General features: G+C 33.4%; 3 protein-coding genes and 1 long non-coding RNA gene across 4 annotated transcripts; 1 reads left to right on the forward strand and 3 right to left on the reverse strand.

Annotated features, from left to right (window-relative positions):
- The first annotated feature begins 3,465 nt into the window (after nucleotides 1–3,465).
- LOC107944547 (uncharacterized) lies at nucleotides 3,466–6,397 on the forward strand. Its single transcript, XM_041084224.1, has 4 exons — nucleotides 3,466–4,729; nucleotides 5,504–6,020; nucleotides 6,235–6,243; nucleotides 6,337–6,397. Exons 1-4 carry the CDS (start codon nucleotides 3,466–3,468, stop codon nucleotides 6,395–6,397), a joined length of 1,851 nt encoding a protein of 616 aa, XP_040940158.1.
- Nucleotides 6,398–23,992: 17,595 nt separating this feature from the next.
- On the reverse strand, nucleotides 23,993–25,713 carry LOC107951240 (UDP-glycosyltransferase 83A1). The gene is made up of 2 exons (XM_016886203.2): nucleotides 25,014–25,713; nucleotides 23,993–24,937 (listed from the first exon to the last, which is right to left on the reverse strand). The coding sequence occupies exons 1-2, from the start codon at nucleotides 25,513–25,515 to the stop codon at nucleotides 24,060–24,062; spliced, it is 1,380 nt and encodes a 459-aa protein (XP_016741692.1). The 5' UTR covers nucleotides 25,516–25,713; the 3' UTR covers nucleotides 23,993–24,059.
- Nucleotides 25,714–59,666: 33,953 nt separating this feature from the next.
- LOC107951239 (UDP-glycosyltransferase 83A1) lies at nucleotides 59,667–61,768 on the reverse strand. Its single transcript, XM_016886202.2, has 2 exons — nucleotides 61,182–61,768; nucleotides 59,667–60,713 (listed from the first exon to the last, which is right to left on the reverse strand). Exons 1-2 carry the CDS (start codon nucleotides 61,666–61,668, stop codon nucleotides 59,824–59,826), a joined length of 1,377 nt encoding a protein of 458 aa, XP_016741691.1. The 5' UTR covers nucleotides 61,669–61,768; the 3' UTR covers nucleotides 59,667–59,823.
- Nucleotides 61,769–66,625: 4,857 nt separating this feature from the next.
- Nucleotides 66,626–67,591, reverse strand: LOC107952543 (uncharacterized). The gene is made up of 2 exons (XR_001698833.2): nucleotides 67,234–67,591; nucleotides 66,626–66,980 (listed from the first exon to the last, which is right to left on the reverse strand). It is a non-coding gene; the product is annotated as an uncharacterized lncRNA (long non-coding RNA).
- Between the last annotated feature and the right edge of the window lie 4,498 nt (nucleotides 67,592–72,089).

Below are 72,089 nucleotides of genomic sequence, written 5' to 3' on the forward strand. Positions count from 1 at the left end.
TTCCATTTCACTAGAAATTTTACCCGTTGGACACATCGGAATATAACTAGGATACATGAGTAATTTGCACATAAGTGCCACATTTGTAGCCAAGCTACCATGTAACCAGCCCATAAGTGAACTCAGACTCAACTCAACGAGCTCGGGCGTTCGCATCCATAAGTGAACTCGGACTCAACTCAACGAGTTCGGATGCCTAGTTACATCTCACGAACTGGGACTCAACTCAACGAGTTCGGACATTTCACATCCATAAGGGAACTCGGACTCAACTCAACGAGTTCGGATGTTCAACCATCCTAGTGACTCACTTGTATCCTAATCTATTCCTAAGGTTCAAATGGGATTTTCCTCAAACACATCTCCTTGCCATCTTCCGTAAAATACCGAAACCAATACTCGGTAGCACTTTATATTTAACAAATAATACACTTAATTTGCATTTTATTCGAAAATAACCACAAATCATATATTTCATGATAAAAATCAGCATATCATATATTTAACATCAATAACTTAAAAATAACAATTATGCTACCTTATTTACACATGAACTTACCTCGGTACAAAAATTTTAACAATCGAGCCTATTCCTCGTAAACTTTGTTTTTCCCTCGATCACGACTTGAATCTCGTTTCTCTTGATCTATAATACCAAATTAATCTTATTTAATACATACATTCATTAAAATAGTACTTAATACGAACTTTGGAAAAATTACCATTTTACCCCTAAACTTTTGCATAATTACACTTTTGCCCCTAGGCTCGAGAATTAAACTTCATCCCTTATTATTTTGTTTTATGACATTCTGATCATTTTCCCTTCTATGACAACATCAAATTTTCACTCTAACATGTATTTATGACTACTAAATATTTTTACCGATTAAGCCTTTTTACTCGTTTTTACTCAAAACCGAGTAGCACAAGTTGTCTAACAAAATTTAAAACCTCATATTCTGTCATAAAACACCAAAATACACAAATTTCACCTATGGGTATTTTTCCAAATATGAACCATAGGTTGAATTATTGTTAACATAAGCTAAATCGAGCTACCGAGATTTCAAAAACATAAAAATCATTAAAAACAGGGCTTGAAATCACTTACTATGAAGTTTGAAAGTTGAAGAAACCCCAGCTATGGAGGAAAGCAAAAATCGGCAGAACAATATGGAGAAGATGATCATTTTGGGTTATTTTTCCTATTTTTATTTCATTTAATATCCAAATGACCAAAATGCCCTTACTATTAAACTTTCCAAAAATTCATTCCATGTCCTAATTTTGTCCATGAACTTAAAATTGGTCAAATTACCATTTAAGACCTCTTAATTAATATTTCAAAGCAATTTCATACTAAAAACTTCTAGAATGCAAGTTTTGCAACTTATTCGATTTAGTCCCTAACTTTAAATTAAACTCGTTAAGCCAAAAATTTCTTCACGAAATTTTCACACAATTATGCAATCATATTATAAACCTCAAAATAATTATAAAATAATTATTTCTATCTCGGATTTGTGGTCACGAAACCACTATTCCGATTAGGCCTTAATTCGGGATATTACACTAGGCTATAAGTTTTATGTTGAAGGGACTAAATTGAAGAAATTTCAAAATTAGGGAAATATTCTGGAAATTTTATAGTTAAATATAAGTTTAGACAAAATTTGAATAGAAAAAGAGAGTGAATTGGATTAAGAAAATAATTAAGTTTAGTTAGGATTAAATTGGGAATAAGGTAGGAATTGTTTAGAAATTTAATTATTTATTATAATTAATGCTGTAAATAATAATATAAATTACTATTATTTTCGTAGCCAACAAAGAACCTGAAACGTCAGCGTCGAAAGGAAATGAGAAAGTCATCGAGGACTAAAACGGGAGAATTACGGTGTGTATTACTATAACTCAAATTTTAATTATTATTGATTGCTGAAATTTTAATTGTTATGCATGGTAAGTAAGACTTGAGGTAAGTATGTGATTATTTGAAAAGTGTATTGATTGAAAAATAAATAAATGGTGACAATTGTATGGTGTTGATGGTATACACTTGTGTGAAAATTAATTTGTATATGAATTAAGATAATAGATATTTGAATTGAATGAGTATTGAAAATTTTTGTGTAAATTAAATTGAAATTAGAAAAAGTAAAATAATACCCTATTAACTTGTCGGACTAGATTTGATACAAATGGCATGCCATTGGATTTGTGATATGATGAGGAGATTGTAGTTCGGCCGAGAAGATGTTTCTGTTATTATATACTTCGATTTATCCGAAGAGGCACTTAATGCCTTATTGGTGTGTTATGGAGGATTTAAAATATTCTGGGTGTGTTTGGGTTGGACATTCTGGTGTGTTTGGGTGGAAATCCGCGTATCTGTCATAGTCCGAGCTTTGTTAATAGGGTAAATAATTGAAATGAAATTTTGAAAATGAGATTATTTGTTTTAGCACTATTGAAAAGTACGAGAAAGAATGTATGAGTTAAATTATGAATTGAGTTAGTATGAGAAAAATGAATTATGAATTTAAGATTTATGAAGTATAATAATTATATATAAAAGTAGTTTAAATAATTATAAAATTTATGGTTGGTGTTTGTAATTTATTAATGTTAAATAGTCTTGTTTTATAGTAATACCACTGAGTATATCCATACTCAGCGTACGGTTGTTTCCGTGCGCAGGTTAGTAGAAGTCAAGTGTCCCGGCTCAGCATCCAGAACAATCCCGATTCCAACACAAACTTGGTGATGGATATTTTTCTTTTGGGTAAAGGTGGCATGTACATAGGTGTTGTTTAGTCACTTGAATATGTATATTACTTTGAGTAGTGAAGGATGAATTATAAGATTTAGATGGTTAAATGAAATGGTAAGGAAAGTACATGATATTTTGATACATGAACATTAAGTTGTTAAATGAATGAAGTTTATAATCAATTTTGAATGATGCTATGATAGTTATTAAGTTAAAATTATGTTAATGATATAAATATTAGTTATATGAATGTGAAACATTGGTGTTGGTGATTTTGGTTTGAATTTGCAGGAGGTTTCGGTAAAAATAAGCAGAAATGCTGTCGAAATTTTTTTACAAAAAAAAATTTGGAATACTCGAACAAGTCCCGTTCTACTTTTAATACGTGTTTGAACTTTGAGAGTCCAAGATAGGGACTTAATTATTATATTATACTATGAAAGTTATATTAATTGTAAATTATTCGTAAGTTGTCTGATATGTCCGGTAATGCCTCATAACCTCATTTCGGCGACGGTTTGGGGTTAGGGGGTGTTACAGTTGTTGGTATTAGAGCTATCAAGTTTAGCCGATTCTCGAGCTAAATTGGGCTCGAAAGTGAGTTTAGATGTACATGCCACTGTCGAGTCGAAATTGAGTCAGGATTTTTGGATGCTAATGTATTTATTTGATTTTGTTTTATAGATAAAATGTCAGATGAAAGAATGGATAATGTTGAACAGGAAATGTATACTGGAAGTCGAGAATTAGAAGAAACTGAATCTGTTACACCTGGTGTGAATTTGTTAAATAATCAATCTTCTAACATAGGGAGAGAAAGAAATACCTCACAAGTGTTAAGAGATATAGCTGATGCATTACAGCATATAGTGAGAGCTATACCTGCTACTACATCTGTACCTACTGTCAGACAGGCCTCGATTAAAGAGCTACGAAAATATGGTGCCACGGAATTTCAGGGATTAAAAGGAGCTGATCCATCCATTGCTGAAAATTGGATAGAAACAACAAAAAGAGTTTTGCAACAATTAGACTGCACTCCCCGAGAGAGTCTGATAGGTGCTGTATCACTGTTACAAGGAGAAGCGTATCTCTGGTGGGAATCTGTGGTTAGACATTTGCCGGATGATCAGGTAACTTGGGACTTGTTTCAAAAAGAATTTCAGAAGAAGTATATTGGGGAATTGTACATCGAAGAGAAAAAGCAAGAGTTTTTAGTGTTGAAACAAGGGAATATGTCAGTACTGGATAATGAGCGAGAGTTCTCTAGATTGAGCAGGTATGCTTTAGAATATGTTTTAACCGAGGCTGATAGTTGTAAACGATTTCTACGGGGACTGCGAGACGAAATCAAGATTCAATTGGTAAGTCTCAGAATTACTGAATTTGTTGATCTGGTTGAGCGAGCAAAAATGATAGAACAAGTACTGGGTCTGGATAAAAAATCAGAAATTGGTAAATCAGCTGGGAAACGTATAGGAACTACTAGTTCTAATCCATTACCGAAGAGATTCAGAGAATCAAAAAGTGACCGGAGATCCAATTTTAGTTCAGATAGAGGTGGTAGAAGCAGAGGTAAACAGATGACAGTATCTACTAGTAGTGTAAGAGGTCCATCCCAAAGTATAGAAATTCCAGACTGTGAGCATTGCGAAAAGAAACATTTAGGTGAATGTTGGAGGATAACTCGACGATGTTTTCGATGTGGGGCCATAGATCATTTCATTCGAGATTGTCCGAAAGGTGAAAGTGCCACACCTGCAACATCTCAAAGATCAGTACCTACTGTTCGTGGCAGAGGATCTAGTAGGGGTGGTTCGGGTTCTGTGTCTAGAGGTGGAGGTGTCAGAAGAAACAGCGATATAGTTACACAACAGTCAGAGGCCAGAGCGCCGGCTAGAGCGTACGTAGTCCGGACCCGTGAAGAAGGCGATGCACATGATGTTGTTACAGGTATATTTCTATTGTATTCTGAGCCTATTTATGCTTTAATTGATCCGGGTTCGTCACACTCATATATAAATTCAAAACTAGTCGAATCGGGGAAATTAGAATCTGAAATGTCTAAAGTTTCTATAGAAGTGTCTAGCCCTTTGGGACAAACAGTGTTAGTAGATAGAGTATGTCGGAGGTGCCCGTTAATAATACATGATAAAATGTTTCTTATGGACTTGTTGATCATGCCTTTTGGTGATTTTGATATCATTTTGGGTATGGACTGGCTATATGAACATGGGGTCATTTTGGATTGCTATAAAAGGAGGTTTAGTATTCAGACAGAAAATGGGAATAGAATTGAAGTGAATGGCATCCGTACCAGTGGTTCGACACGTATTATTTCAGTGATGATGGCTAATAAATTACTGCAGCAGGATTGTCCAGCATACTTGGCATATGTTATTAATTCTGATTTAGTTGGGAGTCAATGCAGTCAGATTAGGACTATATGTGAGTTTCGAGATGTATTCCCAGAAGAATTACCGGGCTTACCACCTAACAGAGAGGTTGAATTTGCTATTGAGGTGTATCCAGGTACAACACCAATTTCTATACCTCCGTATCGAATGTCGCCCACTGAATTGAAAGAGTTGAAGGTGCAGTTACAAGATTTACTAGATTGTGGATTTATTAGACCAAGCATTTCACCCTGGGGAGCTCCAGTGTTGTTTGTTAAAAAGAAAGATGGTTCTATGCGGTTATGCATTGATTATCGACAGTTGAATAAAGTGACGATCAAGAACCGGTATCCGTTGTCTCGTATAGATGATTTGTTTGATCAGCTTAAGGGTGCTTCAGTATTTTCAAAAATTGATTTGAGATCCAGGTATTATCAGGTGAAGGTGAAGGAAAGTGATGTGTCTAAAACTGCCTTCCGTACTCGTTATGGCCATTATGAATTTTTGGTAATGCCATTTGGATTGACCAATGCCCCAACTGCTTTCATGGATCTAATGAACCGCATTTTTCAGTCGTACTTAGATCAATTTGTGGTGGTTTTCATTGATGATATATTGGTATATTCGAAGACAGAGGCAGAACGTGATCAGCATCTTCGAATAGTTCTACAAATTTTACGAGAGAAACAGCTATATGGAAAGCTCAGTAAATGCGAGTTCTGGTTATCAGTATCTGCAGATGGAATTCGAGTTGATCCGAAAAAGATCGAAGCAATTGTTCAGTGGAAGGCGCCAAAGAATGTATCGGAGGTACGCAGTTTTCTCGGTTTAGCTGGGCATTACAGGAGGTTTGTAAATGGATTCTCGAAGATAGCACTACCAATGACTAAACTACTGTAGAAGAATGTTCCTTTTATTTGGGATGATCAGTGTCAGAAAAGTTTTGAAACATTGAAGTGAATGTTAACCGAGGCACCAGTTTTGACATTGCCAGAATCGGGTAAAGATTTTGTAGTGTATAGTGATGCTTCTTTGAGTGGTTTGAGTTGTGTATTGATGCAGGATGGGAAGGTAATAGCCTATGCATCTCGTCAATTGAAACCACGTGAAAGGAATCATCCTACTCATGATCTTGAGTTAGCAGCCGTGATTTTTGCATTGAAGATTTGGAGACATTATCTTTATGGTGAAAGATGCTACATCTATACTGATCATAAGAGTTTGAAGTATCTTGTTTCTCAGAAGGAATTGAATTTGAGACGTTGGATCGAGCTTCTGAAAGACTATGATTGTGTTATAGACTATCATCCGGGAAGAGCTAATGTTGTAGCTGATGCATTAAGCAGGAAAGCTGTAATTGAATTAAGAGCAATGTTTGCACGGCTTAGTATCACTGATGATGGGAGTCTTTTGGCCGAATTGAGAGTAAAATCGGTAATGTTTGATCAGATTAGATTAGCTCAGTTGGAAGATCATAAATTATTGAAGAAAAGAGAGATGGTACAGCAGAAAATTTTAGTATTGATGATTGTGGATGCTTGAGGTTTTGAAATTGGATTTGTATTCCAAATGCTTCTGAGCTTAAAGAGTTGATTCTACGGGAAGCTCATGATAGTTCATTTGCTATGCACCCCGGAGGCATGAAAATGTATCGAGATTTAAGAGAATTATACTGGTGGCCAGGGATGAAAAGAGACATAGTAGAATTTGTAAGTAAATGTTTGACTCGCCAACGAGTAAAGGCAGAACATCAGGTCCCTACTGGATTGCTTCAGCCTATTAATATTCCTGAATGGAAATGGGATCGCATCACGATGGATTTTATTACGGGATTACCGTTGTCAGCAAGCAAAAAGAATGCTATTTGGGTGATAGTTGATAGACTTACCAAGTCAGCACATTTTATAGCAGTCGGGACTGATTGGTCATTGCAGAAGCTTGCAGACGTGTATATTCGAGAAATTGTTAGATTACATGGCATTTCGATATCAATAATTTCAGATCGAGATCCTCTGTTCACATCGAGATTTTGGAGACAGTTACATGAATTGTTGGGTACTAGACTTAGTTTCAGTACAGCCTTTCATCCGTAAACCGACGGACAGTCCGAACGAGTAATTCAGATATTAGAAGATATGCTTCGGGCTTGTATTATTGATTTTGAATCAGGTTGGGAACGTTATTTACCATTAGCTGAATTTGTCTACAATAATAGTTTTCAATCTAGTATACAAATGGCCCCGTATGAAGCACTGTATGGTCGAAGGTGTAGATCACCGGTATGTTGGACAGAATTGAATGAAAGAAAAGTAATTGGGCCGGAATTAATTCAAGAAACAGAAGAAACTGTTAAAAAGATCAAAGATAGATTAAAGGTAGCTTTTGACAGACAAAAGTCTTATGCCGACTTGAAACGTCGAGACATTGAGTATTCAGTTGGAGACAAAGTATTTCTAAAGGTTTCTCCTTGGAAAAAAGTTTTGAGATTTGGTCGGAAAGGTAAATTGACCCCACGTTTTATTGGGCCGTATGAAATAGTGGAAAGAATTGGACCAGTTGCATATAGATTGGCTTTACCTTCTGAATTACAAAGGATTCATGATGTTTTTCATATTTCGATGCTACGGAAATATAGATCAGATCCTTCTCATATAATTTCTACAGAATATATTGAAGTTCGACCTGATTTATCAAATGAAGAAGAGCCGGTTCAAATTTTAGCACGGGAAGTGAAAGAATTAAGAAATAAAAAGGTTCCTTTAGTGAAAGTCCTATGGAGAAATCATAATGTTGAAGAAGCGACTTGGGAACCAGAGGAAACTATGAGAGTACAATATCCTCATCTCTTCTCAGGTAAATTTCGAGGACGAAATTTATTAAGGGGGGGAGAAATGTAATAACTCAAAATTCACGGGCACCGAAAAAGTGAGTTATAAGGCCTCCGTCTTAGTGAAATAAGTTCGAAAATAATTATTAAAAATATTTATGAGCCTAGTGGTGTGTCTAATTAGGATCTAATTAGGTGAATTTAGCTTAATTTAGAGTAAGTAATAAAAAGGATTAAATTGAATAAAGGGTAAAAGTTTAATTATAAAGCAATAGAATATAAAAAGGATTAAAATGGAAATTAAGCCATTGACTACAAATGAGGCGGCATATTGGTGAAATAAAATCAAAGATTTTTTTAGGTTTTATATATTATAATGATTATTATTATGGTTTTATATTAAATTATTATAATTATTAATTAACGTTATGGTTTTATATTAGATTATTATTATTAGCATTATTATTAAATAAATTAAATAGAAGACAATTGTATGGTAATAAAATATACATGTGTAAGAATTGTATTGGTACAATTGTAATTTAAATATTTAATTACTTATAATTTAAGTATAAAGATATTTTATAATTATTAATTGTATTAATTAAATCTTGAGATTTTTATTTGATAAGCAAATTAGATAATGACATTTGTAATAATATAAATATGTACACTTATTATATAATTATTAATTTACTTAATATTAAAGTAAAAGATATTTTAATATATGATATTAATATTATATTATGTTAATAAAATAATAAAGCATAAAAAGAATTAAGAAAACAAAGAAACAAAACAAAAGAAACAGAAACGAAGCAGGGAACAAAATGAAAACAGGGAAAGAAAAAGGGAAAGAAAATAAAAAGGGAAATTGGGATTTTAAAGCTTCAATTTAATTGGTAAGCTTAATTAAGTCCTTTTCTCTTAATTTTGATATTTTAGAAGCTTTAAAACAAGTTTTGATGAAATTAAGTTGATAATCCAAGAGTTTATATGTTTCCAAATATGGTTCATGTTGGATAAATTATGGAATTAGGGATTTAATTGAATGAATTCTAAGTTAGAATTGATTAAGGGATTAAATTGTAAACTAGGCTATAAGTTTTATGTTGAAGGGACTAAATTGAAGAAATTTCGAAATTAGGGAAATATGCTGGAAATTTTATAGTTAAATATAAGTTTAGACAAAATTTGAATAGAAAAAGAGAGTGAATTGGATTAAGAAAATAATTAAGTTTAGTTAGGATTAAATTGGGAATAAGGTAGGAATTGTTTAGAAATTTAATTATTTATTATAATTATTGCTGTAAATAATAATATAAATTACTATTATTTTCGTAGCCAACAAAGAACCTGAAACGTCAGCATCGAAAGGAAAGGAGAAAGTCATCGAGGACTAAAACGGGAGAATTACGGTGTATATTACTATAACTCAAATTTTAATTATTATTGATTGCTGAAATTTTAATTGTTATGTATGGTAAGTAAGACTTGAGGTAAGTATGTGATTATTTGAAAAGTGTATTGATTGAAAAATAAATAAATGGTGACAATTGTATGGTGTTGATGGTATACACTTGTGTGAAAATTAATTTGTATATGAATTAAGATAATAGATATTTAAATTGAATGAGTATTGAAAATTTGTGTAAATTAAATTGAAATGAGAAAAAGTAAAATAATACCCTATTAACTTGTCGGACTAGATTTGATACAAATGGCATGCCATTGGATTTGTGATGTGATGAGGAGATTGTAGTTCGGCCGAAAAGATGTTTCTGTTCTTATATACTTCGATTTATTCGAAGAGGCACTTAATGCCTTACTGGTGTGTTATGGAGGATTTAAAATATTCTGGGTGTGTTTGGGTTGGACATTCTGGTGTGTTTGGGTGGAAATCCGCGTATCTGTCATAGTCCGAGCTTTGTTAATAGGGTAAATAATTGAAATGAAATTTTGAAAATGAGATTATTTGTTTTAGCACTATTGAAAAGTACGGGAAAGAATGTATGAATTAAATTATGAATTGAGTTAGTACGAGAAAAATGAATTATGAATTTAAGATTTATGAAGTAAAATAATTATATATAAAAGTAGTTTAAATAATTATAAAATTTATGGTTGATGTTTGTAATTTATTAATGTTAAATAGTCTTGATTTATAGTAATACCACTGAGTATATCCATACTCAGTGTACGGTTGTTTCCGTGCGCAGGTTAGTAGAAGTCAAGTGTCCCGGCTCAGCATCCAGAACAATCCCGACTCCAACACAAACTTGGTGATGTATATTTTTATTTTGGGTAAAGGTGGCATGTACATAGGTGTTGTTTAGTCACCTGAATATGTATATTATTTTGAGTAGTGAAGGATGAATTATAAGATTTAGATGGTTGAATGAAATGGTAAGGAAAGTACATGATATTTTGATACATGAACATTAAGTTGTTAAATGAATGAAGTTTATAATAAATTTTGAATGATGCTATGATAGTTATTAAGTTAAAATTATGTTAATGATATAAATATTAGTTATATGAATGTGAAACATTGGTGTTGGTGATTTTGGTTTGAATTTGCAGGAGGTTTAGGTAAAAATAAGCAGAAATGCTGCCGAAATTTTTTTATAAAAAAAAATTTGGCATACTCGAACAAGTCCCATTCTACTTTTAATACGTGTTTGAACTTCGAGAGTCCAAGATAGGGACTTAATTATTATATTATACTATGAAAGTTATATTAATTGTAAATTACTCGTAAGTTGTCTGATATGTCTGGTAATGCCTCATAACCTCATTCCGGTGACGGTTTGGGGTTAGGGGGTGTTACAAAACTATTCTTAAGGTTAATGAAGTTCCAACTAAAGCTCAATCACACAAAGTGTACCTTCGGGGCCAGGTCAAGAAAGTTGTTGGGATTCGTAGCTAGTGAAAAGGGGATTGAGATTGACCCAGATAAAGTCAAGGCCATACAAGAATTAACCCCACCGCGCACTCAAAAAGAAGTTCAAGGTTTCTTAGGAAGATTAAATTAAATTGCCCATTTCATTTCACAACTGACGGAGAAATGCGACCCCATATTCCGTCTCCTTAAGAAACACAATTCAGGTGTATGGAAAGAGGAGTGCCAGAAAACTTTTGACAAGGTCAAGCATTACTTGTCCAACGCCCCAGTACTAATGCCACCTTGCCCAGATAGGCCACTGATACTATACTTGGTGGTGTTCGAAAACTATATGGGATGCGTACTAGGCCAACATGACGAGTCAGGAAGGAAAGAAAAAGCGATATACTTTCTCAGTAAGAAATTCACCGAATGTGAGACAAGATATTCGTCGATCGAGAAGTTGTGTTGTGCTTTGATTTGGACAACCCGAAGACTAAGACAATACATGTTGTACCACACAACTTAGCTCATATCAAAACTAGACCCATTGAAGTACATGATGGAGTCAAATGTTTTAAACGGAAGAATGGCTCGTTGGCAAATTTTATTTTCTGAGTTTGACATAGTCTACGTGAACCAAAAGGTTGTAAAAGGGATTGCAATAGCAGATTTTCTAGCCAGTAGAGCTCTAGAAGATTATGAGCCGTTGAGCTTTGATTTCCTGAATGAGGATTTAATGTATGTTGCAACCATGGAAGAAATCTCTCAAAAAGGTCATCCTTGGAAACTGAGTTTTAATGGAGCTTCAAATGCTGTGGGTAACAGAATCGGGGCAATTTTTGTATCCTCAAACGGGGATCATTATCCTTTCACCAGTAAATTAGATTTTGACTGCACAAACAACATGGTGGAATACGAGGCATGCATCATGGGCATCTGTGCGACCATAGAATGTAGGATTAAAGTATTAGAGGTATACGGAGATTCTGCATTAGTAATATATCAACTTAAAGGTGAATGGGAGACAAGAGACCCTAAGTTGATTAATTACCGAAGGCTGGTCATTGAATTAATTAAGGAGTTTGATGATATCACTTTCTGCTACCTCCCACGAGATGAAAATCAGATGGCTGATGCCTTGGCAACCTTAGCTTCATTGATCAAAGTGAACAAGCAAGAGGATGTGAAGCTTATCCAAATGAGTATTTATGAGGCTCCGGCTCATTGTTACAACATCGACAAAGAAGAAGAAATAGATGATCATCCTTGGTATCAGGATATATTGCGATATGTGAGGAATCATAAATGCCCAAACCAAGCAACTGAGAATGATAAAAGGACATTGAGAAGGTTGCCTAGTGACTATGTCTTGGATGGAGATATCCTATATAAAAGAAGGAAGGATCAGGTACTTCTAAGATGTGTAGACGCTATCGAAGCTAAGCAAATCTTGGAAGAGGTCCATAAGGGTGTCTGCAGGACGCACGCTAATGGTTTCACAATGGCCAGATAGATCATGAGATTCGAATATTATTGGTCCACTATGGAATGGGATTGCATCAATTATGCAAAAAAGTGTCATAAATGCCAAATATATGGAGATAAAATTCATGTACCTCCTTCACCTCTTCATGTCATGACTTCTCCATGGCCTTTCTCCATGTGGGGCATGGATGTTATAGGGTTGATTTCGCCGAAGGCATCTAATGGACATCAATTCATCTTTGTGGTCATAGATTACTTCACCAAATGGGTAGAGGCCACCTCTTTTGCCAACGTCACAAAGTCAGCAGTCAGCAAGTTCTTAAAGAAAGAAATCATATGTCGATATGGGATGCCTGAGAGGATCACATCAGACAATACACTGAACTTGAACAATAGCATGATAACAGTGGCCTGTAGCCAATTCAAGATCAAACACCATAACTCGTCAGCATATCGCCCAAAGATGAATGGTGCGGTGGAAGCAGCCAATAAAAACATTAAGAAGATAATAGGAAAAATGACTCAGACCTATAAAGATTGGCACGAGAAATTACCATTTTCCCTCTATGCCTACCGAACTTCAGTCAGAACCTCTACTGGGGCAACACATTTCTCTTTGGTTTACGGGATGGAGGCGGTTTTGCCTATTGAGGTTGAGATTCCCTCTCTACGAGTGCTATTGAAACTAAAGTTAGATGAAGCAGAATGAATTCAGTCTCGATACGACCAGTTGAACTTAATTAAAGAAAAGAGACTAAAAGCTATTTGCCATGGTCAAATATACCAAAAGAGAATAATGCGAGCTTATAATAAGAAGGTTCGCCCTAGAGAATTCCATGAAGGAGTCCTTGTTTTGAAAAAGATCTTCCCTATACAAAAGGACTTTAAAGGAAAATGGATGCGAAATTGGGAGGGACCATATGTGGTGAAGAAGGCTTTCTCTAAAGGAGCTTTGATTTTGACCGAGATGGATGGCAAAAGCCTGTCTAATCCCGTGAATTCAGATTCGGTCAAGATGTAATACCTGAAAATTTTTATAGTAAAATATTATCCGTGATATAGTAAAATAAGGAAATAAAGTGACAAAAATTGAAATTTTGAGTTATGTCAATATTGGGAAGTATATTATGACATATTGATTCAAAGAAAGGATTAAATTGTAAAAGTGAGAAAAGTTTTGTGGCCCAATAGTAAATACTCAAAATTTGAAGGATTAAAGTGTAAATATGAAAAGTTGAAGGACTAATAGTGAAAATATTTTAAGGGTGGAATGATCTAGAAACCAAGGAAAATTGATGAATTAGGACCAAATTGAATAGGTGAAGAATTATGAGGGACTAAATTACAATTTTACCAAATTAAGTGATGACTCAAGATTGGAATTTTAAAAGATCACAAAGGGCAAAATGGTCAATTGGAAGAGAGAGAAATCTAGAGACAATGATGATGTTGGAGATATTTTAGATAAATTAAATAAATAAATATTAATTTATTAATACTTTAAATTGATTTTTAAATGATATTTTATTCTTTTATTATTATTTTATTTAATATATATATGTAAGGAAAGAAAGGGGAGGATGATCACAAGGGGAGGATGATCACCATTCTCATGCAACTAACGTGAGAAGAATAAGAAGAAAGAAAGTTTTCCTTTTCTTACAATTTAGTCCTTCCTCCAAAAATTCATTATTTTCACCTAAAAATTGAAAGAATTTCCATAGCCATCAAGAGAGAAAGACAGCAAGGAGATGATGGGGAGCAAGAATATCAAGTTGGATTCAAGAAATAGAAGCTGGAGGAGAGAGAAAATCAAGTTAAAGATTGAAGTCAATAAGGAAAGGTAAGTACATCAAGACTTCAATATGTTTTTAAGTTTGTTATTATTAACAAAGCATGGAAATAATGTTATAGTAGAGTTTTCTTACATAAGGTCCTATGTTCTTGATATGTTAGTGAAGAGAAAATAAGAGAAAGTGATGAGAAATGGTGTAGAAAAAGAAAATAAGGGTGTTATAACATGGTAATTAATATCTTGCATTAAAACAGTTTTGGACAGCAGCAGTAGTCTAACTTTGAAAAATCACCAAAAATTGTAGAAATCAAATTATAGGATGAATAAAATATTAGATTAAATATTATTTAGTCTAGTTTCTTATAGAAGAAACGGTGTAAGTAATGGATTTTTAAATCATGAAATATAATGAATTTTGTGAGACAAGGTCAGAATGAATTCGGGTTCCCCTATTCTGACTTTGGAAAATCATCAAACATTGGATAGAAATAATTATGGGCTTAAATTTATATGTTTATAATATTGAATGAGTCTATTTTCAATATAAATAAACGGGAATACCATTCAAATTATGTACGATGAGATAATTAATTTTTAGTAAAGAATGGTCAGAACTGTCAGACAACAGAACATGGGTAACTTTAAAGAATAAACTGCACTTATTGGATAAACAAAAAATTCTGAAAATTTTATGGCATGAAGATATATGAGTCTAGTTTCAGGTAAAATTTTTTATCTTAATTTGGAGCTCTATAGCTCCAGATATAAATAGTTTAGTGACTATGACACAGATGGACAGCTTGAATATTCATAAAAGTAAATAAAAAAATATATAGATAATGTTACTTACAAGTGTGTTATATACATTAAGGATGTGGAATGGAGATGAGGAGGAGGAAAACATATATGAATATTCATTTAGCATAGCTAATTTGCATATTTTAGGCTCAGGGACTAAATTGAATAAAAGTAAAACTTTATAGGCAATTTTGTAAAATGTCAAAAGTGACCAAATTGCATGAAATGGATTATTTTATTATTTAAATTACAAAATTGAATAAAATTATTAATTTAGTTCAAGATAGGGGGAAAACATGTTTTAGGGATTAAATTGAAAAGTGTTGAAATTATGGAAAATTCTGATATTTTATAGAATTCATGGACTGTTATCAATATGTATGAGAATAATACCTGAAAATAAGGATTAAATTGCAAGAATTTTATTTTCCTGACCCTAAGGATGAAATCGTCATTAATTAAAAGTTTAGGGGCAAAATGGTAATTTTGCCTAGAGCATTAATTAAATGCATTAGAATATGAAATGAATGAAAATGATGATCAAATTTATTTATAAAGATCCAGACGACTCAAATATGAGACTTGATCGTGGAAAAGAAAAGATATCGGATTAATGAAATTATAAACACAAACAAGCAATGAGGTAAGTTGGTGTAACTTGAATTGTATTTTAAATACTTGAAATATATGGTTATGTGATGAAAATATGTTTTGAATGTTCAATTCATGATATTTGATGAAATATTGATAATACTTGATATAAATTGAAAATAAATCCCGGTTGAATGAAAGGAAAATTCGATAGATCTCTGAAAAGGAATTGACGGTAAAAAGGATCTAGCCCGGACGGGTGATCCTATTCTGATATAGCCCTCCCGAAGAATACGTGTAAAATGGATTTAGCCCGGGCGGGTAATCCAAATTAGGGTCTGAATTTAGCATGGACTGGTAATTCAGATCCAAGCTCATTAGAGTAATTGTCGTTGCAGGGGATTTAGCCTGGACTGGTAATCCCAACAATACTCTATGAGTTTATATTACAGGGGATTTAGCCTGGACTGGTAATCCCATTGTAAGGATGAGGTTCGCGGGAGTGTGCTCTCTGATATGAAATGTGTAAGACCATGGTTGAAAGATACCATGGCAACCTGATATGAAATGTGTAAGATCATGGTTGGAAAGATACCATGGCAACCTGATATGAAATGTGTAAGACCATGGTTGAAAGATACCATGGCAACCTGATATGAAATGTGTAAGACCATGGTTGAAAGATACCATGGCAACATGACAGAAAATGAGTAAGACCATAGTTGAAAGACACTATGGCATCATGTCAAAGATAAATAAGACCGTGGATGGGAGACGCTATGACATCTGTTGAACAATTGATATTCAGGTAATATGTATCAAATGACGAATGGTTATATGAAATAATTATGAAGATAGATAAACGAAATAAGTATAAGTACATAGAATATAATTTATGTTAAGTTTGATATAAGCTATTACCGGAATAAATATATATAAAATATATGGAAATGATGGAGCATGAAATATTGATATAATGAAATGAATGATATATGCTTATGAAGAAACGGTAAGAGAATGATATGTTTCATGACATGTACATATATGATTATCTTTGATATGTTGATACAAGGAAATTATGTAAGTAAAGACAATTATTAAACTCAAGTGTGACATGTCGAGAAAATAAGTATATCAATGTTGAATTTATATGAAATATGTGCAAGTATACTAACAATGATGTGGCTTGACGCTTAGACAAAGGTCAAGCTATTGATTAAATGGTAACATGTTTAATTATAAGAAGCATTGAAATGGAAAGTACTTAGATGAAAATAAAATTTAAGATTTTGCGAAATTTTTTTATGATCCTGATTTAATTCCGGTTGGTTTTTAATGTATGTTTGGGGCTTCGAGGGCCCAATAAAGAGACATTATGACTATTTTCAAAATATGAATAATAAATGACTCGAAATTATCTGAAAATGTTCAATAAACTCCGGTAATGCCTCGTACCTATTCCGGCAACGGATACGGGTAGGGGTGTTACACAAGAGGTACTTTACCTAAAAAAAAAGAGAGAGGCCAAGGCGAAAACCCGCAAAAGGGCGCTTTGAGACCAAATGAGTTTTGAGTTGAAAACCCAGGAATGGGCAATTCAAATTTTGATCGAAAATGGGGTATGTGGTGGTCTTGTCTTCTCTGAATTAACAAGAAGGAGGGATGCTACATCTTGGGGCATCAACAAAGTGCTCTTGGTCTTCCAAACACATACCAAGTTCAAAAGGTCCTCAAGAAGTTTTATGAAGAGAAGCTCATACTGCGATATCTGGGGCACCTATTCTCATTTTATTCATTTTGTATCTTTGCAAAATTTGCTATCTTGATTACCTTATTCATTTTGAGCTTTGCTCTCAATAAATTCCATCTTGTCTATTGTGATAATCTTTTTCAAGCATTCTTCATTGAAATGATGATTAATGGACTAATGACATTCAAAAAAGAGTTCTGCATATTACTCTGAAATGCTTCTAAATGATACAAAGACCTGAAACGGGACGTATTAGTTTAAATTACCCAAATTCAAGGGTCAAAAACATTGGGGAAAGAATAGCCCAAATTGTGATTATTTCTTCTGGTTTTCTGCCCAAAGATACCAATTGAAGAAAAAGATAGAGTAATACGTCAATGATAAAACCTCGGTGAACAATGAGTAATATCAAGTTAAGCATTAAAAAATGACATTTTTTTTGCATTCATGCAAACATCATTCATACACATCTAGCTAGGAGCACCTGATTCATTCTAATCATGACATCTTAATCATTTGGCATAAATAGGCCTATGAAATAGATTCAACAGGTCATGTTCTCCAAAGAATGGTGTAAAAGACCAAAGAAATCAAAATCCTACACCCTTGAAGATACAGTGGGACGGATTGAAATCACCATGGCGAATCTTGTCTCCTTGAAGTTGCAGTGGAGCAGATTCAAGTCGCGAATCTTATCTCCTTAAAGTTACAGAAGAGTAGATTGAAGTTACAGATCTTATCTCCTTAAAGTTGCAGTGAAATAGATCAAAGATAGCAAACCTTATCCCCCTGAAGTTGCAGTGGGGCAGGTTAAAGTTACAAGTCTTATTTACCTGAAATTGCAGTGGGGCAGATTGAAGATAGCAAATCTTATTTCCCTGAAGTTGTAGTGGAACAAATTAAAGCTACGAGTTACAAGTTCTATACCTCTGAAGTTGCAGTGGGTCGGATCAAGTCTATCATGGCAAATCTTATCTCCCTGAAGTTACAGTGGAGTAGATTAAAGCCATGAACCTTATCTCCCTGAAGTTGCAATGGAGCAGGTTGAAGTTACAAGTCTTATCTTCCTGAAGTTACAATGGAATAAACTAAAGCTATAGATTACAAATCTTATCTCCCTGAAGTTGCAGTGGAGTAGATCAAAGCAATAGTTCCTATACCCCTGAAGATGCAGAGGGTTGGAATGAAGCTATTCGAAGAACAGAAGAAGTCAAGATTTAGCAAGACTAGGCAAAATTGGCCATTTTGAAGTCTTTGCTCCATTCTCGTTACACGACAATAAGCAAAGAGGGGCAGCTGTAATGGCCAATTTTTGGCCCAGGTCAATAAACCCAAATAATAAAACAATCCAATTAATAGTCCATGACCCAAAACCCAAACCAGCCCAAAATTTAAAACCCAATTAAAGCCCCCATCAGTCCACTACCTAAACTAACCCTAGCCCATTACAAAGAGAACAACAGTAAGCCTAGCTAAAAGCTTCAGCTGTCGCATGCCCACTTCAGCCTTGGCCGCCGCACGCCTCTGACCGCTCGTGTCACCTGCAAAAATGAGACCAACACGCAAGCAAAAGGAAACAACGAACAAAAGGATAAAAAACGATAGCAAACAACAAAGAGAAAAAAAACAATTAAGAAACAGACAAAGAATGGAAATAAAACGAGCATGTATTCGGCTATAAAAGCCATTTTCGATACCTTTGTATTTTTTTATGAATATTAAGCAATCGAAAAAGAAATAAACAAGCAAAAGGTTTATTTTTGTTTCCATATCTCGTTTTCCTTTTGTTCTCTTATTTTTATTTTTATTTTCTATCTTTTTGTCTTCATTTGTAAATCTGTTTTAAACAAAAAATGTAAAAAGAGGAGGAAACTTACCTGAACCCCACGGCCGTGGCATTGGAGAGCCCTTCACCGTCGCCGAAGTGCGGTCTAAAAGGGGCTGAGAGTCTCCTCCCTGCGTTTTCGGGTTTTGGAGGTAGGGCCTTTAGAGGTGCTCCAAAATGGGGCTAAACGAGCCCATCTTCTCGCATCGTCGGCCACCGGGAGCGATGGTGGTACGGCAGTCACGACGGCGGCAATGATGGGTTTTCTAACCCTAGCAGAGAAGAAATAAAAGATGGGGTGTTTAAAAGTTTTTTTTAAAGAGCAGTAAAAATGAATTTTAAAAAAAAATTGACTTAAGAAGCAAACGACGACGTTTTGGTGATTGGGTTCAGAGGCCAAAATGACGTCGTTTTGGGCCTCTGACCTGCCCGACCCGACCCGACCCGCCTTAGGGGGATCCGCGCGTTTTCAGTAAATGGGCTATTTACGCCCGTGGTCCTTCCGCATTTTTTATTCTTTTAATTTAATCCTTTTTATTTTCCTTTTATTTTTAAATTTGACCTTGTAATCTTGCCTCTGTTTCAATTTGGTCCTTAGACCATTTGAAGAGGCGGACGGGTGAAACGCAGCGTACAAGGGCTGGGAATATTTTCCTAATCGATCCCTCAATTTTCAAGCGCGTTTCAAATCCGTCCTCTGCCCTTTTTTATCCGAATTTTCCCTTTTAATTTTATTTAGATTTTGATTTAGTCCTGTCTATATACTTGCATTTATTTTATTTGAATTTGGACCCTAAAGTTTCATTTTATTTACAATCTAACCCTTTTTCATGTAAATTTGGACTCTTTGATTCTTTTTTTTTCATTTATTTTAAACTATTTTATATATTTTAAATTTTATATGATAAACTGTTTTAAATTGTTTTGGATGTATTATTCTAAATTATTTCATATATTATATACTTTGAATCGCTTTATAGATATTCCTAAACTTGTTTTTATGTATAATTGTTTTATTACTTGTTTTAAATTGTTATCTTATGTTAAACTCTTTTTATTTATATAAAATGGTTTTATTATTATTTACTTCAGGTTTTTATATATATTAATTATTTTAAACTTTTGTGTATGTATATATATATTATCTATTTTAAAATTATTCATATGAATCTTTTTTAAATTTGCTTTGTGTAATATAGATTTTAAAATTCTTACATTATTTATTTTAAACTCGCTTTATGCATTATTCATTTTAAATTGTTTTATTATTTACTTTAAAATTTTATATATATTATCAATTTCAAATTGTTATATCTATTTTTTATATATATATACTAGTTATTTCTTAGATGTCTTGTATATTACCTATTTCAAGTTTCTTTTTACATAATATTTATTTTAAACTCATTTATATATTATTTATCTTAAATTTTTTTTTACGTATTGTTCATTTTAAACTCTTTCCCGTATATTATTTATTTCAAACTTTCGCCTATATTACCTATTTTAAAATTTCTTATACATATATTCTATTTTTAAATTGTTTTGTACATTATTGATATTAAATTTCTTTTTTTCACATTATTCATTTTAAATTCATTTCTTATCATTTTAAAATTTGTTTTACATTTTATTCATTTTAACTTGCTTTGTAATTTTTTTAAGTTGTTATATATTATTTAATTCGTTTGTCTTTGATTATTAATGATTAGTATTTAAATAATGTATGTTGTGTGATTATTGCTATTGTGTGTATTTTAATTTGTTTTTTTCATATTTTTGCATTATTGTTATTCATTCGTATAATGTTGTCTTCATATATCCTTGCTCTAGGCTCATTACTATATTTCTATTTCATATCATCGCCTCATGATTCAAGCCTCGTTGCACTTATCCAATAAATCGTTTTATTTTAATCCAAACAAACAATACACGTCGTTTAAATATAGTACTCGCTATGGTTCAAAAACAAAATTTTCTAAATAAGGCAATGTTTTGCGTTTTAGAACATCGAGGAATTGTGCCCTAACTTACGGGGTTTCGGTTTTCTCTTTGATTCTAAATAGCCAAATATCCTTTAGAGTTTTAAAACACACGAAATTCTAATTAAAATTAAAGACAAACTTGCGCTCGGGAGTTCATGAGATCGTGTCCTAACTTACAGGATGTGATACTCCGATATCTCGAGACGAGAAAATCTTTAGCAATCGTTTTGATCTAATTCAAGTGTTTTTTTTAAATCGACGTTAATAAAAAAGGATCATATTTTAAATCCGTACTCGATTTTCAACTTTCGACATTAAGACACTAACTAATCAAATCGGTATCAATTTTGGGCGTGACGAGGGTGCTAATCCTTCCTCGCACGTAACCGACTCCCAAACCCGTTCTCTCGAGTTTCATAAACCAAATACTGTTTTAGTAAGCTAAAATGTTTTATTAAAACAAAGGTGATCCGATCACACCTAATAAAGATCGGTGGCGACTCTCGTTTTAATCTTCGCTTTCAAACAAAGTCGATTCCCGTTTTCAAAAAATGGTTTTGACACAAATAATTTTAAATTTTATAAGTTATAAATCAAATTTGCCTTCTAAAATGATTAAAGTGCTTATTGTATGTAAATTTTATTATTTTATGATATAATATTAATTAACAAAAATATATTTTATTTTTTTATTATTATATTAACAATTGAATTCCTTCCCATTTTTATTATTAAACTTATAAATCAAGTTTGGGGTTTAGAGTTTAGGATTTAGTGAAAATATTTATTTTAAAAGTCAAATATATTATTCTAAGCCCAAATCTTAATAATATACTTATTATTACCTAAACAAAAAATAAACCAATTATAGCACAAATTTCAAGTAAAATAACTAAAAAGTTAAACCCAAAACCCAAATATAATTTATAAAAGTTAAATCCCAATTCAAAATCTAATTTAATAAAAATAATATTTTATTAATATATATAATTTGTAAAAATATTTTATGTATTGCTAGTTATAATTATAAAAATGTACTTTAATATACTAAGTTACACATAACTATTGAAACTATATCTTTTATAATAATCTATAATATAATAATAGTTATATATAGAGATTAATACTTATAAAATATATTATTTTATTATATAATTCTATATCACATACTATCATAGTAGAGCAGTACATAATATATTAATTATTATAAAATATTATTGTTTATTATTATACTGGTTGAAATATATATGTTTTAAGTCCCTATATTTTTCTTACATTTAAACGTTAGCCTTTCTATTGTATTATATAAATAGTATATAATATATTAATAGTTTATATGTATACAACAATGATTTATTCATTATAATATCATGTAATACTATATCTTATATAATCGAGATTGTTTTTTTTTATCCATTTATGTTAATTGCATTAATGAGAGAGTGACATGGTAATTAAAAAATCAGTATAATAACAAATTTATCTCTAAACTTTTACATATTATATCGATTTAGTCTTAATTTTAAAAAAATTATCCTTAAAATTTACAATAGTCTCGTTGTTATACTAATTCTAGAAAATTTAAAGAAATATATAAAATACATAAATATTTTTTTAAAAAATAAATTTTAAAATTATATAAAAATAAAAAATGATTATTGACAATAAATAATAATATACAAAATTGAAAAAAGTATAAAAATACATGAATTTTTTTAAATATTATTATAAATTTAGATTTTATATTAATATTAATATTAAATAAATAAATAAAAACTTTTCCCTCTTCCTCCCCCAATCACCATCATCAAATAATGTACCCAATTAAACTATTTGAATCATGATGTATATCCAATTGAGTCTATTGAATTCATTTTTCTGTTAAAGTCTCTAATGGGTCGGTAAGTGTTGAAATGACTAGTTAAAATGTTCAATTTAGTGCATTTATTGATAAGTGAATTAATTGATTTTTTTAATTATTTTCACAGATCTCATTCGGCATTTTAGCCTCCTCTTATTTTTCTTTATTTCTTAACCATTATGAAATGATAGTCAAATTATTGTTTTGATATTTCTATTATGCTTATTTAGTCTTTATATTTTAACTTGACATGATTTAGCTTGCTACTTTTATAATGACATTAGTTAATTCAAATTATTAACATTTTTAATTATTCTAGTTAAAATGTTGACGTGAATATTTTTAAAAGCATTTTTCTAACACAAAAAATATCTATGTTGACATGATAAATTAAAAATGGATATTTAAAAAAAAAAGAAAAATAAACCTCAACAATTTAATTGAAATAATTAAAGGTAGCAATTACTTGGACTAAACTAATGACACTATAAAAATGCAATAATTAGATTAATCATGTTTTTGACTTAAAACAATCTATGCTTAGCACAGTTATTTGTCATTTGATATAATAAAAAGTTTGATAATATCTCTAAAAACAATTTAACACTGTTAAGAACTTAAATTTTTAAATCTGAAATATAAAAAGAATAAATTCTTAAAAATAAAAAGAGAATATTCTTCAAATATTTTTTTAAAAAGTGACCCAATACAAAAGGGTGCCAACTATACTAAACTCTCTTTAATTAAGCGATTGTGATTTAAAAAAATTTGAATTCCTTTAAGCAAAAAGAAGGAAGACATTCAAAACCCGACCGTGCCTAATACCAAAAATAAACATTATTGTGCCCATCAGGGCGATTACTTAATACAAATTTGTTTAATGAGTATTATGAAAGATTGTTATGGTACTTCAAATGTTTTGTTCACCTAAAGGGTTTATTATTATTACATGGATGAATAGTTAAAGTGGTCCGACATTTATAGTTAATAATAATTAGTGCGAGTCTAGACACAATGATTAAAATGTTTGTTACAATTCAATTCATGGAGACAATGGCAATAAACATTAATTTAAAGCCAGAGTTAAATCTGGTCAATGAAGCCTTTAAAATTTTTGAAAGAAGACCCACCTTCAGCCACACTTTTTCTAGCAACTCCCTTGAGTTGAAATGAATTTGCTTTTATTTCATCAGAAGAGAGCAGTGTATTGATCTTGGAACTCAGTTCATTCCTTGTAATAATCCCATTTTCATCTTTTTCCAATCCAAGACCAATCTTCCAAACATCACAGATATAGGTTCGGTTATGGAACTGATCCGCAAAGTATGGCCAACAAAGAAAAGGAACCCCCATTGTTAGACCTTCCAAGGTGGAATTCCAACCGCAGTGGCTCACGAAACAAGACACACTAGGGTGAGCCAACACCTTTTCCTGAGGCGCCCACTGCACCAATTTGGCACGATCCGCCACTTTCTCCATGAAACCTTTAGGGAACTCCGCTGTTGAACCGTCAGTCATGTTGGACCTCACCACCCATAAAAATGGGAGAGTAGTGAGTTCAAGGCCGAGTGCGAGTTCACCCACTTGGTTTGGACTCAACATGGTTGTGCTTCCCAATGCTATGTAAATGACTGAGCCTGGGGTTTGTTTATCGAGCCAGTTTAAGCAAGTAGAGTCTTCAGGCCATAAATTTCCAGCAAAGGTTTCGAAATGATTGGTTGTGGAAAAAGGGCCAATGGGTAAGGCTTTGGGGATCAATTTCATGGCAGATGGATCGAGCTCATGAAATGAGTTGCAAAGAATCTGTTCTGCAAATTTGAAAGTTTTGGCAGCGGTTGAAACATATGCAAATAGAAGTTTCTGCATCACTGGGTCGTCACTGCAACTCCATGACAGCTCACCGCTACTCCATGATGGGATATCTTCTGAAAGTGTGATCGGTTCATCTGTTTTTAGTGTTCCTACAATAAAGGACAGGTTCAGTCTATCAATCAATGTCTAAATATATGAAACCGTCACAGATAGTCAAACTCGTACCATCACTATCTAAAATTCCAGCTTCAACAAGCTTTGGAACATGCAGTGCCAGTGCCATAGATGCCGGTCCAGAGAGAAGCACCGCCGCTCGTTTGATTCCCATTTTCTCCGCCACTTCAAGCGCCCATCCGGCCGCCGTATCAGCCAAAACACAACTGATTTTCTCATCACCGTTACTCCTACTATTAATATTCTCGATCAACTTCATGAAATGACCAGGCATAACTCTCCGCATACTTTCCGTCATCTTAACGTAATCCCGTCGATCATCGTCAGGTTCCAATCCATCAGGGATCGAAACTAAACTTATCGGCGGCTTCTGGTCTTCTTCCAAAGCTTTCGCCGGTAAGGAAGCCATCACTTTTTCGTGAATGAATTCGGTGTTAACTAACGTCACTTTCACTCCATGAGCGGCGATTTGGAGTGATAACTTCATGAGAGGAGCTAAATGGCCTTGTGCTGCGTGGGGTATCACTATTACATGTCCTCGCCTGACCGCCATTGAAAGTAATACCAGACTTCACTGCTTTCACTGCTATGCTTTGCGTCGATCGTTTTCAAACTATCAACTTTATTCTCGGCAAGTTTATTATCAATTTGTTCACAAAGTATTATGTACGAACTCAGGGTGCTGATAACGCTGGACCGGCCAGTTTATTACCAATTTGCCCATAAGCTGTGTACGAACTCAATAAAGATATCAATATGATACTCCAACATGACATCTATATGTTAAATTTAATATGATGTAAAATTTAACTTTTTAATTATATATTTCAATATAAAATAAAAAAAGTAGTAAACTTACCATAACTACACGAATTATTTATTATACCGAATCCAAAAAGCTGCCAATTTTATATTCAACCCATTAATCTAATCTAATTCTTAAAACATTGTTCTTCATATTCTCTCAAATAGGAAGCCTCCTAAAGAAAAGTAAGTATAGTGGGCGTTTAAAAGTTCTGGGCACAAAGCAGCGATTTGCTGCAAGTGGCATCAGTATATTTGTTTTATAATTATTGAGTAGTGTTTGGTTAACCTAACCCACCCAGAATATTGCGGTCCTGATGTTTTATACAACTAGTGTCCTCGTGCTTATATTGTGGTCCTGTTGTTGTTCTTTTATATTATTTTTGTAATGATCCTAAATATTTTGATTTAAATTGAATGAATATTATTTAATCCATAATAAAAATATCATTAAAGTTTTTTATTAACAGTTAAATTATATTTTGCTTCATTTAAAAAAAATGAGTTTAAATTAAAAAATAAATTGTATTACTAACAAATTACCAAATAGTCACTAAAAAACCAAAAATATAGGTATGGTAATTTTATATCTATGGTCAAAAAGGCTATTCCAAAGACAGTGAAAAATGATCGAAGACAGTGATTCTTATCTCCTTGCAGTTCCAGCAGAGTAGATCGAAGCTACAAATCTCTTCTCCCTAAAATTATATTGGAGCGGATCGAAGCACTAATTCCCATACCCTTGAAGATGCAGTGAGAGGGAATGAGGCTACTTGAAGAAAGAAAAGCACCAAAAAGTCAAAACCGGTGAGACCGGGTAAAATTAGCCCTTTTAAAAGTCTTTGCTCCATTCTCGTTACACGACAACGAGCAAAGAGGGGCAGCTGTAGGGTCCAAATTTTGCCCTGGCCTATAAGCCAACTAAAACCTAAAAGTAAACTAAACCTAAATAACCATTAGCCCAAAACCTAGCCCACAAAAAATCAAAAAAAAAAACAAGTAAGAAGGAAAACCCTAGCCCCCTAAATGCTTCAGCCGCCGCTCATGTCGTGCGCCACTCCACCATGCACGTTTGCCCCGCTGCCACCACGCACCCACGTACCATGTCCAAGCCACGTCTGCCATACTTGCAAATGTGTACAAAAACAGTTGTAAAATGGCTATATAAAGCCACGAAGAATGTAATGTTTTTTGGACAAACTCAATACAAAAAACAAATTCAAATATATAAAAATAAACAATAACGAAGTAGATTGAAGGAAAAAGTAGAAACGCGCAAAGGTTTTTCTCTTTTTTGTTTTCTTTATTTTTTTCCCTTTTTGAAACTGTTTATACATACTACTATTTTCTTTATTTTCCTTTAAAAAATAGGTTATATATAAACTAAAAGTATAAAAAAGGGAAAAAATTATTAACTTTGAACTCCGGCCACCGAGTGCGGTGGTCGGCGGCGGCAGATGGCCGCTATCGGTGCCGGAGTTCTTGCTAGAGCTCATAGGCAAAGGGGGGGAGGAGAGAATTCAAAGGAAAGATTTCTGTTTTTTTTTTTAGGAAAAGAGAAAAATGAAGATTTTTTAAAAAAATTTGGTTTACATAATGATGCAAAACGACGTCGTTTTGGCCTGGGTCTTTAAACCCCAAAACAACATCATTTTGCCCTTGACCCATCCGACCCGCTCCAGCCTAGGATCCGCGTGTTTTTAATCTGAAGGGTTAATTGCGCATTTAGCCCTTCCGCTTTTTTATAGCTTTGCAATTAAAATTTTCTTTATTTTAGATTTGCCCGAACTTCTATTTAAAGTTCAGTTTAGTCCTTTTTAGTTATTTTTGCTATTTTATTATTAAAATTAATTATTATTATTATTTTATTATCATTTGTATTCATTATTATTATTTTTATTACTGTTATTATTATATATTATTACTTATTATTATTATTATATTTATTTTATTATTGTTACTATTATTTTATATATATTTATTAACATTATTTATTTATTATTATTGTTAGTAACATATTGTTATTTTTATTATTTTATTATTATTATTCTTATTATTATCATGGTACTATATTAACTAGTTTTGCACTGCTATTACTACTATTATTATATTTTCATTCTATTTATTTATTTACCTAAAAACCTTATACCTTTATTTTATTTTATCATTTATTTATGTCTTCTTATTTTTCCCCCCTCTTTATATTATTATTAATATTATTATTTTTAAGTTTTTTTACCATGCTTATTTATTTCTTTGTTTAATATTAGTCCTTTTCCGTTTCAAGTTTTAGTTTTTTCTGCTTATTATTATTATTATTTCTATTTTTGGCTGATTTATTTTATATTATTTTTTTTCTTTGTATTGTTATTTACATTAATGCATTTATTATTCTATTATGCATGTAAATACCTTAATTTATTTTCCATTCTATCACGAAAATCATGTTACATATTACCCGATACATTTTATATTTTTTAGAATAAGCATTACTTCGTATTTTGAGATTCGAAAAGTCATACCCCAACTTACGGGATTTCGATTTTCTCGTTAAATCCGAATAAATGAATACTTTTTTAAAAATGTGAATTTTAAACAACCTCGGGAATTAAAAAGAACTTGTATTCTAACTTACGTAATATGATTTCTTTCTAAAAACTGGGATAGTTGAATGTCTTTTTCAAAGAAAAAAACTTTTCGGTGTTATTGCTCATTTTAGGGGATTTAAGGTATCGTGTCCTAACTTACGGGACGTGATCTTTTCCCTCGATTAGTGCGAAATACATCATCTCCTAAAAATTTTTTCAATTAAATAATATTTTAACAAAGGATCGTATTTTTAAAACTTATTTAAATTTTTAATTTTTCGACACTAAGACACTAATTAATTAGTCAGGTATCAATTTTGGGCGTTATGAGGGTGCTAATCCTTCCTCGTGCGTAACCGATCCCCGAACCCGTTTTCTGGATTTTGTAGCCAAAAAATTATCGTTTTAATAAATTTAAATTTTTGTTAAAATGACTGAATTACTAGGTGATCTGATCACACCTAAATAAAAAAGATTGGTGGTGACTTCAATTTTCGTTTTAAAAAATTGATTCTCATTTTTCAAAAAAATGGTTTTGACAGCTTGGCGACTCCACTGGGGACCATAAGAGTGTCAAGTCGTAAATTAATTATTTTCTGTCTTTTTGTCAAAAATTGAAAATTTGGTTTTTAACATGCGTTCCTCCTATTGCATTTCATTGGTGTTATAGTTTTCATCATTTTATTCATGTTTTTGTATTTCGAGTTTTTATATCCCCTCGCATTGCATTGCATGACCGTTTGGTCACGCCCTTTTAAGTGGGAGTGAGAAACTATGCCTTCGTGAGGTTTTCACCTCCGCATGGGATAGTGGATTGCTTCCGGGATACATCCGTACCTATGTTTTCGTGAGATTTTCATCTCCGTATAGCCATAGGGAAATGTATTCCCTTAAACTGAACTCGATCTATATGAGCCTATAATGGGTGAAGATTGAGGAGTCTGCTGGTTCAAGTACCCTGTCTTTAGAACCGAACCACATGTAGTGACCAATAGGAGCCTACCTTAGGTAGAGCCACACCAAACTATTAGCGGTTGTCCGAATAAGTGTTCTACTTGTTATTGCTTGCTTGCTTTAATTTCATATAAATCGTTCTGACCTGCGTTATTTTGCTTGTGATTGCATGGCATCTTATCATAGAAAGTGTGTCAGTTTAAATTTGATTACTAAATAGAGAGCTTATCATGGAGAACGGATTTCTTGATAAAGTGGAAGATAATACCGTTGTCCGTGTATGGTCGGAGAAAACACAATTGGAAAAGGGAAATAGCCTGATAGCGGGGTATACATTAGAGTTATGGGACTTCACTCATATCAGTATGGCATAAAATGATCTTCAGAAATTGAAGGAAATGTGGGCCCAATGGGGTGATGAGGTCAAATAGCTATTTTACGACAATTACGGTAATCTACCCTACTTACTTGACATCAAGATAGATAAGCATTTTTTCGGGCTTTGGCCCAATTCTGGAATCTAGCCTACAGTTGTTTCACCTTTGGAAACGTAGATTTGGTGCCCACAGTGGAAGAATATACCACCCTACTTCGATGTCCAAGTGTTCAAGTTGACAGGGCCTATTTTAGAGCCGCTAATGTTCTAACCTTTGTGAAGAAATTGATGAATATCACCGGGATGAGTGAGCAATAGGTTACAACTCGGATCAAACATAAAGGAGAAAGTAAATGTATTCCATGAAAAAGTTTGCAAGACTTGATTTTGGCACACCCAAATGTAAAGAAGAGAGTGGATGTTTTCGCTTTAAGTATTTATGGGCTTGTGGTTTTCCCTAAGGCGTTGGGGCATGTTGATAAGGCACTTTCTGATCTGTTTGATAGACTAGATAAGAGGTTCATGCCGGTTCCTGTGATTTTAGCCAAAACATTCAGATCTTTGAATGCGTGTCGAAGATCTGGTGAGGGTCAGTTCGTAGGATGTGCGCAATTGCTGCTAGCTTGGTTCCATAGTCATTTTTGAAAGGTAGACAAAGTGTCATATCGGGTGTTCTTCGAGAATTACTCACCATTAAAGGAAATAACGGCTACACCAAGACGGAATGACATATCAGAGGAAAGATGGATGGCGATCCTCTAAAATCTCCAAGAAGAGGATGTCGAGTAGAGAGCCCCTTGATCGGTTCCTGATGAGATCTTATACCGATGTGGGGATTTTGATTGGGTCCCTCTACTTGGAATTTAGGGAGTCGTAGGATATGCTCCTTTGCTTGTATTAAGGTAGTACAGATCGAGACAGTTCATACCGGTAACCCATGGGTTAGAAGGGGATAATTATAAAAAAAAGGTACGAGAGATGTCCAACGCTTGGAATCAGACTCGTCAGATGAAGAGACTAGCAACAGGTTCGATAACGACCCCTGAGTACAATGGGTGGCGGAGTAAGAGGATCAATGATAATATTCCTCAGCCAAATCAAGAGGGCGCGCAGTCGATGGAAGATATCTACAAGTGGTCTCATCCAAGTTAGAAATCATAAGGCAGGACTTTGAGAGAAAGAATGTAGAACTCGGAAAGCAGATAGAGCAACTACAAGAAGAAAAGATGCATTTGAAACTTGATATTGATGTTCAGAAGTTAGAAACTGAAAAAGTGAGAAAGGGCAATAATAAAGTCGAGGAAGATTTAGATAGTTTAAAAATGGATTACAAGAAATTACACCTGTGAAGAAGAACTGTCGGGTTGGGAAAAACATCTGAACAATGGCGACACGAGATCCAAGAAGAGAATGCCAAAGATGATCGGTGGGAGAGAAAATATTAAGACGCACAGGGTCGAAAAGAAGCCTTAGAAAAGAGTCTGTCGAAAACCCAAAATGAAAAGGTCGGGTTAAAATGTAACACCCCTAACCCGTATCCGCTGCCAGAACAGGGTTTCAGAGCATTACTACCATTTGCAGATCACTAAAAAAAATTAAAATACTTACCGATTCAATGCATCATATAAAATAAATATATTACCATTCAATCAACAGTTTGGCACTTGTATAAGCATCAAACAACAACATTGTTAGTATACTTGCACATATCTCATATAAATTCAACATTGATATATCTATTTTCTCGACATGTCGTACTTGAGTTTAATAATAGTCTCAATTACATAATTTTCTTGTATCAACATATCAAAGATAATCATATATGTACATGTCATGAAACATATCATGCTCTTACCGTTTCTTCACAAGCATATATCATTCATTTCATTATATCAATATTTTATGCTTGATCATTTCCATATATTTTATGTATATTTATTCTGGTAATAGCTTATATCAAACTTAACATAAATTATATTCCATGTACTTATACTTATTTCGTTTATCCATTTTCATAATTGTTTCATACAACGCTTTTGTACATATATTTCCATATGACCAGTTCTTTTAAACATTTCACACAACCATTTCATATAACCATTCGTCATCTGATACATTTTACCTGAATATCAATTGTTCAACAGATGTTATAGCGTCTCCCATCCACGGTCTTATTTATCTTTGACGTGATGTCATAGTGTCTTTCAACTATGGTCTTACTCATTTTCTGTCATGTTGCCATGGTATCTTTCAACCATGGTTTTATTCTTTTCATGTCACGTTGCCATGGTATCTTTCAACCATGGTATTTCACATCTCATATCAGGTTGCCATGGTATCTTTCAACCATGGTCTTACACATTTCATATCAGAGAGCACACTCCCGCGAACCTCATCCTTACAGTGGGATTACCAGTCCAGGCTAAATCCCCTGTAATATAAACTCATAGAGTATTGTCGGGATTACCAGTCCAGGCTAAATCCCCTGCAACGACAATTACTCTAATGAGCTTGGATCTGAATTACCAGTCCAGGCTAAATTCAGACCCTAATTCGGATTACCCATCCAGGCTAAATCCGTTTTACACATATTCTTCGGGAGGGCTATATCAGGATAGGATCACCCGCCCGAGCTAGATCCTTTTTACCGTCAATTCCTTTTTAGAGATCCATCGAATTTTCCTTTCATTCAACCGGGATTTCTTCTCCTTTTATCAAATATATCAATGTTTCATTAATTTTCATACAATGAACATTCAAATCATATTCACATAAACAACATAAAATCTCAAGCATTTAGGAATATAATTCAAGTTACACGAACTTACCTCATTGCTTGTTTGTGTTTATAATTTCATTAATCTAATATCTTTTCTTTTCCACGATCAAGTCTCATATTTGAGTTGTCCGGATCTTTATAAATAAATTTGATCATCATTTTCATTCATTTCATATTCTAATGCATTTAATTAATGCTCTAGGAAAAATTACCATCTTGCCCCTAAACTTTTAATTAATGACGATTTCATCCTTAGGGTCAGAAAAATAAAATTCTTGCAATTTAATCCTTATTTCCAGCTATTATTCTCATATATATTGATAACAATCCATGAATTCTATAAAATATCAAAATTTTTCATAATTTCAACACTTTTCAATTTAATCCCTAAAACATGTTTTCCCCCGATCTTGAACTAAATTAATAATTTCATTCAATTTTGTAATTTAAATAATAAAATAATCCATTTCATGCAATTTGGTCATTTCTGACATGTTTACAAAATTTCCCATAAAGTTTTACTTTTATTCAATTTAGTCCCTGAGCCTAAAATATGCAAATTAGCCATGCTAGATGAATATTTATACATATTTTTCCTTCTCCTCCTCTCCATTCCACATCCTTAATTTAGATAACACACTTGTAAGTAACATTATCCATAATTTTTATTATTTACTTTTATGAATATTCAAGCTGTCTATCTGCATCATAGTTACTAAATTATTTATATCTGGATCTATAGAACTCCAAATTAATATCCGATAATTTTACCTAAATATAGACTCATATATATTCTTACCATAAAAATTTCAGAATTTTTGGTTTAGCCAATAAGTACAGTTTATTCTTTAAAGTTACCCCTATTCTGCTGTCTGACAGTTCTGACCCCTCTTCACCAAAAATTAATTATCTCCTCATACAGGATTCAAATGATGTTCTTGTTTGTTTTTTATTAAAAATAGACTCATTAAGTATTTTATAAATATAAATTTAAGACCCTAATTATTTTTATTCAATTTTTTATGATTTTTCAAAGTCAGAAGAGGGGAACCCAAATTCATTCTAACCTTGTCTCACAAAATTCATTATATCTCAAAATTTACAAATCCATTGCTTGCACTATTTCTTCTATGAGAAACTATACTCAATAAGATTTAATTACATATTTTTTTCATCTTCTAATTCAATTTCTACAATTTATGGTGATTTTTTAAGGTTAGTCTACTGCTGCTGTCCAAACTGTTTTTGTGCAAGCTATTAATTACCATGTTATAACACCCTTATTTTCTTTTTCTACACCATTTTTCATCACTTTCTCTTATTTTCTCTTCACTAACATATAAAAAACATAGGACCTTATGTAAGAAAACTCTACTATAACATTATTTCCATGCTTTGTCAATAATAACAAACTTAAAAACATATTGAAATCTTGATATACTTACATTGTTCTATTGATACTAATCTTTAACTTGATTTTCTCTCTCCTCCAGCTTCTATTTCTTGAATCCAACTTGATATTCTAACTCCCCATGCTCTCCTTAACATTTTTGTCTCTTGGTAGCTATGGAAATTCATTTGATTTTTGGGTGAAAATGGTGAATTTTTGGTAAAAGGACCAAATTGTAAAGAAAGTAAAACTTTCTTTCTTCCTCTCTTTCTCTCACGTTAGTGCATGGGAAAATATGGATGAGAATTTCTCATCTTTCTTTCTTTAGATACTAATAAAATAATAATAAAATATCTTATTAAAGTATTAATAAAATAATATTATCTAATTAAATAATTATAAAATATCAAAATATCTCTAGCATCATTATTACTTTCTAGATTTCTCTCTCTTCCAATTGACCATTTTACCCTTCATTATCTTTTAAAATTCCATCCTTGAGTCATCATTTAATTTGGTAAAATTGCAATTTAGTCCCTCATAGTTCTTCATCTATTCAATTTGGTCCTAATTCATCCATTTTCCTTAGTTTCTAGATCATTCCACTCTTAAATTATTTACACTATTGGTCCTTCAAATTTTGCATATTTACACTTTAACCCCTCAAATTATGAATATTTACTCTTGTGCAATAAAACTTTTCTCACTTTTACAATTTAGTCCTTTCTTGAATTAATATATCATAATATACTTCTCAATATTGACATAACTCAAAATTTCCCTTTTTGTCACTTTATTTCCTTATTTTACTATATTAAGGATAATATCTTACTGTAAAAATTTTCAGGGTATTACATAAAAGCTAGAATGGAAGAATTGGAAAAGTCACTTCATTAGTGTCGTAGCCGTAACTCTGCAATGGAGCTGAAGGCGAGTTTGAATAAGATCGAAGAGTTGAAAAGGAAGGTCGAAGAACTTAGATTGCGTTACAAAACTGTGAACTTCGAATTGAATTTCTTGAGTCAAATAATGAGCAGTGGAAGTAGCAACTTTGTCGATCGCAAGACCAAGTTAGGGATAGAGATTAAGTCATGGGTGAAGCCATGGCTCAGATACAAGAAGTGGCTGACCATTTACAGACCTTAGCGGTTCAGGCTAACGTGCTAAATGTGAAGTATGAGTTAGAGTCTGACCGGGGTCGTGAGCTGGCTTTCCTTTTTAAGAGAGTTAACACTTTGAGCATCAAGGCAAGGCCGTATATATGATCTGTTTTATGTAAAGATTCTTTTTTCTAATAAAGTTATTCTAAATAGAATTGCATTAGAATCGATACTTTTTTGCATTCATCTCATGCATTTGCATTACATTGCATCATGTGTATTAAATTTCACAAAGGAACCCTAATTAATTAAAAATCATATTATAGTTACCCTGGAACATCACTACTACACAAGGAGAAAAACCAAAGCTATGGATCAAAGGTTGGAAAAATTGGAACAAATGCAGAAGGAAATGTAGGATCAACTGCAGGTACTGGTGCAAGAACAGTTGGACAAGATCCAACAGGATATGAGGGATCAGATGCTAGAATCTCAAAGGAATATGATGAATCAATTGACCCAATTACTGATTGGAGAGACAGAAAAAAGGGAAGAGCCCCATGATCAATACTGGAGACGATAGCGAGGACCTTGCTTACCCTCCAGGTTTCACTCCAATGAACACCCAAGCATCACTACAAAGGGTGTCTGTCAATATTAGACCTCAAGGTCAGACCGGTACGTCAGCACCGATAAACCTCTCAATGGGTGCAAGCTCCCACCCTGAGGACAATCCAACAAATCTCGTTGTCCCTGACCTTGATGATGCAGCGAAAAGGAAAAAAGTGATAATGGAGCTCCCAAAGCAACTAGAAGACCGATACAAGTGGCGAGAAGAGAAGTTTAAGGCATTGGAGAGTGCTGATTATAATTGTGGAGTTGATGCTAAGGAGTTGAGCCTGGTCCCAGATTTGGTACTCCTTCCAAAATTTAAAATGCCGGAGTTTGAAAAATATAATAGGACTAGCTGCCCTGAGGCCCACATTACAATGTTCTATTAGAGGATGACGAGATATGTCAACAACGACCAGTTGTAGATTCACTGTTTCCAGGACAATTTGACCGGGGCAGTAGCCAAATGGTACAATAAGCTGAATCGTACTCAAGTTAATTCATGGAAGGATCTAGCATAGGCCTTTATGAAGCAATATGGCCACGTGACACATATAGTGCCTGATAGAATCACATTACAGAATATGGATAAGAAGCCGAGCGAGAGTTTCAAGCAATATGCTCAGAGGTGGAGGGCAGTCGCAACGCAACTTCAACTGCCACTACTGGAAAATGAAACATCCATGTTTTTCATTAATACCCTAAAGGCACCTTTTATTAATCACATGCTGGGAAGTGCAACTAAGAGTTTCTTGGATATAGTGATGTCCAGAGAAATGATAGAGAATGCAATCAAGTGTGGAAAGATAGAGGCCGAGGAAAACACAAAGAGGTCGACCCCGAAGAAAAGAGACAATTAAGTGCATAATGTAAGCACAGGTTATTTGAAACCGATTACTATGAACCAACCGAGGACGGTAACCACGGGCCAACAAACCTCATCAAAGCAAGAGCTAAACACAAAGAAAAATACAGAGAAACTCCAGTTTACGCCCATTTCGATGACGTATAGAGTGTTGTACCAAAATTTATTTGACACACATGTTATATCCCCTTTCAACCTAAAACCGATGCAACTGCCATACCCTAAGTGGTACGACACAAATGGCCAATGCGAATACCATACGGGAATCACGGGACACTTGATGGAAAACTACATTGCTTTTAAAAAGTTGGTCGAAAGGCTCATTAAAATGAGTATTGTCAAATTCGATAATCCGTCATATACGAAAAATTCATTACCCAACCATGTTGATAGTGGGGTAAACGCGATAGTCAAGAATATGGGGAGGAGAATCAAGCTGAGTGTTGCGAAAGTGAAAACCCTATTGAGAGAGGTTTGGAGGAAAATTGTGGAAAGAGGTTTAATCACGCAGGATTTGGGGAGCAAATTCTGAGATATGAGGAACTATTGTGAATTCCACAATGAAGAAGATCATGAGATTGAAAGATGCAATGAATTCAGAGCCCTGGTACAAGGTCTGATGGAAAACAAAGAGTTGGAGTTCTTTGAATTTATCGAAGGAGAAGATGTATGCATCTCGGAGAGGGGTCAGAGAAGGTCTCTGAGGTCTATCACTCGATGGAGATCATCTCACGACCGAGAATCAATGAAGCTGGAGGAAAAATAGCACCAATAATGGTAATTCAGAAACCCGTGGCTTTTTTTATAAAGATAGTAAAAGGATGCATTAGAATTTTAACTGCAATATGACATTTCTGGGAGAGGAGAGTCCAGTCAGCACGCCAAATACAAAAGTCGAGCTTATAAAAGGGAAATCTTTGGTGATCGAATAAGGGAATGAGAGGCTAGAACTATCCGTTAATGAGCCTGTAACGGAAAAAGAAGCTAAAGAATTTTTGAAGTTCCTAAAGTACAGCGAGTATAGTGTTGTTGAACAACTACATAAGCAGTCAGCTCGCATATCAGTATTGGCCTTGCTTTTAAACTCGGAGGTACACCATAACGAAACCTATATCGCTGATGACATTTTAGAAAAAAAGTTAGATCGTCTCGTCAACAACATAAGTGCCGACAATTTCATCTCTTTTGGTGATGATGAAATACCACCAGGGGGTAGGGGATCCACCAAAGTTCTGCACATTACTACCTGCTGCAAGGGGTAAACGTTATCAGGGGTATTAATTGACAACGGGTCGACACTAAATGTCTTGCCCTTATCCACATTGAACAGATTGCCTATACATAGCTCTAATATGAAGACATGCCAAAACATAGTAAAGCATTTGACAGCACTGAAAGGAAGGTAATGGAAAGGATTGAGGTACCTTTGTTGATTGGTCCAAACACATACGAGATAGACTTCCTAGTGATGGACAATAAGCCTTCTTATAATTGCCTATTGGGGAGGCCTTGGATTCATTCAGCGGGGGCAGTGCCATCGTCACTGCATCAAAAGCTAAAGTTGGTGACAGAGGTCCGATTAACGCGGAAGAGGATATTATTGCGTTCGTTATCAGTGATACGCCATACATAGAGAATGATAGTGAAGCAACAGAATGTTCCTTTCGGTCGTTGGAATTTGTAAACGCATCATAAACCGTAATTTATACATATTTCTATTCCATACTTAGCATATTTTATGGATGATTTTTCCTTAAAATTGGTGAATTCAATGCTCCTAATGCTTTAATTTCATGTTCTATACTTAGGTGAGCATAGGAGAGTGAAAGGAACAAAAAACGGGCCAAAAACGGAGAAAATGGGCCCATGTACGAAATCAACACGGCCTGGACTTCCTCACACGGGCAGGCCATACGGTCGTGTCCCTTTGGCAAGGTCAAAACACAATTTACACGGGTAGATCACATGCCCATGCCCATTTAACAGCCTTGACCACGGTCTCAAGCAATCGCACACGGGCGTGTCCCTGCCGAGCTTAAGTTTAGTCCAATTCAGAAAAGGCCAATTTTGAGGGCTCTTAGGCATTCCAAAGCCTATTTTATTTAAACACTTGAGAAGGCACTTAGACAGATGGCGTAGAGGAGGAAGCAAGGAATTGCTCAAGGAAAGCCGATTGATCCATCTCAAAAGCCGGATTCACCATCAAGACTGAAGATCTCCCTTCAAATTCCCTCAGGAGTTTTGGGTTTTCTTATGTTTTGTTATTTTTATTCTTTTGAGATGTTTTCTTTCATTAGTATGAACTAAAACCCCTAAATACCTAAGAGGAATGAAACCTAAGACGGATCTTGTTATTATTATCTGAATTGTATGATAAATATTTGACTTGTTCTTAATTATGTGTTCTTAATTCTTGTTTTGATATTCCAGGATATTGATTCAAGTTAAGCTCTTATTCAAAGGAGGAATAGACCCTGTCTAAGAGTAAATTTGTCATAATTAAGCAGAGTTGGTTGCGCGCCTAGAGATAAGGTAACAAGATTTTGCTGGATTAGGGTGAAACCTAATAAAGGGATCCAGGGATCGAGTTAATGCAACCCTAGAGCGTTAATTAGAAAGAGATTTCAATTATTCAAACTAGGGTTAGACGTTGTTAGTCTCGAGAGAGATAATAATATAACTTAGGGATCTCTACGGAACAAGTTGAATGAATAAATCGTTTGATTCAGAGCCAAATAACAAGTGAAGTCTAGGTGGATTTTTCCTTAGGTATTGTCTTAATCAATCGAGTTTTCCAAAAAGTATTTTCCCCAAATTTCTTTTCTGTGATTTCTTAGTTTAATTAATTAGTTAGTTAAACAAAACCATTTTATTTTTTAGGTTAGTTAATAAAAAGAAAGTTGATACTAGTACTTTTAGTTCCTTTGGGTTCGATAATCTGATCTTGCTAAAACTATACTACTATTCGATAGGTACACTTGCCTACATCGCACTAATAGTTAGTTTCAAGAACGATTAATTATAAATATTTAAAACCTATCATGAACCCTAATTAATAAGTGAACAAATTATGAAAAGCTATTATACAGCAAATGATGAAAATTGAGTATGGTATATAATGATGTATTCATGAATTAAGTAATGCATGATTAATGCCATTGTATGAATAAATATGGTTTGATATGTGAATAACCATTTATATAGCAATTATGTGAATTAGAATATTGCTTAAAAATATGATAGTCATGATACTAGACATTAATATGTCCTTATAATTTAATTGTGCCTATTATATTATATTGTCTTTAAATATTCGGATTATAAAAATACCATTGAGTTTTTACTTAGAGTACGATTTTGTTTTCCGTGCACAGATTAGGTACAGTAATTTTAAAGAGTTGTAATTGAGGTCGTGAGCATCTATCTCATCACATCTCCAAGTGCCAAGAGGGTATGTTTCAAAATTTTGAATAGAATGGCATGTACTTAGGAAGATCAAGTGTGTTCCAAGTAGTAGGGACTAAAATATAAGTTATAAAAAAATTTTATTTATTTTTTAATGTTCAAATATATTAGTGATTAGCCAAAATCACTTTGGCACCAAATGTATAGGGGTGTTACACGTGTACACTATCCACATGGCCCAAGGCTTTCCACATGGTCCGGTCACATGACCATGTGTCCCCTGGAACCAAGAATTTATAGTTTTAACCCAAAATTTTATGTGTTGATCAATTTAGTCCTTAAATAGGTTCCGAACTATTTTTAGTGAATCAAATTATGCAATTAGGTCCCTGATGATATGAGATATGCTATAATCCATGGTTGATCAAATTAATGTAGTAATTATTTATATTTATGAATGTTTGCATGAATTATTAATAGTATACCTTTGTATCTATATACTTGCGATCGTATGAATGACATGCCCTATATTATTGTCAAATTGAATACATGAGAAGTTTGATTTTACTATTGATTTGTCATGTGTTAGTATATTAAATGCCACTATATGTGATTATATTCAATTTGTCATAATGCATTGCATGGGTTGGGACGATACGTATAGAGGAAGATCAAGCAGTTAATCTGCAAGTAATATAGCGGTGCAAAGTCACAGCCATGCTGCAGTTCTTGTAATACCCCTACCCGTATTCATTGCCGGAATAGGGTACGAGGCATTACCGGAGTTTACGAATTAAAATTTTTTTTTATATTCAATATAGCCCTTTTATAAATATCTAACCTTCCCTGTAATATTAAATCGAGACCAATCCACATCAACCAAATCAATTCAACATATTTTCATGATAGATTCATGCATTTATATAAGATAACGTCATCACATATCTATAACCAGGTTTGTTAACCATACTAATGGCTAACTTTACAATCATTTCACGTTAACATTTACTTTGTTAGCTTATACATGCCATTGATTTCCAAAATAAAGTTTCTTTATATACCGAAATCCTAAGGTTGACAGTGTGATGTGTCTCCGACCAAATCCGACCTCCGAGCTCTTAACACTACAAAACAGAGAAAAAGGAAACGGGGTAAGCACTTTGTGCTTAGTAAGCTCATGTAACAAGAATTATACTTACCTAATATTTTCAATACAATACAATAAACATTCCTATATCCATTCAACGCATTATTACCCTAATTGCACAAACTCAACAGTCAAGTTAGTACAATAATTTCCATGTACCAATAATATATACTATGATTGATGAGCTCGTCAATACCATGATTTCCATTTCCTTGTTATTTTTCCATATTTATCACGTTGAATTTATCGGAATTTCGATGGATTTTCAGAGGTACACTTTTAGTGTACAATTCCGGGTCCGTCAATTCATATTCATGTGCGCACATTTCCATTTCAGAGAGCACACTCCCGCGAACCTCAACCTTGCAGCGGGATTACCAGTCCAGGCTAAATCCCCTGCAATATAAACTCATAGAGTACTGTCGGGATTACCAGTCCAGGCTAAATCCCCTGCAACGACAATTACTCTAATGAGCTTGGATCTAAATTACCAGTCCAGGCTAAATTCAGACCCTAATTCAGATTACCCGTCCGGGCTAAATCCATTTTACACATATTCTTCGGGAGGGCTATATCAGGATAGGATCACCCGTCCGGGCTAGATCCTTTTTACCATCAATTCCTTTTCAGAGATCCATCGAATTTTTCTTTCATTCAACCGAGATTTCTTCCCATTTTATCAAATATATCAATGTTTCATTAATTTTCATACAATGAACACTCAAATCATATTCACATCAATAACATACAATCTCAAGCATTTAAGAATATAATTCAAGTTACACGAACTTACCTTGATACTTGTTTGTAAACAGTAAAAATCTACTAATCCCGAACTTTTTCCTTTCCTCGATCTAGCTTCGTATTTGAATCTTCTGGATCTAAATAAATAAATTTAATTATCAATTTAATACATTTCATGTTCATATGCAACATTCTCTATAATTCAACTATTATTTATAGTTCATTCAAAGCTATCTACTTGAGTCATAGTCACTAAATTATTTATAACTTGAGCTACGGAACTCCAAATTAATATCTGTTAATTTTTCCTGAAACTAGACTCATATATATTTTTACCATAAAATTTTCAGAATTTTTGGTTTAGCCAATCAGTACAGTTTATTCTTCAAAGTCACCTCTGTTCTGTTGTCTAACAGTTTTGACCCTTCTTCACTAAAAATAAATTATCTCTTTATACAGAATTCAAATGATGTTCTCGTTTGTTTCTATTAAAAATAGACTCATTCAGAATTATATACATATAAATTTAAGTTCCTAATTATTTTTATTCAATTTTTTATAATTTTTCAAAGTCAGAACAGGGGAACCCTAATTCATTCTGACCTTGTCTCATAAAATTCATTATATCTCAAAATTTACAAATCCATTGCTTACAATATTTCTTCTATAAGAAACTAGACTCAATAATATTTAATTTCACATTTTGTTAATCTTCTAATTCGATTCCTACAATTTTTGGTGATTTTTCAAAGTTAGTCTACTGCTGCTGTCCAAACTGTTTTAGTGCAAGCTATTTATTACCATTTTTCCCCTAAGCTTTTAATAAATGATAATTTCGTCCCTACTCAATTAGCCTCTCAATTGAGCTGATTTTTCTCAATTAACATTTTATTCTATCACCTTAAACTAGTTTACAACCTTTAGGAATCATAATTTCAGCAATAGACTTTAATCCCAAACATTTTCACAATTAGGTCCCAAAAATCAATTTCCATTGAAATTGCCTAATAAAATCATCTCATAAACAAATTAAAGCTTTAATTTCATTCTATTTCATCATAAACTTACAGAAATCAACCATGGTGACTTTCAATTTCATCCATGAAATCAAAAACTAATGAATTTAATAGTAGGACCTAGTTGTAAAAGTCTTAGAAACACAAAAATTACAAGAAAAAGGCAAGGATTAACTCACTTGGTGCAAAAATTATGAAATACCAGCTTAGAGAACCCTCCTATGGCATTTTTAGCTGCTGGAATTGAAGAGAAATGAAGAGAAATCTAGATATTTCCTATTTAGTCCTAGTTTTATTTAGTTAATTTTGTAATATTCCAATTTTACCCTTAATTTATCAATTTTTCTGCTGATTTCATACCCTTGCCGTCCAGCCCAAATAACTTTTGGGTCTAATTGCCTTTTAAATCCTTTCTCATTAGACTCTTAAGCTATTTAATCACTCTAGCAACTTTTACACCTATTACAATTTAGTCCTTTTCATTTAATTGACTACCCAAACATTAAAATTTCCTAACGAAATTTTAATACCACATTAATAACATTTCATAAATATTTATAAAATTATTTTCGACTCGGTTTTACGAGATAGAGGTCCCGATACCTTATTTTACCTAATTTCTTCAATAATTTCTTTTTCTAACTAATCACTAAATCGATAAAATTTTCCTATCATATAAGTTTTCAAGAAAAAATATTGAAATAAATTTCTCTTTAAATCGGATCTATGGTTACGAAACCATTGTTCCGATAACCTTGAATTTAGGCCATTACAACTCTCCCCCCCTTTTAAGGATTTTCGTCCTCAAAAATCTTACCAGTAAAGAGGTTTGGGTATTGTTTCCTCATTGCCTCCTCCGGTTCCCATGTTGCTTCCTCAATCCTGTGCTTTTTCCACAATACTTTCACCAAATTTATCTTTTTATTTCTAAGCTCTTTTGTCTCCCGTGCCAATATCTTGACCGGTTCTTCACTGTAAGTCATATCCGGTCGAATCTCTACTTCTATCGGAGAAATAACATGTGAAGGATCTGATCGATATCGTCGTAACATAGATACATGAAAAACATTATGGATTCTATCAAGTTCCGGTGGTAATGCCAATCGATAAGCGACCGGTCCAATTCTTTCTATGATTTCATAGGGCCCGATAAATCTTGGACTCAATTTACCCTTTCAACCGAATCGAAGAACTTTCTTCCAAGGAGACACTTTCAGAAATACCTTGTCACCGACTTGAAATTCAATCTCTTTTCGCTTAAGGTCGGCATATGATTTTTGACGATCTGAAGTTGCTTTTAGACTATCTCGAATAACCTTTACTTTTTCTTCTGTTTCCCGGATCAAATCAACCCCATGTATCTTCCTTTCACTGAGCTCTGTCCAATATAACGATGTTCTACATTTTCTACCATACAAAGCTTCATACGGAGCCATTTTAATACTAGACTAATAACTGTTATTGTAAGCAAATTCAATCAAAGGTAGATACCTCTCCCAATTACCTTCAAACTCTAGTATACAACATCGGAGCATATCTTCCAATACTTGAATTACACGCTCAGATTGACCATCTGGCTGAGGATGAAATGCAGTGCTGAAATACAACTGAGTACCCAAGGCTTCTTGCAATTTTTCCCAGAAACGAGACGTAAATCGGGGATCTCTATATGATATAATGGAGATAGGCACTCCATGTAACCTGACAATCTCAGATATGTATAGTTCAGCTAGTTTATCTAAAGAATAATCCATATGTACCGGAATAAAGTGAGCTGACTTTGTTAATCGATCAACAATCACCCAAATAGCATCTTTTTTCCTCGGAGACAAAGGTAGCCTCGATACAAAATCCATAGTGATTCTTTCCCATTTCCATTCTGGTATAGTAATTGGCTGAAGTAACCCCGAAGGTACCTGATGTTCAGCTTTAACTTGTTGACATATTAAACACCTTGATACAAACTCAGAGATATCACGTTTCATTCCTGACCACCAGTACATCTTTTTCAGATCATTATACATTTTATTACTCCCCGGATGTACAGACATAGTACTACTGTGGGCCTCGCGTAGAATCTTCTGTATGAGCTCTGAATTCTGAGGTACACATACCCTACCTCTGAATAATAAACAATCATTAGAACTAATCTGAAATTCAGAATCATTACCTGACTCACACTGTGCCCGTTTAACCTGTAACTTCTCATCATTCTTCTGAGCTTCACATATTTGCTGTAAAAATGTCGGTTTGGCTCTTAATTCAGCTAGGATTGAACCATCATCAGTCAATGATAACCGGGTATTCATAGCTCGTAAAGCAAACAAAGATTTCCGGCTCAAAGCATCAGCTACAACATTAGCCTTACCCGGATGGTAATCAATAATCAAATCATAATCCTTTATCAGTTCAAGCCACCTGCGCTGTCTCAAATTCAAATCTTTCTGTGTCATCAAATATTTCAAGCTTTTATGATCAGTATAAATATGACATTTCTCACCGTACAAGTAATGCCGCCATATCTTCAGCGCAAATACAATAGCAACTAATTCAAGATCATGTACTGGGTAATTTCTTTCATGTGGTTTAAGTTGTCTTGAAGCATAGGCTATTACTTTACCTTCTTGCATCAAAACACAACCTAAACCATTTAATGAGGCATCACTGTAAATAACAAATTCCTTACCCGGTTCAGGCTGCACTAATACAGGTGCTTTCGTTAATAGGTTATTCAATCGGTTGAAACTTTGTTGACATTCATCAGTCCACTCGAACTTTACATCTTTCTGCAATAATCGAGTCATTGGAGAAGCTATCATAGAGAATCCCTGTACAAATCTCCGATAATAACTAGCTAAACCCAAGAAACTTCTAACTTTAGATACATTCTTCGGTGGACTCCAATTGACAATAGCTGAGATTTTACTTGGATCTACCCTGATGCCTTCGGCAGATACAATGTGTCCAAGAAAACCCACTTCTCGAAGCCAAAATTCACATTTACTGAATTTAGCATACAACTACTTCTCTCGTAGAATTTGCAACACAATTCTTAAATGTTCTGCATGTTCTTCTCCATCCCGAGAATAAACCAAAATATCATCAATGAATACTACTACAAATCTGTCTAAGTACGGTCTGAATATCCGATTCATCAAATCCATGAATACTGCAGGTGCATTAGTTAGCCCAAACGGCATAACTAGAAACTCATAATGCCCGTACCTGGTTCTAAAGGCTGTTTTTGGCACATCTGACTCCTTTACCCGTAACTGATAATAACCTGATCGAAGATCAATCTTTGAAAACATAGTAGCACCTTTCAGCTGATCAAATAAATCATCAATCCAGGGTAACGGGTACGTATTCTTTATGGTTACTTTATTAAGCTGCCGGTAGTCGATACACAATCTCAAAGACCCATCTTTCTTTTTCACAAACAGAACCGGAGCACCCCAAGTTGAATGACTCGATCGGACAAAACCCTTGTCAACAAGCTCTTGCAACTGTGTCTTTAACTCTTTTAATTCTATAGGAGCCATCCGGTACGGAGCTATGGAGATCGGAGTAGTTCCCGGAATCAAATCTATAGAAAATTCCACTTCTCTTTCTGGTGGCAATCCTGGTAATTCTTCTGGAAACACATCGGAAAATTCACATACCACTGGAACTGCCTGTATCTTTGACTCAGATACCTTGGTGTCGAGTACATAAGCCAAGTAAGCATTATACCCCTTTTTGACATACCTCTGTGCTGCCATTACTGAAATCATATCAGATAACCCCTCTGTCTGATCAGATTTAACCTGGAGCAACTCACCATTCTGACATTTTAGCACAATATATTTTTGTTTACAATTTACTACCGCATCATGTGGGTTAACCAATCCATACCCAATATCACTTCAAATTCATCAAATGGCAGTAACATCAAATCAGCCGGGAAACAATAACCTCTTACCATCAGTGGACAATTTTTACAAATTTTATCCACTAACACAGACTGGCTCAGGGGGTTCGAGACTTTAACCACAAATTCAGTAGGTTCAACAGATAAATTTTTAACAATTTCAAGTTTAACACATATATATATATGAATACGTAGAACCAGGATCAATCAATGCAGTAATATCAGTATCAAGTAAAGAAAATGTACCAGTAATAACATCGGGTGCTGAAGCATCTTCTCTGGCACGAATGGCATATGTCCTAGCATGTGCTCGTACCTCAGGCCTACCTATAGTATCTTTTATAGCTCCTCGACTACCACTGACATTACCGGATGGTCGAGGTGGTCTGCCCCTCGAAACTAGATTACTCAGCTTCGATATATGTTCAACTTCTTTTTCAACCCTTTCTGTACAATCTCTGAGGAAATGGTCAAAAGAACCACATCGGTAACAAGCCCCACTCTTAAATCGGCATTCACCAAAATGAGCTTTATTACAGTACTGGCATCTTGGTTTATGAGTGCCAACACTGCCAACACTGGTCACTGATGGAGTAGAAGGCATTGGATTAGTGCGTTGAGAACCTCGCTCTTTGCCCGAATACCCAATGGCTGAAGTAGAACGATCCTGATATTTCTTCAATTTCTTTGAAGTAGAAAACTGGGATTTTCCCATCGGTCTTTTACTAAAAATTCGAGCTTCCCTCTCAGCCTGTTTCTTTTCTTTGCTCAATTCTTCTGCTTTATAAGCTCTCTCTGCCAATGTAGCAAACTCTCGAATTTCAAGAATTTCTATCAGTAACTTAATGTCTTCATTCAACCCTTCTTCGAATCGTTTGCACATTTCAGCTTCTGACTGTACCCATTCTTGAGCATATTTACTCAACCGAACAAATTCTCTTTCATATTCAGATACTGATCTATTGCCCTGTTTTAGCTCAAGAAATTCTTTTCTTTTCTAGTTAAGGAACCTCTGGCTGATATATTTTTTTCTAAACTCGGTCTGAAAGAATTCCCATGTAATTTCTTCTTTCGGAACAACTGAAGCTTTAGCGTTCCACCAATGGTAAGCTGTATCTTTTAGCAGTGAGACGGCACATTTCAGACATTCTTCTGGTGTACAAGATAATTCTTCCAGAACCTGAGTAGTGTTTTCTAACCAGAATTCAGCCCATTCGGAATCATCATCAACTGCTGCTCGAAATTCTTCGGCCCCATATTTTCGAATTTTATCTACTGGAGCTTTCCCTTTTCTGATAGATTCAGTACTTGTACCTTGTGGGATCTCGAGAACCGGTGGAGGAGCAGGAGGGGGAGCTTGAACTTGCTGCACTACAGGGTTAGTTCTTAAGTATTGATTAAACCATTCATTCATCATTTGAAAGAAGGCTGTTTTTGCCTCCTCCCCTCGACCCTCTGTCTCGGGCCTTCTACTGCTAGTTTCTTCTCTTTGTACTGAAGCCGGAGCATGACTCCCAGCTTCCTCAGATTGAGCTCGGTCGGATGACATTACTATAAGAAAAACACATTTTAAATGGTCAGGAGATATCACACTATCAATAATAATTTAAATGGCATGTATAGCTATTCCCGTATTTGTTATATCGGTCCTAGAACCGGCTAAACCGTAGCTCTGATACCAATAAATGTAATACCCCTACCCGTATTCATTACCGGAATAGGGTACGAGGCATTACCGGAGTTTACGAATTAATTTTTTTTATATTCAATATAGCCCTTTTATAAATATCTAACCTTCCCTGTAATATTAAATCGAGACCAATCCACATCAACCAAATCAATTCAACATATTTTCATGATAGATTCATGCATTTATATAAGATAACGTCATCACATATCTATAACCAGGTTTGTTAACCATACTAATGGCTAACTTTACATTCATTTCATGTTAACATTTACTTTGTTAGCTTATACATGCCATTGATTTCCAAAATAAAGTTTCTTTATATACCGAAATCCTGAGGTTGACAGTGTGATGTGTCTCCGACCAAATTCGACCTCCGAGCTCTTAACACTACAAAACAGGGAAAAAGGAAACGGGGTAAGCACTTTGTGCTTAGTAAGCTCATGTAACAAGAATTATACTTACCTAATATTTTCAATACAATACAATAAACATCCATATATCCATTCAATGCATTATTACCCTAATATGCACAAACTCAACAGTCAAGTTAGTACAATAATTTCCATGTACCAATAATATATACTATGATTGATGAGCTCGTCAATACCATGATTTCCATTTCCTTGTTATTTTTCCATATTTATCTCGTTGGATTTATCGGAATTTCGATGGATTTTCAGAGGTACACATTTAGTGTACAATTCCGGGTCCGTCAATTCATATTCATGTGCGCACATTTCCATTTCAGAGGGCACACTCCCGCGAACCTCAACCTTGCAGCGGGATTACCAGTCCAGGCTAAATCCCCTGCAATATAAACTCATAGAGTATTATCGGGATTACCAGTCCAGGCTAAATCCCCTGCAACGACAATTACTCTAATGAGCTTGGATCTGAATTACCAGTCCAGGCTAAATTCGGACCCTAATTCAGATTACCCGTCCGGGCTAAATCCATTTTACACATATTCTTCGGGAGGGCTATATCAGGATAGGGTCACCCGTCCGGGCTAGATCCTTTTTACCGTCAATTCCTTTTCAGAGATCCATCGAATTTTTCTTTCATTCAATCGGGATTTCTTCCCATTTTATCAAATATATCAATGTTTCATTAATTTTCATACAATGAACACTCAAATCATATTCACATCAATAACATACAATCTCAAGCATTTAAGAATATAATTCAAGTTACACGAACTTACCTTGATACTTGTTTGTAAACAGTAAAAATCTACTAATCCCGAACTTTTTCCTTTCCTCGATCTAGCTTCGTATTTGAATCTTCTGGATCTAAATAAATAAATTTAATTATCAATTTAATACATTTCATGTTCATATGCAACATTCTCTATAATTCAACTATTATTTATAGTTCATTCAAAGCTGTCTACTTGAGTCATAGTCACTAAATTATTTATAAATTGAGCTACGGAACTCCAAATTAAGATCCGTTAATTTTCCCTGAAACTAGACTCATATATATTTTTACCATAAAATTTTCATAATTTTTGGTTTAGCCAATCAGTACATTTTATTCTTCAAAGTCACCCCTGTTCTGTTGTCTAACAGCTCTGACCTTTCTTCACTAAAAATAAATTATCTCTTTATACAGAATTTAAATGATGTTATCGTTTGTTTCTATTAAAAATAGACTCATTCAGAATTATATAAATATAAATTTAAGTCCCTAATTATTTTTATTCAATTTTTTATAATTTTTCAAAGTCAGAACAGGGGAACCCGAATTCATTCTGACCTTGTCTCACAAAATTCATTATATCTCAAAATTTACAAATCCATTGCTTACAATATTTCTTCTATGAGAAACTAGACTCAATAATATTTAATTCCATATTTTGTTAATATTATAATTCGATTCCTACAATTTTTGGTGATTTTTCAAAGTTAGTCTACTGCTGCTGTCCAAACTGTTTTAGTGCAAGCTGTTTATTACCATTTTTCCCCTAAGCTTTTAATAAATGATAATTTCGTCCCTACTCAATTAGCCTCTCAATTGAGCTGATTTTTCTCATTAACATTTTATTCTATCACCTTAAACTAGTTTACAACCTTTAGGAATCAGAATTTCAGCAATAGACTTTAATCCCAAACATTTTCACAATTAGGTCCCAAAAATTAATTTCCATTGAAATTGCCTAATAAAATCATCTCATAAACAAATTAAAGCTTTAATTTCATTCTATTTCATCATAAACTTACAGCACTCAACCATGGTGACTTTCAATTTCATCCATGAAATCAAAAACTAATGAATTTAATAGTAGGACCTAGTTGTAAAAGTCTTAGAAACACAAAAATTACAAGAAAAAGGCAAGGATTAACTCACTTGGTGCAAAAATTATGAAATACCAGCTTAGAGAACCCTCCTATGGCATTTTTAGCTGCTGGAATTGAAGAGAAATGAAGAGAAATCTAGATATTTCCTATTTAGTTCTAGTTTTATTTAGTTAATTTTGCAATATTCCAATTTTACTCTTAATTTATCAATTTTTCTGCTGATTTCATACCCTTGCCGTCCAGCCCAAATAAATTTTGGGTCTAATTGCCTTTTAAATCCTTTCTCATTAGACTCTTAAGCTATTTAATCACTCTAGCAACTTTTACACCTATTACAATTTAGTCCTTTTCATTTAATTGACTACCCAAACATTAAAATTTCCTAACAAAATTTTAATACCACATTAATAACATTTCATAAATATTTATAAAATTATTTTCGACTCGGTTTTACGAGATAGAGGTCCCGATACCTTATTTTACCCAATTTCTTCAATAATTTCTTTTTCTAACTAATCTCTAAATCGATAAAATTTTCCTATCATATAAATTTTCAAGCAAAAATATTGAAATAAATTTCTCTTTAAATCGGATCTATGGTTACGAAACCATTGTTCCGATAACCTTGAATTTAGGCCATTACAGTTATTGTCTGCAAATTTTTGTGTATCCACAGCCAAAGGTAGATTCCATCTATGGGTACTACTGTGAATCCATAGTTAAAGGCCAATTCCAACAGTGGGGTTTATGCTATAGGATCTACAATTAAAAGTAGGTTTAATCTATAAGACTTTTGATGTGAACCCACAGCCAAAGGCGGATTCCAACCACGAGGACTTGTTGTGTGTCCACAGCCAAATAGGAGTTGTTATATGCGAACCAGTAGTGGTTTAACCACAAACTGGTATGTTGGAGGATAGAGTTCTAGAAAACTCCCATTATGGAGTGTAGTGGTAGGGTAGGATATATACTTTGTTAAATCCAAAATTGTATAGCATCTTATAGGCTATATGCATACAAATCTAAAAATCTCGTTATGTGACATATATATTTATATAAGTGTGTGAAAATATACATGTGCCTACGATTATGATCATTGTGGGGAAATATGAGAATTTGGTTATTCTGAAAATTGTGATTGCGAGTTCTGAAAAATTAATGATGGTTGCATGGTAAAACCGATATTATGAACTGAACTGCTATATATGATTATTCCATGTGATGATAATTAATGTGTCTTAATAATTGTTGTATTGATTTTATTGTAAATGGACTCACATTGAGCGCCAAAGCTCACTCCCCCTTAAATTTTCATCCTTTTAGATAATCTACCAAGTAAGGACACGAACGTAGGATTCAGAAGGACTTGGCTTAGTTTCATTTTTTTAAAACATTTTAAGTTTCATTAATAGTCGGTATTTCTTTAAAAATATTGTATTATTTATTTCTGAATTGTGGCATGAGACTTAGGATTTATGTTTGTTTTATTTTGCATGACATTTTATTTGCATTTTTAAGATATTATGCTACGATTATTAATTAGTATGCATGAACCTCGGTTTTCCTTAAAACCAATAGACTTGTTTTTCCGCTGCCTAATGAAAATTAAGATTCTAAGGATAATAAAATGGTTTGTAACTGAATTTTCTACTATATTAAACAAATATTTTAAATCAACTCTTTTCAAAACTCAAATAACCCTGCTAGGCCATCTCGGTAGTTGATGTAATCTTTCAAATTTGGATTTAATGTTTAGGTCGGATTGGGGAGGTTACATTTGGTGGTATCAGAGTTTTGGTTTTCAAAACTCGAATTGTGGATTTTTTAGTGAGTTTGCATGCATAGAAAGGGGTATTTTTGGAAAAATTATGCCATAAGTTTTTGAAAAATTGATTTTCTGTAGGAAAATTAAACCCGAGACTCTGGTGCCGGTCCTACTTTAGCTACTATTAAAACTTTAGATATATAGTAAACTTTAGATTGTGAATAAAGATTAATGTTTGAACTTGTTATTTGAAAACTGTAGATAAACACTTAGACTCAAAGAAACGATAGTGTTTTTATTAAACTAGTAATTTGGGGTAGAGAAAATTATTAGTGAAGTCACTTTAGTTAGTCCTTTAGGACAGTCCGTGATAGTGAATAGGATCTTCAAGAGAAGTCCGTTGGAGGTTTAAAGGGGAAGTATAGTATAAAACTGAATAGGAATCAAATTGCACAGCAAAAGTGTGGTGGTTGTTTTGAAAAACGGAATAATGAAATTTGTGATTAAGTAATTAAAGTGTCAGCATGAAAATTTCAAGAACGAAATTTCTTTAAGGAGGGGAGAATTGTAGACGCCTCAAAGTATAAGGGGTAAGATAAAATGAATAACCAGATAATTGAATTGGGCCCGTGGTTAATTGATTAATTGAATTTTAACTTAAATACGCATGATTATTAAGTTCTGGTAGTATGATGGATGATATGCATGATTGATAAGATTATTTTTATATTATATAATATGAAAATTGAATATATAGAGCTATAATATACTTTTTTTTTTAAAAGGTTAAAGTTGTCCTGCTTAAAACTTTTAATAAAAGAACTTTTGTAATATCCCGAAAATTTTTATAGTATGATATTATCCTTGATATTGTAAAATAAGGAAATAAAGTGACAAAAAGGGAAACTTTATTATGTCAATATTGGGAAGTATATTATGATATATTACATTATTAATTCAAGAAATGACTAAATTGTAAAAGTGAAAAAAAGGTTGTGTTGCCCAAGAATAAATACTCAAAATTTGATGGGTTAAAGTGTAAGTATGAAAAAGTTGAAGGACCAATAGTGCAAATATTTTAGGGGTGGAATAATCTAGAAACTAAGGAAAATGAATGAATTAGGACCAAATCAAATAGGTGAAGAATTATGAGGGACTATATCGTAATTTTTTCAAATTAAGTGATGACTCAATGATGGAATTTTAAAAGATTATAAAGGAAAAAATGGTCAATTAGTAAGAGAGAGAATTCTAGAATGTAATGATTATGTTGATGATATTTTAAATTAATTAATTAGATAAATATTATTTTATTAATATTTTAATAAGATATTTATGATTATTTTATTATTTTATTTAGTATATATATATGTGTGTGTGGAAAACACACACACACACACCTCATCCATCTTTTCCATGCAACCAACGTTGGAAGAGAAGAAAAGAAAGAAAATTTTCATTTCTTTACAATTTGGTCCTTTCACCAAAAATTCACCATTTTCACTTTGAAATCAAAAGAATTTCCATAGCCATCAAGAGAGAAAGATGATAAGGAGACTATGGGGAGCTAGAATATCAAGTTAGATTTAAGGAATAGAAGCTGGAGGAGAGACAAAAATCAAGTTGAAGATTGAAATCAATAGGACAAGGTAAGAACATGAAGATTTCAATATATTTTTAAAATTGCTATTATTGAAAAAGCATAGAAATGATGTTATAGTAGAATTTTATTATATATGGTCTTATGTTCTTGATATGTTAGTGAAGAGAAAATAAGAGAAAGTAATGTGAAATAGTGTAGAGAAAGAAAATAAGAGCATTATAAACATGGTAAATAAACATCTTGCATTAAAACAGTTTTGGACAGCAACAGTAGGCTAATTTTGAAAAATCACCATAAGTTGTGGAAATCGAATTAGAAGATTGAAAAAATATGGAATTAAATATTATTGAGCCTAGTTTCTTATAAAAGAAATAGTGTAAGCAATGTAATTTTTAATTATGAGATATAATAAATTTAGTGAGACAAGGTCAGAATGATTTCGGGTTCCCCTGTTCTGACTTTGTAAAATCATCAAAAATTGGAGAAAACTAATTAGGGGCTTAAATTTATATGTTTAGAATTATGAATGAGTCTATTTTCAATATAAATAAATGGAAACATCGTTCAAATCCTTTAAAAGGAGATGATTAATTTTAAGTGACGAAGGGTCAGAACTGTCAGATAGCAGAACAGAGGTGACTTTAAAGAATAAACTGTACTTACTAGCTAAACCAAAAATTCTAAAAATTTTATGATAAGAAGATATTTAAGTATAGTTTCAGGGAAAATTAGAGGATCTTAATTTTGAGTTCTATAGCTCAAGATATAAATAATTTAGTGACTATGACTCAAATGGACAGTTTTGAATATACATATAAGTAAATAGTGAAATTATTGATAATGCTATTTATAACATGTTATATAAATTAAGGATGTGGAATGGAGAGGAGGAGGAGGAGGAGGAGGAGGAAAATATATATGAATATTCAGCTATTATGGTTAATTTGCATGCTTTAGGCTCAAGGACTAAATTGAATAAAAGTAAAACTTTAGGGGGTAATTTTGTAAAAAAGTAAAAAATGACCAAATTGAAGGGAATGGATTGTTTTATTATCTAAATTAATAAATTGAATGAAATTATCAATTTAAGATTGGGTGAAAATTGGGAAAATAGTAAATTACTAAAATGCCCCTAAATCTTGGTATTTCTGCAATTTAGTTAGAAAGGTTCGTATAACTTGAATGAGCATGTAAATATGAAAATTTAAATATTATATCGTATTTTCTATGATTCTTGAATTGAATATATGAAATGTATGGATGTTGAAATGAAAGAAATAATACATGTTTCGAAACTACTTGAAAGAGATAAAATCTGTTTGAATATTAGGTTCCGGATGGATATAGGTGATTTCCCAAATGAAAGAGTTCTTGCATGTGTTGCAGAAATAGATAATCTGGACGGTTAATCTGACAAAAGCCTTCTCGAGAATATAAAGTGGATAGGATTCGTTCCTGATTCACTATAATACCTCAAAGTGGAAAGGATTTGTTACTGATTCACTATGGTAATTTAAAGTGAATAGGATTTATTCCTGATTGACTACGGTAACTTAAGGCAAATAGGATTTGACCTGAAAAGGTAATCCTGATTCGCTACAGTTACATGAGATGTGACTCGAGAGAGTGCTTGATGATTAAACGTCCTAAGGGTTATTTCTGAATATGAATTGATGGAATATGGAAATGTATGCTTTGAGTGTACTGTTGAAAAATCCATCGAAACTCCAATGATTCAACGGATAAAATATTTGATATGATACGAGAATTATAATATGAAAAGGATGTTACATGAAACATGAAAATGAATACTAAATGATATGAATTAATTGAAATTATTCTGAAAATCTCGGTAATGCCTCGTATCATATCCCGGTCCCGGGTACGAGTATAGGGTGTTACAACTTTTGTGTAAAATTACTAAAAATTAAATAAAAATATTTTTTAAATGACAAAAAAGTAAGAATGTATTTAAATAGGCATGAGTTAATTACTTTCAATTTTTTTGTACAAATCAAACATAACATAAAGGTTAAAATGTGAAATTTAATTTTTAATCCTCTAAATTTTATATAATTTTAAGTTAGTTAAATGGTAAAATTTTACTTTAACCCACCAAAAATAATAAATCCTTTAAAAATTGTAAAAATATAAATTATTAAAATAGTAAATTTATACATCAATTCTTATAAAAATATATAACTTGGTATGAAAGGGAAAAAATATTTTTTATAGCATCTGCAGAAAGAACTGCTCTTGGAGGAGCACAATGTAGTTGCACAATGTAGTTGCTGCATAAGCTTTGTTGTCAAGATAAGCCTTCTTTTTTATCTAAGCACAGGCAGCCAATCTTCAATCATTTCAGGTTCGTTTTCAGCCTGTGATATCAAGATCAATGTCCTTAAGTGAGAACTGTCGTAGTTCAAATAAGGAATAAACTAAGATCAAGTATGGTAGTTGGACACCAAACACACCTTAATCAAACGATTTGCTGTATGTGCCCATCCCGCTTCAGTTGCATTGCGATCAAAAGAAAACCTCAACATAATTCAAATGAAGAGGAAAACCTTCTGGTAGACTTGTTAGCTCCCATGTGTCATTTCTTCTTATTGCTGCAATTTCTTCATCCATTGCCTTCTTCCATCTGACATCTTTAGTTGCATCTTCATATATTATTGGATCACATCCCTTCATTAAACGGAATAATGAATAATCGAGTATTGTTTCTATGGGTTCTATAACCTCATAAATATCGCGTAAATTACGCATTCTTGCAGGTGCTTCCTCTGAGTTGCTGGTATTACTGCTGGTTGGTGATAATGATGTTGTAGGAGTTGTTGCAACAGGACTTGAAGTAGGGCTTTGATCGTCGCCTTGTTCTTGATTAATGAAGTCGTCATTTTTGTCATCACTGAAAAATAATCCTTCAATTTTCTTCTCTGCTTTACTCCATCTCCAATAATCAGCTTCATCAAATTCAACATCTCTTGAAATAATAACTTTCTTGTTGATAAGGTTGTAAAACATGTATGCCTTCCTTCTCTTTTCATAACCAATGAAAATACATTTTACTCATTTATCATCAAGCTTCTTTCTCGTCTGGTCGGCAACATGAGCATATGCGATGCATCCAAAAATCTTGAGATGTTCGACTCCTGGCTATTGATTGCTCCAAGCTTCGTTTGGTGTCTTGTATTTCACACTTTTTGTTGGACATCGGTTCAACAAATAAACAGCATATTGAACAGCGTCAGCCCAGGAAGTTCTTGGTAAATGCTTACCTTTAACCATGTTTCTTGCCACATCAAGAATAGTGCGGCTCTTTCTTTCAGCAACTCCATTTTGTTGTGGCGTGTTGTCAACTGGTGAATAATTTTGTGTTCCTTGTAGAAGCTTTCAAATAGCTTTGAAGTATACTCACCACCTCTATTAGTTCTGAGTATCGTAATGAAATGTTCACTCTGTTTTTCTACCATGGCTTTGAACTTGATAAACTTGTCAAATGCTTCTGATTTTGTTTTAAGAAGATATATCCTACTTTTTTTACTAAAATCATCAATTAAAGTAACATAGTACATGTTTCCACCAAGTGATGGTATATCAAAAGGACTTACTATGTCTGAGTGCACGATCTCCAATGGTCTCCTTGCTCATTGAGTTTTCCCCTCTTCAAAACTCTGTCTGTGTTGTTTTCCTTTAATGCAGGCTTCACACAGTTGATCAGGAGGATTAATTTCTGGCAACCCATTCACAATATTTTCTTTTGACAATAGCTTTAGACCGAAAAAACCAAGATGCCCAAACCTTAAATGCCACAACCGTGAATCATCTTTAATTGCATTCTTCATACATTTCACTTTTCCAGATTTAATGTCAATAGTAAATAGACGGTTACGTGTCATATCAACTTGGGCAATTAATTCACCAATCTTATTTTTTATGGAGAGCATGGAATCCTTCATATATACTTCATATCCTTTTTCTAGAAGCTGTCCAAGGCTGATGATGTTGCTTTTCAAAGCTGGTATGTAATAAACATCTAATATGAACTTTTTTTCTCCATTCTTTTGTGTAATAGTAACGTTGCCTTTACTTTTAACTGTGGCATGCGATTCATCTCCAAACGTTTCTTGTCCATGAATATTCTCATCCAACTCTGGAAATAAATCTTTTCGGCCACACATGTGATTATTGGCACAATTATCAAGATACCAAATACTTTTACTTGATTTTTCACTTTTTTTATAAGTGATGAATACACTAGATTCCACGTTTTCTTCTTCTTTAGCTGCTGCTACATGATTTCTCTCCTCCATTTGGGATTCAATCGACACTCGTAACTATAATGGCCATATTTATTGCAATTATAACATTGTACCTGATATTTATTTCCTTGTTGAAATCTACCTCAGCCTCGACCTCAGCCTCGAGCTCCTCGTCCACAACTTAATGTTTGATATTCTTCACTTGTTTGGACTTTACCATATGATTGATTGTCCTGTCCACGTGTTCCTCGTGCTCCACTATTTCTGCCTCTGTATCCTCCACGATTACTCGTACCTTATCCAAAGTTATCCCTAACTCCACTTTCGTTGAAGGACAACCTGCTTTGCAAGACTTGGTCCAAATTTCCAATATCATCATTTTGCTTCATTTTATGCTCATGGGCTTGGAGGGAACCCACAAGTTCGTTGAATGATATTTGTGATAAATCTTTTGACTCTTCAATGACAACCACCACATAATCAAATTTGCGTATCAATGACCGTAAAATTTTTCCCATTACTCTAACATCATCAAGTGTTTCTCCATTCCTTTTCATTTCATTTACCACTGCTTTCACTCGGATGACATAATCATCAATGCTTTCTGAAGGTTTCATTTTCAACGTCTCAAATTCGGCTCTAAGGGTTTGTAAATGTACCTTTTTGGGTTTTTCCGCTCCTTGAAGGGATTTTTGCAAAATTTCCCATGCTTTTTTTGATGTCTTCGCATCTGAAAATTTTTCAAAGGTTGATTCATCAACACCTTGAAAAATAAAGAACAGCGCCCTCTTATCCTTTTTACGAGCTTCTTTCAATACTTTTTTTTTCTTCGTTTGTCAAAGCCGCTTCGGCAGCTGCATTTTCGGGCTCGACATATCCTTCTTCGACAACGTCCCAACAATCTTAAGAACCAAGCGAAGCTCTCATCTGGATGCTCCAATTGTCATAATTTATCTTTGTTAATTTTGGGATTTGCGGTTGAATCGTGTTTGCCACTGTGACATCAACACGAACCTAGCTCGAATACCACTTGTTGGAAGCGTAATAAAATAAATCAAATACTAAACTTTTTATTATACAAAAAAACACAATACAAACTCTTTTTTTTTCTCTCTCTATACTGCTGCTAGTAGTTTTCCTTACAACACTTTTTTTTTCTCTCAAATTCACTAATATTTTCAGCACTCACATACACTTTGTTTTTATAAGACTCTACTTATATATATATATATAGACATAGTAAGTCGACTAAAATTTTGTCTTGCCTTGCCGTGTAGGACTTTTCAAGTTGCTGCCATTATCATTGACGTTTCCAGCATTATCCAATTTTCACAGTTGTAAACTACTTTTCAATTCAATTTGAAAGAGAAGTTGCATGAAGTAAAAGCCAATTTGAATATAATTTGTTTAGCTGCACTTTTTTACTTTTTGAAAAGTTGGTTTGTTTTTCTAACATAATCAAGAGGCAAGCAAAAGTTTCCAATCATATTTTCTTGAAACAACTATGAGAGCCAAATTTTCTCAATTTGATATTCAAAGTCCCAAGCTCTAAATGCTCTTAATATGTTGAATGAAGTTGTTGAAGTTCCTGCAAGAAGACCCACCACTTTCATGCAAACTCTTTCGAGCAACTTCCTTTACATGCACTGCATTCGCCTTTATATCTTGAGAGGACAACAATGTTTTAATCTTTGAACTTATTTCATCCCTCGTTATGACGCCATTTTCGTCTTTCCTTAACCCCAAACCGATCCTCCAAACATCGCAAATGTAGTTTCTATTGCAGAACTGATCAGCAAGGTAAGGCCAACAAAGAAAAGGAACCCCCATCGTTAGGCCTTCCATGGTTGAATTCCAACCACAATGGCTCATGAAACAAGCCACTGAAGGGTGAGCCAACACCTTCTCTTGAGGTGCCCACTCAACAAACTTTGCACGGTTTGATACCCTATTTATGAACCCTTCTGGTAATTTAGCCAATGAACCATCATTCATTAAATCAGACCGAATTACCCATAGAAATGGTTGGCCTGTAAGTTCAAGACCAAATGCTAGCTCATGCAGTTGCTGCGAGTCCACCGTGGTTGAGCTACCAAATGCAACATAAATGACTGAACCTGAAGCATGGTTATCGAGCCACTGTAAACATGTTGAGTCTTGGGGCCATAAGTTTCCAGCAAAAGTAGCCAAATGGTTGCTCGCAAGCAATGGCCCAATGGGGAAAACGTTGGGAACCAGTTGCAGAGCTGCAGAGTCGAGCTCGTAAATTGAGTTGCAAAGGAACCAGTCCTGAAATTTGTAATACTGAGGAAAAATGGTGTAAAAGCCAAAAAAAAGTTTCTGAAACACTGGATCCGGGAAGCCCCATCCAATCTCAGTGCTGGTCCAGGCAAGCACATCCTTTGAAACCGAGATTGCTTCATCTTTCAGCACGGTTCCTATACATCAGAAGATCAAGCTCAATTACATAAATCAAGCCATTACTTTCAGCTATTTTATTAATCATGAAGATTTGTCAAAAAAAAAAAAGTAGTACATCTATTACACCTTACATACAAATTATAATATAAGATAAAATTGATCCTTCAAAAATAATAAATTTTTAATTTAATCTTTTAAAAATTATAAAAATATAATTTAATAAATTAGTGAAATCTATAACTTAATAAATTAGTGAAATTATATATTAATTCTTATAAAAATATGCAATTAGAAGAAAATTTCTGACTTTCTCTTTAAAAATGGGGATTTTTTTTCCCAAAAAACTGGTTCTTTTATTTAAATAAAATACCTTTTAGATTGGTTTTACTGTTCATAAAAACCTATTCTTTTGGGTTTTGTGTTTATCATCTTTAGAGTTCCGCTTTAAATTCTCTTTTTATTAGTGCAATATACTTTATGCTAACCATCAGTATCTATTATTCCAGCCTCAAGAAGTTGTGGAAGGTGAAGTGCGAGAGCCAAGCAAGGTCCACCGGCAGGCCAAACTGCGACAGCTTGGAGTCCAGCTTTCTTGGCCAGTTCAAGTGCCCAACCAACTGATGTGTCCGCCACAACACAAGTGAACTTCTGATTCGCATTCGATCCATTAACTTTCAATATGAAATCCTCCAAATATCCTGGCATAGTTCTATGAATGGAGTCGTTCAACTTCACCCAATCGGTTCGATCATCGTCCAGTTCCAGTCCATCGGGAAGCGAAACTAAGCTTATCAGGTGTGCCTCCTCAACATTTTCTGGTAAAGAAGCCTTGATTTTTGCATGTATGGACTCTGTGTTAACGAAGGTCACTTTCACACCATGGGATGCGATTTGAAGGGCCAATTTCATAAGAGGAGCCACATGCCCTTGTGCTGGGTATGGTATAACTAGCGCATGCGGTTGCCTTTCCATAATATTTTTTTGTTTGGATGGTAAGAAAAACAAATAAGAAAGAAAAAGAAGATGGAGGGGAAATTTTGAAGAAATAAAGAAATGTTTAACAACAATTGCTAACTTTTTTTTTCTCTTGAATTGCAACGTTTTGATTCATCTATATATAGAGAAGAGAAATTCACCTTAATAGAAAAGATTATATGAAATTATGTTAAAATTTAAAAAATCAAGAGAAAAAAACTGATTTCTCTTCTCCTATTAAAAAATGTTAGAGATAATATATAATTACAGTTTTATACGATCACTTCTCAGATTAATTAATGTTTTTATAACTTTTGGTATGATTAATTTTTAATAACTTGATGATCAAGTCAATATATTAAGTTTTGAGTAAATTAATTTATTTAATATAAAAAAGAAAAATCCTAATATATTATTAATGTTTTGTTATTTGTTTAATTCGAAATTTTAGGTGATTCTTAGTAGAGTTATATTACTAAATACTAATAGTATAATAAATTATAAAAATATTATTAAATGTTATACTGACTGTATTAAGCCAATTGTTCATTTAAAGAAATTAATTTATGAGTCTTTTTTAATACATTATTTATTGTCCCTTATCAATTATTTAAATAATTTTTTTTCATGTCATTAATATATAATTTTAATAAATTTTTTTTAGTTTAAACTTCGAATCTCAAACCATTCGGAGTTTAGAATTTTAAATTCTAAATTCAGATTCAAAATTTAAAGTTCAAGTTTCGAGTTTCAAAGTTGATAAATTTATAGTTGTGTTAACCTAAATGTTTGTTTTCGGAAAGAATAAAGCAAAGTTTAGCAAAATGACATTTCGTATCTTTGTCTGAAGTTTGTTGCTTGTAACGTCGTTTCTACCTTCATTTATCTACCGGCATTTCTTACTTAGAAATATTGATGTGGATTTAAACGGATTTTACTGTTTACTGAGTCTATGGTTAGCTACATCCAACAGCTTCAACAATGAGAATATGAAGTTTACGTAAGGAAATTTAGAATTTTCAAAATGTTGAAAATTAAAGAAACACGTTTACATAAGGAAATTTAGAATTTTCAAAACACTCGAAATTGGTGCAAACCATCCCTTTCAAGCCTACAGTTTTTTTCTTTTTTTAAATAATTGCAAGTTGCTTCTTGAAAACATGTTAAATATAAAATTAGTATATAAATTTGTCCATTTTTCTCAAATTGATATTTATAGATTTTTTTAGATTGATATTCAAACTTTTTTTCCATCAATTGTATTGATACCTAAATCTACCACCGTTACTTTTTTAGAAGCAAGAATTGCGTGCTTAAAAATGAGAAAGCCAAAGTTGAATCTATGTTGGAAATACTGAGGAAAAGATTTGAGGAGTTAGATAAAAAAGTTTTGTGTTTAGAGATTGATTTTAATAATTTATAAGATGAAGATGATTTCAAGAACAATAATGAGATTGTGGGAGAAATTGGGGTTTTCAAAAATGTGAGGCTAAACTCTGTTGAAGCTAATATGCATGCATCAAATGCTGGTAAAAATTCAACCTTCTTTAACCTTTTTTATTTTGTTTTTGTGTTTATTTATTAACTGTTGCATGCTCCCAAAATGCTTGTTGATCAATTTTACCTTTAAAAAATCAGAAATCATGAAGCTCAAAAATGAGAGATGAAGATGAAGAAGATAGTGTGGCAGCCAGGGTAGGAAAAAGAAAAAGAACAAAAGAAAAAGGGAAGAAAAGGAGGAAAAATGAAAAAGAAAAAGAGGTACAAAAAGGATGACTCATGGCGTTGCACAAGTTGCCAATTCTGCCACATCAGCAAAAATGTAATGGTGTTAGGCTCAAATACTAATATAGTTGACAGAAAAAAAAATTGAGTACTAATCTTGAACAAAAAAATTATAAATATCAATTTGAAAGAAGTAAATAAATTTGAGTACCAATTTTATATTTAACTCTTTAATTAATAGTAAATAAGAAATGGGTTTCTTGGAAAGATGTTTTAATTAATAGTAACTGATAATGCTATATAGACTGGAAAGACTGGAAATGGGGATTGATCATGCGATAGGATTATAGTATTTAATAATTAATTTTCATTAAATTAGATAGTATAATTTTTTTATAAAGTTTTTCAAATAATATGATTTCGAAATTAAATTATTTTAATTTTAAGAACATTAATAATTAAGTTAGTTTAGAATAAATGGCAACGTTATTTTACTTAATATATATTATAAAAAACAATGATTATTTAGAATAATTGTTGCTCAAAATAATTGTTGTCTGAAAATAACTGTGTTCAAAATAATCATATTCAGAACATGGTTTTATTTTAAAACAATTATCATCTAGTGTAGCTATCATATATGAATAGCTAAAATTCAAAAAATCTCTTTTTTAGAATAGTTATGTTCGAAACAATTGTTATTTGGAACAATTTCTATTTAAATCAGTTGTGTTTTTAAGAAAAGGTATTATTTAGGACAAACTCTTCCAAGAAAAATATTACCACATAATATCTTGTTTAGAACAACTTACGTTTGGAAAAAGCTGGAACAACATTTATTCAAGAACATTCCTCATCTTGCACTTTAAGAGATATTTCGCGAAAGATGTTTCACGTAGTACTACTTTACCAAAGTAGAAAGGAAAATAAACATGAAATATGGCATGGTTCTTGGGTTATCTTCATTCTTAAGATGTTCTAAAAATTTTGATCTGGTGAAATAGGTATGAAGGTAGTTAAAAGATTTCTTTTTAAACTTTTTTTCTTATAACATTTGAGTATTTTTCTTTTCTTTTAAAAACATAATAAACTCTTCTTTATCAATCACCATTACTATCACCAACAAAAACCATTACTAAAGAAAAACTATTTATGTCATTATAGCTGAAAATTAATTTCATTATTTATATTAATTATTTAATTTTGTAACTCTATTTTTTTAAATCTATTAATAATAGCATTTCACAACTGAAATAATTATCAAATACTAAGGTTTTGGCAATCCCAACTAGAGGTGTGCATGGGCCGGGCCGGGCAAGGTTCGGGCCGGGCCCACAAAAATTTCAGGCCCGTTTTCTAGACCCGGCTCCGCCCGACCCGAAATATGGGCTTAAAAATTTATCCAAGCCCGGCCCGAAATAAAATTCTAAAGCCCGAGCCCGGCCCGGCCCGGCCCATATTAAATTTTTTTAACTTATTTTATTAAATAAAAAATTTTAAAATATATTAAATAATCAAATACATTTAAAACAAATATTAAAACAAGAAACAAATAAAAAATATATTAAAACAATTCTTAAAACAATACACAATTTGAAAAATATAATAAAAATTGATTATATTAAAATTAAAATTAAAATATAAATATAATTAAAAATAAAAAATATATATTTATTAGATAATTCGGGCCGGGCCGGGCCAAAAAAATTTTACCTGAGCCCGGTCCATTTTCTAAACGAGCCTCGTTTTGTGCCCAAACCCATATTTCGAGCCTATATTTTTACCCAAACCCTCCCATTTTTCGGGCGAGCTTTCGGACCGGGCCGGGTAGCCCGGCCCATGCACACCTCTAATCCCAACCCTTTCTCCGATATACGTTTAGCAATATTGAAAATTATACTAAAATAATTTTATTTTACTAACTAAGATAATTTTTAAAACTAAAAATTAAATATTATTATTACGGTACATTTAGCTCTATTTAAGTTTTACCTAAATATCATGCTATTTTTTTATACAATCAAAAATTACAGTACAATTTAAAAAAAGAGATGTCAACATCGAAGACTCGAACACTGAATCTTGACTTGCCAACATAGAATTTTAACCATTTACTCTTTCGTTTTTAAGTTGTTGACAAAATCATGCTACTTAAAAAGAGCTGCTTCTTTTGTCCAAATGTTCTTTCCCTTCCAAAATCAAAGAAATACAATTTTAACAAAACACCCTGTCGAAACTATTTTTTTTAAAACGAGAATCGACTTTATTTGAAAACGAAAATTAAAACGGGAGTCGCCACCGATCTTTATTAGGTGTGATTGGACCAGTTTATTAAAACGACATTTTTTGGGGTCTACGAAACTTGAGAAAGCGGGTTCGGGAGTCGGTTACGTGCGAGAAAGGATTAGCACCCTCGTCACACCCAAAATTGGTACCTAATCGATTGATTAACGTCTTAAAGTCGAAAGTCGAAGATATTTTAAAATAAATTTTAAAATACGATCCCTTTTATGAACGTTTGGATTGCTTGAAATGGATATTAAGATTCTCTTGTTTCGAAGGAATAAAATATCACATCCAGCACGTAGGACACGACATTTCGAACCCTCGATACCAAAATCATCTCATAATTTCCGAAACTAATGCTTTGAAGTTTAAAAAGTATATTTAGTTGTTTGGTCAAACGACAAATCGAAACCCAACACGTAGGGCACAATCTCTCGAAATTTTCCAAACAAAAAAATATTGCCTTTATTTACAAAGTCGACCCAAAACACATTAATTTTAACTTAAAATAAAGTGGAACCATTGATTTTGGATTAACAAGTTGAAAACCACAATGCGACAATTACAAATGACGAACAAACGTGGAACAACATACATGGATAAGATGCTATACAAATGGGTAACAATAATATGAAAATATAAACGAACGAATTATAATACACAATGACAATAATTACATAACATATGTCATTTAAATACCAACGTTAATAATCAAAGGAAAGAAATAAATTACATGAAACCTTTTAAAATAAATAATGAGATGATTTCAAAAAAATAATACATAAAAACAAGTTTGAAAAAAAGATGTTATAAAAAATTATTTTAAATGAGTAGTATGAAACAATTTAAAATAATTAATGTACAAAACAATTTAAAGTAAAGTAGGCGACTTGATCCGAAATAGCATATAAAGGTCTAAATTAAATAATAATAACAATATGTGTAAAGAGTTTAAGGCATACGATATATTAGAATTTGAAAACAAATAATCTATAGAAAAATAGTTTAAGGATAAACTTAAGCTGTTGGACTCAATTTTTACCCGGCCCAAAATACAATTCATTAAACACAACTCCCAAACCAAAGAATCAAACAGTCCAACTTTAAGCCCAAAATAAATAAAAAATAGACTAAACCCTAGCCCAAGCTTTTAGCCCAATAACTTAAACTTTTTTTCTAGCAAAGTGGCAAGCTGCTGCTCGTGCCCACGCCCAGCGCCCCTCCCCCGCACGTCGCGCGCCTCCTCTGAGTCGTACGCCCTTCACCAAGCCACGTCAGAGGCGTACCCGCCTAGGAACCTACAAACGTGTAGAACAGATTGTAAAAGAGTCGGCTATAAAACCGAAACAAAGCAATTGTAAAAGGGACTTTTTTTCCCTCACAGCAGAATACACAAGCAATAGAACATCAACAAAAGCCCGTTTACAGTCTTAAGAGGTGTTTTTTTATTTCTTTTCTTTGGATTTTCGGTTAATGTTTGTTTTTTTCCCTCTCTATCGATTTTATAAACTGTTTTTTTAATAAAAAATAAAAAGAAAAAAGGAGACTCACCTGGGTTCACGCCGTGATCGGCGTTGGAGACGGAGGCATAGAAATGCCAATGATCCTCTATTGCGGCTTCCTCAGAGTTGGGTTGAAATCTTAACTGAGATTTGGGGGGTATTATTTTTTTTTCAAAAATGGCAGAGCAAATGAGGTGGGTTAAATGCTTGGGTTTTACCAAATAAATGCCATTCAATGGCGTTTGTTTTAAATGGCAATTGAAATAGCACCGTTTGGTGCTGGACCAACACACTTTGGCTCAAAATGGGTAATTTTTGTGTTGAGTCCCCCCCCTTTGTGCTAGGGATCAATTGGGCTCTGCTTATTCTTTCTTTGATTATTTAAATTCATCCCTAGAATTTGCGTGATATTCCAGTTTAGTCCACACCTAGGTGCAGCGCTTTGGGACTTGGAGAATTTGCATTTTTAGTTCCTACTTGTTTGTGCGTATCTAGTTCAAGTCCTTGATTTTGTTTTAATAATTTGATTTGTTTAAAACTATCCTCTAGATTTTGTTTTTGTTTCAATGGAGGTCTTTTTTTAGTTTTTAAAATTCTTTTACTCTTTTTATTTATCTTTTTTAAATATTTTATGTTTTTAAAAAAAATTGTTTTACTTTGTAATTTTTAAATTTTCTTATATACAATTTATTTCTTATAAAACTCCTATTTTACTATATATATTTTTTAAAAAGAAAAACACTATTATTCATTATTTTTGTATACTATACTCATTAAGTTTTACTTTATGTGCATTATAAGTTGTTAACAAGCATTTTTTTTGTCTTATTGATTTTATATTATATAGATTGTAATTCATATATATTCGTTAGCATTTTTTTGATGGTACTAATAATTCATTTATCCCGTCTGGTATGCATATTATTTGCTTAAAATTTGGCCTGAGCATACGTTGCAATTTTTTTTTTGTACATAATTGATGTCATATTCTTACTAATTTTAGGTGTAAATTGTTTTGTATTGCATTTATGTTAAATTTTAGCTTATAATCTTTGTTTTGAAATTCATTTATATAATAAATTTTATATTTGTGCATAAATATTTATACATTGCCTGCTTGCCTATTGTTGTTTTATGCATTTTAATTTTTATATTTGTACTTTTTTCATTACAATCGATGAAGGGTGAGCTATGATATTAATTGTTTGTTTTAAATTGTTCATTTTATTTTTTTTCCATTTTCAAATAAATCTTATAAATATGCTCCACCGCTTTTATAACCATTCGTGTTTCAAAAAAAACCCTCTCAGCATAAGGCAATATTTCGTGTTGGGAAGTTTGGGAGGTCGTGCCCAATCGTGCTGGGCTTTAATTTTCCATTCGGCTAAAATACGGAATATCCTTTGGAAATTTCGTCCATGCTTTTTAAAAAATTAAAAGGAGGCAATATTTCGTATTTGGGGAGTTTGAGAGATTGTGTCTAATCGTGCTGGGTTTCGTTTAGTTCATTTGACTAAATATGGAATATCCTTTTTTTTTAAATTCATCCGCGTTTTCTTAAAATAAAACGAGGCAATATTTCGTGTTTGAAAGTTTGGGAAGTCGTGCCCAATCGTGCTGGGCTTCAATTTTCCACTCGACTAAAATATGGAATATCCTTTTTTAAAATTTCATCCACGCTTTCTTAAAATAAAACGAGGTAATATTTCATGCTTGGAAGTTTGGGAGGTCGTGCCCAATCGTGCTGGGTTTTGATTTTTCATTTGACTAAAATACAGAATATCCTTTTGAAATTCCATCGATGTTTTCTCAATTTAAAATGTGGCAATGTTTCGTATTTGGAAATTCGATAAATCGTGCCCAATCGTGCTGGGTTTCGGTTTACCGTTTGGGCCGAATAGTCAAATATCCTTTTTAAAAGTTTTAAGTGCATGTGTTTTGGAAAATCCTGAGATGATCTTGTGTCAAGGGTTCGAAATATTGTATCCAATCGTGCTGGACGTAATATTTTATTCCTTCTAAGTAAGAGAATCTCAATATCCAATTCAAGTTACCCAAACATTTTAAAGGAATTGTATTTTAAACTCTTTTTCAAAGCTTCAACATTAGGACGTAAATTAATCAATACGGTACCAATTTTGGGCGTTGCGAGGATGTTAATCCTTCATCGCACGTAACTGACTCCCGAATCCATTTTCTAGTTTTTCATAGACCAAAAACGTTGTTTTAATAAACCGAAATACTTTATTAAAATGATCGATCACAAGGTGACCCGATCACACCTAAACAAAAAGGATTGGTGGCGACTCCATTTTCGTTTTAAAGTCGACCTTCATTTTTCAAAATAAAAATGGTTTCGACAGCTTGGTGACTCCGCTGGAGACCAATAAGAGAGTCAAGCCATAAAATTGATTATTTTCTGTCCTTCTGTCAAAAATTTAAAATTTGATTTTTAGCATACAATCCTTTTACTGCATTACATATTGCATGACCGACGTGGTCACACCCTTTAAGTGGGAGTGAGAAACTATGCCTTCGTGAGGTTTTCACCTCCGCATGGGCTAGTGGACTGCTTCCGGGATACATTCGTACCTATGTCTTCGTTAGGTTTTCACCTCCGCATGGCCATAGGGAAATGTATTCCCCTAAACCGAACTCGATCCGTATGAGCCTATAATGGGTGAGGGTTGAGGAATCTGCTGGTTCGGGTACTCTTTTCTTTAGAACTGAGCCACATATAGTGAACCCTAGGGATCTACCCTAGATATAGTTATGTTGAACTTTAGTGGTACCCAGATAAGTGTTTAATTATTCTCTATTTTTTTGGATTTTATTATCCGGTACTAACTCGTTGTGTTTTGATTGCATATCATTCCATCTTTAGGGAGGTTTTGATTCTTATTCAATTACTAAGTTAGAAAGCTTGCTATGGAGAACGAATTCCTTGATAAAGTAGAAGATAATGCGGTTGTCCGTATATGGTCAGAGAATATGCAAATTGAGAAAGGGGATAGCCTGGCTGAAGGGTATACATCAGAGTTATGGGACTTCACCCGGATCAGTGTGACACAGAATGAGTTCGAAGAATTGAGGGATATATGGGACAGTTGAGGCAATGAGACTAAGCAACTGTTTTACCAAAATTTTGGCTACCTACCTTACCTGCTTGACATTAAGGTAGACAAGAACTTGTTCCGGGCCATAACTCAGTTTTGGAATCCTGCGTATAGTTGTTTCACTTTTGGGAAGGTGGACTTGGTGCCTACTATGGAGGAATTTATAGCTTTACTTCATTGTCCAAAGGTTCAAATCGATAGAGTGTATTTTAGGGCTGCTAATTCCCAACCTTTTATAAAGAAATTGATGAGTATCACCGGAATGAGTGAACAATGGGTTACTGCCCAAATACAGCAAAAATGTGAGGGTAAATGTATTCCCTGGGTGTGTTTGAGGGATCTAATCGTAGCACAGCCAGACATAAAGAAGAGGGTGGACATCTTCGCCTTGAGTATCTATGGTTTGGTAATTTTCCCTAAGGCTCTAAGGCATGTAGACGAAGCAGTAGCCGATTTATTTGATCGGCTTGGCAAAGGAGCCACACTGGTGCCAGCAATTCTAGCTAAGACGTTTAGGACCTTGAGTGCATGTCGGAAGGCAGGCGAAGGCAGATTTATAGAGTGCGCGCAGTTATTGTCAGTATGGTTCCATAGCCATTTCTGGAAGGTGGATAAAGTTTCTTATCGGGTTTTCTCCGAGAATTATTCCCCACTAAAGGAGATAACAGCCACGCCCAGGAGAGACGATATATCAGAGGGGAATTGGATCACGCTCCTTCGAAATCTCCAGGAAGAAGGCGTCGAACGGAAAGCTCCCTGGTTAGTTCCTGATGAGATCCTTTATCGGTATGGTAGTTTTGATTGGGTACCTCTGCCTGAAATTTGGGGAGCTATTGGATATACCCCATTACTCGTGTTGAGGCAATATAGATCGAGACAGTTTGTACCGATAACGCATGGCTCAGAGTGAGTTCTCGTATAGGGGGAGCCATTATAAGAAGAGAATCCGAGAGATTGTCGATGCCTGGAGACAGACACGTCAGATGAAGAGGTTGGCGGTAGGTTCGATGACAACCCTGGAATATGATGGGTGGTTGCACAGAAGAACTAATGATAATATCCCTCAGCCAATGTTAGAAGACGTCAAATCGATGGATGAATACCTACAAGTAATTCCTTCCGAGCTAGAGATCATCAAGCAAGACTTCGATGAGAAAAATTCAGAGTTAAGGAAGAAGATAGAGTAGTTGGAAGAAGAAAAAGTGTATTTGAGGTTAGATGTCAATGTTCAGCAACTCGAGGCCGAGAAGTTCAGAAAGGGAAAAAGAAAGGCCGAAGAGGACTTGGACGATTTGAAGGTTGATTACAAAAAGCTGCATATGCCAATGAGAACAGCTGGATTGGGAAAGACATCAGAGTAGTGGCGACGAGAAGTTCAAGAGAAAAACGCCAGAGCTGATCAGTGGGAAAAGAGGTTCCACGATGCTCGAGTACGGAAAAGCGCCTTGAGGAAGAGTTTGATCGAAGGCCAAGATGAGAGGCAGATATTAGCAGCTCGGGTAGCGGAATTAGAAAGGGTGTTGCATCAGAGTCGTGGCCATAACTTAGGCATTGAACTAAAGGCAAGCTTAAGCAGGATCGAGGATTTGAAAGGAAGGCCAGAAGAGCTTGAGACCGCATTACAGAACTGTGAGCATCGAATTGAATTCCTCGAGTCGAATAATAAGCAATTGAATGAACAACTTCGTCGATCGCAGGACCAGGTCCGGGATAGATATCATATCATGAGCGAAGCCGTGGCATAGATTTAATCAGTGGCTGATTGTTTACAGACTTTAGCGATTCAGGC

The sequence above is a fragment of the Gossypium hirsutum genome, chromosome A12 (genome assembly GCF_007990345.1).
Source record: "Gossypium hirsutum isolate 1008001.06 chromosome A12, Gossypium_hirsutum_v2.1, whole genome shotgun sequence".
Classification (NCBI taxonomy): Eukaryota; Viridiplantae; Streptophyta; class Magnoliopsida; order Malvales; family Malvaceae; genus Gossypium; species Gossypium hirsutum.

Coding starts and splice junctions, on each gene's coding strand:
- LOC107951239 (XM_016886202.2), bottom strand. CDS start 61,668: ATGGAAAGGCAACCGCATGCGCTAGTTATACCATACCCAGCACAAGGG. Junction 60,714..61,181: donor TGGAATAATAGATACTGATG/GTTAGCATAAAG, acceptor TCTGATGTATAG/GAACCGTGCTGAAAGATGAA.
- LOC107944547 (XM_041084224.1), top strand. CDS start 3,466: ATGTCAGATGAAAGAATGGATAATGTTGAACAGGAAATGTATACTGGA. Junction 4,730..5,503: donor TGCACATGATGTTGTTACAG/GTATATTTCTAT, acceptor AGTTGAATAAAG/TGACGATCAAGAACCGGTAT.
- LOC107951240 (XM_016886203.2), bottom strand. CDS start 25,515: ATGGCGGTCAGGCGAGGACATGTAATAGTGATACCCCACGCAGCACAA. Junction 24,938..25,013: donor TGGAATTTTAGATAGTGATG/GTACGAGTTTGA, acceptor CCTTTATTGTAG/GAACACTAAAAACAGATGAA.